We start from the raw sequence: 71,752 nt of genomic DNA on the forward strand, positions 1-71,752 counted from the left end.
CTGTCAGCCCCAGTGCTCAGTGTAGGAAGCATTCCACCGCTCTGGGATCAGAAATTGGAGGCACTGTATAACACAGGCCCATCCACTATTGTCTGTTCCCAGCCCAGTAATGTAAGTAAAATGTACCCCCTTGATTCAATAAAAGGGTCTGTGGAAAGAAATGGATTAAATGGAGGGATCTTTCAGAGAGAAGGTACAGGGGCAATGGGGAAATGGGACTGAGGGGGGGGCTGTATCAGGGAGAGGGTACAGGGGGAATGGGACTGAGGGGGAACTGTATCAGGGAGAGGGCACGGGGGGGAATGGGACTGAGAGGGCGCTGTATCAGGGAGAGGGTACAGGGGGAATGGGACTGAGGGGGAACTGTATCAGGGAGAGGGCACGGGGGGAATGGGACTGAGGGGGAACTGTATCAGGGAGAGGGCACGGGGGGAATGGGACTGAGGGGGAGCGGTATCAGGGAGAGGGCACGGGGGGAATGGGATTGAGGGGGAGCGGTATCAGGGAGAGGGCACGGGGGGAATGGGATTGAGGGGGAGCTGTATCAGGGAGAGGGCACGGGGGGAATGGGATTGAGGGGGAGCTGTATCAGGGAGAGGGCACGGGGGGAATGGGATTGAGGGGGAGCGGTATCAGGGAGAGGGCATGGGCGGAATGGGATTGAGGGGGAGCGGTATCAAGGAGAGGGCACGGGGAGAATGGGATTGAGGGGGAGCTGTATCAGCGAGAGGGCACGGGGGCGATGGGGGAATGGGGAATTGGACTGAGGGGGAGCTGTATCAGCGAGAGGGCACGGGGGCGATGGGGGAATGGGGAATTGGACTGAGGGGGAGCTGTATCAGCGAGAGGGCACGGGGGCGATGGGGGAATGGGGAATGGGACTGAAGTGGCGCTGTATCAGGGAGAGGACACCGGGGGGAATGGGATTGAGGGGGAGCGGTATCAGGGAGAGGGCACAGGGGGAATGGGACTGAGGGGACGCTGTATCGGGGGGAGGGCACGGGGGTGATGGGGGAATGGGGAATGGGACTGAGGGGACGCTGTATCAGGGGGAGGGCACTGGGGCGATTGGGGAATGGGACTGAGGGGAGAGCTGTATCAGGGGGAGGGCACGGGGGCGATGGGGGAATGGGACGGTGGGAAGCTGTATGATGGAGAGGCCATATGGCATAATCCTAAACCTAACTGTAACTTTAACCCTGACGTTAGCCATAACCCTGACCCTCAAGCTAGCCATAACCCTGACCCTCAAGCTAACCATAACTCTAACCCCAAACCTAAACCAATCCTAACGCCAACTCTAACCCTAACTCCAACCCAACCAAAACCCATCCATCACCCCAAATCTAACCCTGTCCCGACCACCTTTTGCATCCCGGTATTTCACCATCCCACCATTGGCGGCCGAGCCTTCAGCCCGATTGTCCTAAGCTTTGGAATTCCCTCCGCCCCTCTACCTCTCCTCCTATAATCTGCTGCTTAAAACCTACCTCATTTGGTCACCTGTCCTAATATCTCCTGTAAATACTATGTCTAACCAAGTCCCACAATCCCTTGGGAGCACTTGTATATAAGGAGGCTAGAGAGGCACTCTGAGATCTGTAATAAAGGACTACGGTCATACCTTACTTTGAGCTTGTAGTATCTAGTATTACTCTTTATGAAAGACATAACAACTGGCGACGAGATACAGATGACAAACTCCACCGCAACGATGCAGAGAACTGTGGGCATCCTGGAGAAATTTTCAGAGGGAGATTATTGGGAAACCTATGTGGAGCGACTTGACCAATACTTTGTGGCCAACGAGCTGGAAGGAGAAGTGAACGATGCCAAACGAAGGGCGATCCTCCTCACCGTTTGCGGGGTACCAACGTATAGCCTCATGAAAAACCTGCTAGCTCCAGCAAAACCCACAGACAAGACATACGATGAGTTGTGCACACTGGCCTGGGAGCATCTAAACCCGAAGAAAAGTGTTCTGATGGCGAGGTATCAGTTCTACATGTGCAAGAGGTCTGAAGGACAGGAAGTGGCGAGCTACGTCGCTGAGGTAATGCGCCTTGCAGGACATTGCGAATTTGAAGGACACTTGGAGCACATGCTCAGGGACTTCTTTGTACTTGGCATTGGCCATGAAGTAATACTTCGCAAACTTTTGACTGTAGACCCCAACCTTGAGTAAAGCTATAGCAATAGCCCAAGCGTTTATCGCCACCAGTGACAATACCAAACAAATTTCTCAGCACACTAGTGCTGCTGCAAATGAACAAAGTGATGTTGCTTTCGAATTGAAATGTACAGGGCAGGACCCACACACCTGCAGCTGTACATCCGCAGATGACTCAGAGTCCACCATCAAGGGTGATGAATGCAAGGCCATTAACACCTTGTTGGTGCTGCGGGGGTGATCATCGATTCCATTCATGCCGCTTCAAAGAGTACGTTTGCAAGGGCTGTGGAACAATGGGACACCTCCAACGTATGTGCAGGTGAGCTGCAAACCCTGCTAATCCTGCAAACCACCATGTTGCAGAGTAGGACAGATCCACAGTGGATCACGACAAACCAGAGCCTCAGACCGAGGAGGCAGAGGTATATGGGGTGCACACATTTACCACAAAGTGTCCCCCGATAATGCTGAATGTTGAATTAAATGGACTCCCGGTGTCCATGGAGCTGGACACGGGCGCAAGCCAGTCCATAATGAGCAAAAAGACTTTCGATAAATTGTGGTGCAGCAAGGCTTCAAGGCCAGTACTGACTCCCATTCGTACTAAACTGAGAACTTACACAAAGGAACTGATTCCCGTAATCAGCAGTGCTACCGTAAAGGTCACCTACGATGGAGCAGTGTACGAGTTACCACTCTAGGTGGTACCGGGCGATGGCCCCACGTTGTTCGACAGGATCTGGCTGGGGAAGATACACTGGAACTGGGATGACGTCCGAGCGCTTTTGTCCGTTGACGACACCTCATGTGCCCAGGTCCTAAGCAAGTGCCCCTCGCTGTTCAAACTAGGCATCGGGAAGTTCCAAGGAGCAAAAGTGCAGATCCATTTGATTCCGGGGGCGCGACCCATCCATCACAAGGCGAGCGTGGTACCATACATGATGAGAGAGAGGGTGGAGATCGAGCTGGACAGGATGCAATGAGAGGGCATCATTTCGCCGATCGAATTCAATGTGTGGGCCAGTCCGATTGTTCCAGTCCTCAAGGGAGACGGCACCGTAAGAATCTGTTGTGATTACAAAGTAACTATCAATCGTTTCTCACTGCAGGATCAATACCCGCTACCAAAGGCAGACGACCTATTTGCGATGCTGGCGGGAAGGAAAACGTTCACGAAGCTGGACTTGACCTTGGCCTACATGACGCAGAAGCTGGAGGAATCATTGAAAGGCCTCACCTGCATCAACACGCACAAAGGTCTCTTCATTTACAACTGATGCCCGTTTGGGATTCGATCGGCCGCGGCGATATTCCAGAGGAACATGGAAAGTTTGCTGAAGTCGGTCCCGCACACCGTGGTCTTCCAGGACGTCATCTTGGTTACGGGTCGGGACACCGTCGAGCACCTGCAGAACCTGGAGGAGGTTCTTAGTCAGCTCAATCGTGTGAGGCTCAGGCTAAAACGCTCGAAGTGCATTTTCCTGGTGCCTGAAATGGAGTTCCTGGGGAGAAGAATCACGGCAGACGGTATCAGGCCCACCGATTTGAAGATGGAGGCAATCAAGAACGCACTGAGGCCACAGAACATGACGGAGCTGCGGTCGTTTCTAGGACTCCTGATCTATTTTGGTGACTTCTTACCAGGTCTTAGCACATTGTTAGAACCCCTGCACTCTTTACTGCGTAAAGAAGATGAATGGGTTTGGGTAAAAGCCAAGAAAATGCCTTTGAGAATGCTCGGAAGCTTTTATGTTCAAACAAATTGCTTGTGTTGTACGATCCATGTAAGCGTTTGGTACTAACATGTGATGCGTCGTCATATGGTGTCGGGTGTGTATTGCAACAAGCTAATGAATTTGGGAAATTGCAACCGGTTGCTTATGCATCCAGAAGTCTGTCTAAGGCCGAGAGGGCCTACAGTATGATCGAAAAAGAAGTGTTAGCATGTGTTTACTGGGTAAAGAAAATGCATCAATATCTGTTCGGGCTCAAATTTGAATTGGAAACCGACCATAAGCCGCTTATATCCCTCTTTTCTGAAAGCAAGAGGATAAATACGAATGCATCGGCCCGCATCCAGAGATGGGCGCTCACGTTGTCCGCATACAACTACTGTGCCGATGCTCTCAGTAGGCTGCCATTGCCCATCACCGGGGTGGAGATGGCACAGCCCTCAGATCTAGTTATGGTAATAGAAGCATTCGAGAGTGAGCAATCACCTGTTACCGCCCGACAGATTAGAACCTGGACGAGCCAGGACCCCTTACTGTCCTTAGTAAAAAACTGCATGCTCCATGGGAGTTGGTCTAGTGTCCCGTTAGAGATGCAGGAAGAAATAAAGCCGTACCAGCGGTGCAGAGATGAAATGTCTATAGAGGCTGACTGCCTCCGATGGGGCAACCGGGTAGTTGTGCCAAAAAAGAGCAAGGACACCTTCATTAATGACCTCCACAGTACCCACCCAGGCATCGTAATGATGACAGCGATAGCCAGATCCCACATGTGGTGGCCCGGTATCGATGCAGACTTAGAGTCCTGTGTGCACAAATGTAACACATGTTCACAGTTAAGCAATGCAGCCAGGGAGGCACCACTAAGTTTATGGTCTTGGCCCTCCAAACCGTAGTCTAGGGTTCATGTCGACTATGCAGGCCTGTTCTTGGGAAAAATGTTCTTAGTGGTTGTAGATGCGTACTCCAAATGAATTGAATGTGTGATAATGTCGGCAAGCACGTCCGCTGCCACCACTGAAAGCCTGCGGGCCATGTTTGCCACGCACGACCTGCCTGATGTCCTTGTGAGTGACAAAGGGCCATGCTTTACCAGTGCCAAGTTCAAGGAGTTTATGACCCGCAATGGGATCAAACATGTCACATCTGCCCTGTTTAAGCCAGTGTTCAACGGTCAGGCAGAACGAGCAGTTCAAACAATCAAGCAGAGCTTGAAAAGGGCAACTGAAGGCTCACTGCAGACTTGCTTATCCCGAGTCCTGCTCAGTTACTGCATAAGACCCCACTCGCTCACTGGGGTCCCTCCTGCTGAACTGCTCATGAAAAGGGCACTTAAGACAAGGCTCTCGTTAGTCTACCCTGATCTACACGAACAGATAGAGAGCAGGCGGCTTCAACAGAATACATACCATGATAGCGCAAGTGTGTCTCTCGAAATTGAGATCAATGATCCTGTATTTGTGTTGAACTATGGACAAGATCCCAAGTGGCTTCCTGGCACTGTTTTGGCCAAAGAGGGGAGATGGGTGTTTGTGGTCAAACTCTCAAATGGACTCACCTGCAGGAAACACTTGGATCAAACCAAACTCAGATTTACAGACTATCCAGAACAACCCATAATAGACTTTACTTTTTTCAACCCCCCAACACACACACAAGTGGCAACCGACACAGCGATTGACCACGAAGCAGAACCCATCACCTGCAGCAGCCCAGCAGGACTCACCACACCCAGCAGCCCAGCAAGGCCAGCTGCACAGCAGCCCAGCGAGGGCCCAACAAACGACTCACCAAAACCAGCATTTGCATCGAGACGATCAACCAGGGAAAGGAAGGCCCCAGATCGACTCACATTGTAAATAGTTACACTGTTGACTTTTGGAGGGAGTGTTGTTATGTATGTAAACATGTAAATACCATATCTAACCACCAGAGGGCTTATCCCGTGGAGTCCCAAGGGATCCCACAATCCCTTGGGAGCACTGTATATAAGGAGGCCTCACAGGCTGGAGAGGCACTCTGAGACCTGTAATAAAGGACTACAGTCACACTTACTTTGAGCTTGCAGTATCAAGTCTGACTCTTTTCCCATGTAGCTTCTTGTCAAATGTTGTTTGATAGCGCTCCTGTGAAGCACCTTGGGATATCTGACGACATTAAAGGTGCTATATAAATGCAAGTTGTTATATGCTGGAGGTAATCTCACCACGGCCCCTCTCAGATTGGGGGCTGGGGGCTGTGGGGTGGGGACTTGCTGAGACAGGTGTCAGAGAACCAGGAAGATCGGGGCAGGAGAGAAGGGAAAAGAAAGCTTGCATCGGGTGGAGGGAGGGTCTCGACAGATTTACTCGAATGGTACCAGGAATGAGGGACTAGTTATTTTGAGAGAGTACAGATGCTGGGATTGTTCTCCCTAGGGCAGAGAAGGTTAAGAGAAGGTTTAATAGAGGTGTTTAAAATTATGAAGAGTTTTAATACAGTAATTAAGGAGGAACTGTTTCCTCTGGCACAAGGGTCAGCCAATCACAGGACACAGATTTAAGATAATTGGCAAAGAATCCAGGTGAGAAATGAAGAGCATTTTTTAATGCAGCGTTGGTATGATGGGGAATGCTCTGCCTGAACGGGTGGTGGAAACAGATTTAATAATAACTTTCAAAAGGAATTGGATAAATAATTGAAAAGGAGCAATTTACCCGGCAAGACCAGAGGAGTGGAACTAATTGTACCACAGGCACAATGGGCTGATTGGCCTCCTTCTGTGCTGTCAGAGTCTAAGTGCGGACACCAGCGAGTGACTGAGGGCTCCTCGCCCACAGACCATGTTAACGACAATGGCGCTGTAGTGGGGCCAATACCCATCGTTACCAACCAATGCTGCCTCTTTGAAACAACGCCAAATCAGAAACTCAAGACAATCGGCTTTGGAAATGTTTATGAATAGCTGGTTGTAAACTTAGTTTGCACCATGCGGAGACTTCCCGTTGAGGATCCCCAGGCTGTGACAGGCGGGCTCTGGCTCCCCAAGGGCTGGGTTTGAGCCCCGAGACCCCTGCAGGGAGTCGCCATTTTTCTGGGGTTAGTCTCGGCCAGACTGTGGGCTTGTGGTGAGCTGACGGCCCAGGCAGGAAGCTGCCTACGCTGAGATAACTGGTGACAGCATGGCTGTGAGCGACTGTTAAGAACACAACTGTGTGTGTTCTTTTCTCGACCCAAGATGTGGTTTTATTTGATACTACTTGGGTCAACGTGAAAGGATGTTTATCAGCGTTTAACACCCTCGCGGCCAGCTCCAAGGTAATCAGCATGGAAGTGCGCAGACCTCAGTAAGGTTAAGCTTTCTTGCAATGCTGGGACCTTTGCTGAGGCATAGCGAGGCAGAGTGAAAGGTGGGAAAATCCCTCTGGCTCAGGTTTGCAACCTGACCCTTGAAAGCTTGAATCTATGGAGATGACAGGTTCAGGAAGCGGCATGGGATTTATTGCATAAGATTAGATAGTCATTGAGATTGAGTAACTCAGCACAGGCCAGGAACTGAACCGAGGCTTTCGCGCTCTGGGCCATCAGAGTGCTAACAAGTTCATTCATCTTGATAAACTTAATGCCTTATATATTAATAATTAAAAATGAACCACTTGAAATCTAATCAGGTCATATGAATTTATTAATTTCCGAGAAGGAATAAATGTCAGTTTATTTGTGATTATCTGTTGGCTCCATGTATAAGCAACCATTGTCATGGATGTAGACCATGTACACTAACTGTATAGTCACATAAGGTGTGCCACCAGAGGGCGAGACCTGACGGTCACCTGTATAGGTGTGCAGGGCCCAGTATAAAAGGCTGCCCACCATGCTTGTGCCTCACTCTGGAGTTACAATAAATGGGACTAAGGTCACAACAGCTCAAGTACAATACTAGACCTCGTGGAGTCATTCATTGTAAATCAAAAGTAGAGGCAGCCCTGGTTCGATTACTGACTGACGGACGGTTAGCTGACCTCAGCTGGTACAGTATCTACAGTCACTGCAGGAGACATCCTCTACTTTTCATTGCAACAGAGCCATGTGATCTTTGACATCCACCTGACAGGACAGATGGCGCCGAGGATTAACCTTTAATCCGAAAGACTGCCCCTCCAACAGTGCAGCACTTCCTCAGTACTGACTCTCGACAGTGCAGCACTCCCTCAGTACTGACCCTTCGACAGTGCAGCACTCCCTCAGTACTGACCCTTCGACAGTGCAGCACTCCCTCAGTACTGACTCTCGACAGTGCAGCACTCCCTCAGTACTGACCCTTCGACAGTGCAGCACTCCCTCAGTACTGACCCTCCGACAGTGCGGCACTACCCCAGTACTGCCCCTCCAACAGTGCAGCACTCCCTCAGTACTGCCCCTCCAACAGTGCGGCACTCCCTCAGTACTGCCCCTCCGACAGTGCAGAGCTCTCTCAGTACTCTCTCTCCAACAGTGCAGCACTCCCTCACTACTGCCCCTCTGACAGTGCAGTGCTCCCTCAGTACTGCCCCTCCAACAGTGCTGCACTCCCTCAGTACTGCCCCTCCGACAGTGCAGCTCTTCCTCAGTACTGCCCCTCCAACAGTGCAGCACTCCCCCAGTACTGCCCCTCCAACAGTGCGGCACTCCCTCAGTACTGCCCCTCCGACAGTGCGGCATTACCCCAGTACTGCTCCTCCAATAGTGCGGCACTACCCCAGTACTGCCCCTCCAACAGTGCGGCACTCCCTCAGTACTGCCCCTCCGACAGTGCGGCACTACCCCAGTACTGCCCCTCCAACAGTGCGGCACTACCACAATACTGCCCCTCCAACAGTGCAGCACTCCCTCAGTACTGCCCCTCCAACAGTGCAGCACTCCCCCAGTACTGCCCCTCCAACAGTGCGCCACCCCTCAGTACTGCCCCTCCGAAAGAGTGGCACTACCCCAGTACTGCCCCTCCAACAATGCAGCACTCCCTCAGTACTGCCCCTCCGACAGTGCGGCGCTCCCTCAGTACTGCCCTTCCGACTGTGCAGCACTCCCTCAGTACTGCATCTCCGACAGTGCAGCGCTCCCTCAGTACTGTCCCTCCAACAGTGCAGCACTCCCTCAGTATTGCCCCTCCGACAGTGCGGCGCTCCCTAAGTACTACCCTTCCGACTGTGCAGCACTCCCTCAGTACTGCATCTCCGACAGTGCAGCGCTCCCTCAGTACTGTCCCTCCAACAGTGCAGCACTCCCTCAGTATTGCCCCTCCGACAGTGCGGCGCTCCCTCAGTACTGCCCCTCCGACAGTGCAGCACTCCCTCAGTACTGCCCCTCTGACCATGCAGCACTTCCTCACTACTGCCCCTCCGACAATGCAGCACTCCCTCAGTACTGCCCCTCTGACCGTGCAACGCTCCCTCAGTACTGCCCCTCTGACCATACAGCACTCCATCAGTACTGCCCCTCCGACAGTGCAGCGCTCCCTCAATACTCCCCCTCCAACAGTGCAGCGCTCCCTCAATACTGCCCCTCCGACAGTGCGACGCTCCCTCAGTACTGCCCCTCCGACAGTGCAGCACTCCCTCAGTACTGCCCCTCTGACTGTGCAACGCTCCCTCAGTACTGCCCCTCTGACTGTGCAACGCTCCCTCAGTACTGCCCCTCCGACAGTGCAGTGCTCCCTCAGAACTGCCCCTCTGACCGTGCAACGCTCCCAAAGTACTGCCCCTCTGACCATGCAGCACTCCCTCACTACTGCCCCTCTGACTGTGCAACGCTCCCTCAGTACTGCCCCTCCGACAGTGCAGCGCTCCCTCAATAATGCCCCTCCGACAGTGCAGTGCTCCCTCAGTACTGCCCCTCCGACAGTGCAGCACTCCCTCAGTACTGCCCCTCCGACAGTGCAGCGCTCCCTCAGTACTGCCCCTCGGATCATGCAGCACTCCCTCAGTACTGCCCCTCCGACAGTGCAGCGCTCCCTCAATACTTCCCCTCCAACAGTGCAGCACTCCCTCAATACTGCCCCTCCGACAGTGCAGTGCTCCCTCAGTACTGCGTCTCCGACAGTGCAGCACTCCCTCAGTACTGCCCCTCCGACAGTGCAGTGCTCCCTCAGTGCTGCCCCTCTGACAGTGCAGCACTCCCTCAGTAATGCCCCTCCGACAGTGCAGCACTCCCTCAGTAATGCCCCTCCGACAGTGCAGCACTCCCTCATTACTGCATCTCCGACAGTGCAGCGCTCCCTCAGTAATGCCCCTCCGACAGTGCGGCACTACCCCAGTACTGCCACTCCAACAGTGCAGTACTCCCTCAGTACTGCCCCTCCAACAGTGCGGCACTCCCTCAGTACTGCCCCTCCGACAGTGCAGAGCTCTCTCAGTACTCTCTCTCCAACAGTACAGCACTCCCTCACTACTGCCCCTCTGACAGTGTAGTGCTCCCTCAGTACTGCCCCTCCGACATTGCGGCACTCCCTCAGTACTGTCCCTCCAACAGTGCAGCACTCCCTCAGTACTGCCCCTCCAACAGTGCAGCACTCCCCCAGTACTGCCCCTCCAACAGTGCGGCACTCCCTCAGTACTGCCCCTCCAACAGTGCGGCAATACCCCAGTACTGCACCTCCGACAGTGCGGCACTACCCCAGTACTGCACCTCCAACAGTGCGCCACTCCCTCAGTACTGCCCCTCTAACAGTGCAGCACTCCCTCAGTACTGCCCCTCCGACAGTGCAGCACTACCCCAGTACTGCCCCTCCAACAGTGCGCCAATCCCTCAGTACTGCCCCTCCGACAGTGCGGCACTACCCCAGCAATGCCCCTCCAACAGTGCAGCACTCCCTCAGTACTGCCCCTCCGACAGTGCGGCGCTCCCTCAGTACTGCCCCTCCGACAGTGCGGCGCTCCCTCAGTACTGCCCCTCCAACAGTGCAGCACTCCCTCAGTACTGCCCCTCCGACAGTGCAGAGCTCTCTCAGTACTCTCTCTCCAACAGTGCAGCACTCCCTCACTACTGCCCCTCTGACAGTGCAGTGCTCCCTCAGTACTGCCCCTCCAACAGTGCTGCACTCCCTCAGTACTGCCCCTCCGACAGTGCAGCTCTTCCTCAGTACTGCCCCTCCAACAGTGCAGCACTCCCCCAGTACTGCCCCTCCAACAGTGCGGCACTCCCTCAGTACTGCCCCTCCGACAGTGCGGCACTCCCTCAGTACTGCCCCTCCGACAGTGCGGCACTACCCCAGTACTGCCCCTCCAACAGTGCGGCACTACCACAATACTGCCCCTCCAACAGTGCGGCACTACCCCAGTACTGCCCCTCCAACAGTGCGCCACTCCCTCAGCACTGCCCCTCCGACAGTGCGGCGCTCCCTCAGTACTGTCCCTCCAACAGTGCAGCACTCCCTCAGTACTGCCCCTCCAACAGTGCAGCACTCCCCCAGTACTGCCCCTCCAACAGTGCGCCGCCCCTCAGTACTGCCCCTCCGAAAGAGTGGCACTACCCCAGTACTGCCCCTCCAACAATGCAGCACTCCCTCAGTACTGCCCCTCCGACAGTGCGGCGCTCCCTCAGTACTGCCCTTCCAACTGTGCAGCACTCCCTCAGTACTGCATCTCCGACAGTGCAGCGCTCCCTCAGTACTGTCCCTCCAACAGTGCAGCACTCCCTCAGTATTGCCCCTCCGACAGTGCGGCGCTCCCTCAGTACTACCCTTCCGACTGTGCAGCACTCCCTCAGTACTGCATCTCCGACAGTGCAGCGCTCCCTCAGTACTGTCCCTCCAACAGTGCAGCACTCCCTCAGTATTGCCCCTCCGACAGTGCGGCGCTCCCTCAGTACTGCCCCTCCGACAGTGCAGCACTCCCTCAGTACTGCCCCTCCGACCATACAGCACTCCATCAGTACTGCCCCTCCGACAGTGCAGCGCTCCCTCAATACTCCCCCTCCAACAGTGCAGCGCTCCCTCAATACTGCCCCTCCGACAGTGCGACGCTCCCTCAGTACTGCCCCTCCGACAGTGCAGCACTCCCTCAGTACTGCCCCTCTGACCGTGCAACGCTCCCAAAGTACTGCCCCTCTGACCATGCAGCACTCCCTCACTACTGCCCCTCTGACTGTGCAACGCTCCCTCAGTACTGCCCCTCCGACAGTGCAGCGCTCCCTCAATAATGCCCCTCCGACAGTGCAGTGCTCCCTCAGTACTGCCCCTCCGACAGTGCAGCACTCCCTCAGTACTGCCCCTCCGACAGTGCAGCGCTCCCTCAGTACTGCCCCTCGGATCATGCAGCACTCCCTCAGTACTGCCCCTCCGACAGTGCAGCGCTCCCTCAATACTTCCCCTCCAACAGTGCAGCACTCCCTCAATACTGCCCCTCCGACAGTGCAGTGCTCCCTCAGTACTGCGTCTCCGACAGTGCAGCACTCCCTCAGTACTGCCCCTCCGACAGTGCAGTGCTCCCTCAGTGCTGCCCCTCTGACAGTGCAGCACTCCCTCAGTAATGCCCCTCCGACAGTGCAGCACTCCCTCAGTAATGCCCCTCCGACAGTGCAGCACTCCCTCATTACTGCATCTCCGACACTGCAGCGCTCCCTCAGTAATGCCCCTCCGACAGTGCGGCACTACCCCAGTACTGCCACTCCAACAGTGCAGTACTCCCTCAGTACTGCCCCTCCAACAGTGCGGCACTCCCTCAGTACTGCCCCTCCGACAGTGCAGAGCTCTCTCAGTACTCTCTCTCCAACAGTACAGCACTCCCTCACTACTGCCCCTCTGACAGTGTAGTGCTCCCTCAGTACTGCCCCTCCGACATTGCGGCACTCCCTCAGTACTGTCCCTCCAACAGTGCAGCACTCCCTCAGTACTGCCCCTCCAACAGTGCAGCACTCCCCCAGTACTGCCCCTCCAACAGTGCGGCACTCCCTCAGTACTGCACCTCCGACAGTGCGGCACTACCCCAGTACTGCACCTCCAACAGTGCGCCACTCCCTCAGTACTGCCCCTCCAACAGTGCAGCACTCCCTCAGTACTGCCCCTCCGACAGTGCAGCACTACCCCAGTACTGCCCCTCCAACAGTGCGCCAATCCCTCAGTACTGCCCCTCCGACAGTGCGGCATTACCCCAGCAATGCCCCTCCAACAGTGCAGCACTCCCTCAGTACTGCCCCTCCGACAGTGCGGCGCTCCCTCAGTACTGCCCCTCCGACAGTGCGGCGCTCCCTCAGTACTGCCCCTCCAACAGTGCAGCACTCCCTCAGTATTGCCCCTCCAACAGTGAAGCACTCCCCAGTACTGCCCCTCCAACAGTGCGCCACCCCTCAGTACAGCCCCTCCGAAAGTGCGGCACTACCCCAGTACTGCCCCTCCAACAGTGCAGCACACCCTCAGTACTGCCCCTCCAACAGTGCGGCGCTCCCTCAGTACTGCCCCTCCGAATGTGTAGCACTCCCTCAGTACTGCCTCTCCGACAGTGCAGCGCTCCCTCAGTACTGTCCCTCCGACAGTGCGGTGCTATCTCAGTACTGTCCCTCCAACAGTGCAGCACTCCCTCAGTACTGCCCCTCCGACAGTGCGGCGCTCCCTCAGTACTGCCCCCCTGACCATGCAGCACTCCCTCAGTACTGGCCCTCCGACAGTGCAGCGCTCCCTCAAAACTCCCCCTCCAACAGTGCAGCACTCCCTCAATACTGCCCCTCCGACAGTGCAGTGCTCCCTCACTGCTGCCCCTCTGACAGTGCAGCACTCCCTCAGTACTGCGACTCCGACAGTGCAGCACTCCCTCAGTACTCCCCCTCCGACAGTGCAGTGCTCCCTCACTGCTGCCCCTCTGACAGTGCAGCACTCCCTCAGTACTGCCCCTCCGACAGTGCAGCACTCCCTCAGTAATGCCCCTCCGACAGTGCAGCACTCCCTCATTACTGCATCTCCGACAGTGCAACGCTCCCTCAGTACTGTCCCTCCGACAGTGCAGCACTTCCTCAGTACTGACCCTCGACAGGGCAGCACTCCCTCAGTACTGCCACTCCGACAGTGCGGCACTACCCCAGTACTGCCACTCCAACAGTGCAGCACTCCATCAGTACTGACCCTCCAACAGTGCGGCACTCACTCAGTACTGTCCCTCCAACAGTGCAGCAATCCCTCAGTACTGCCCCTCCAACAGTGCAGCACTTCCTCAGTACTCCCCCTCCAACAGTGCAGCACTCCCCCAGTACTGCCCCTCCAACAGTGCGGCACTCCCTCAGTACTGCCCCTCCGACAGTGCGGCACTACCCCAGTACTGCCCCTCCAATAGTGCGGCACTACCCCAGTAGTGCCCCTCCAACAGTGCGGCATTACCACAGTACTGCACCTCCAACAGTGCGGCACTACCCCAGTACTGCCCCTCCGACAGTGCGCCACTCCCTCAGTACTGCCCATCCAACAGTGCGGCACTGCCCCAGTACTGCACCTCCAACAGTGCAGCACTCCACCAGTACTGACCCTCCAACAGTGCGGCACTCACTCAGTACTGTCCCTCCAACAGTGCAGCAATCCCTCAGTACTGCCCCTCCAACAGTGCAGCACTTCCGCAGTACTGCCCCTCCAACAGTGCAGCACTCCCCCAGTACTGCCCCTCCAACAGTGCGGCACTCCCTCAGTACTGCCCCTCCGACAGTGCGGCACTACCCCAGTACTGCCCCTCCAATAGTGCGGCACTACCCCAGTACTGCCCCTCCGACAGTGCGCCACTCCCTCAGTACTGCCCATCCAACAGTGCGGCACTGCCCCAGTACTGCACCTCCAACAGTGCGGTACTCCCTCATTACTGCCCCTCCGACAGTGCGGCACTACTCATAGTACTGCCCCTCAAACAGTGCGGCACTACCCCAGTACTGTCCCTCCAACAGTGCAGCACTCCCTCAGTACTGTCCCTCCAACAGTGCAGCACTCCCTCAGTACTGCCCCTCCAATAGTGCGGCACTACCCATTGTACTGCCGCTCAAACAGTGCGGCGCTCCCTCAGTACTGTCCCTCCAACAGTGCAGCACTCCCTCAGTACTGCCCCTCCAACAGTGCAGCACTTCCTCAGTACTGCCCTTCCGACAGTGCAGCACTCTCCCAGTACTGCCCCTCCAACAGTGCAGCACTCCCTCAGTACTGCCCCTCCGACAGTGCGGCGCTCCCTCAGTACTGCCCCTCCGACTGTGTAGCACTCCCTCAGTACTGCATCTCCGACAGTGCAGCGCTCCTTCAGTACTGTCCCTCCAACAGTGCAGCACTCCCTCAGTACTGCCCCTCTGACAGTGTGGTGCTCCCTCAGTACTGCCCCTCAACAGTGCGGTGCTCTCTCAGTACTGTCCCTCCAACAGTGCAGCACTCCCTCAGTACTGCCCCTCCGACAGTGCGGCTCTCCCTCTGTACTGCCCCTCCGACAGTGCAGCTCTCCCTCAGTACTGTCCTTCCGACAGTGCAGCACTTCCACAGTACTGTCCCTCCGACCGTGCAATGCTCCCTCATTACTGCCCCTCTGACCATGCGGCACTCCCACAGTACTGCCCCTCCGACAGTGCAGCGCTCCCTCAATACTACCCCTCCAACAGTGCAGCGCTCCCTCAATACTGCCCCTCCGACAGTGCAGTGCTCCCTCAGTACTGCCCCTCCGACAGTGCAGTCCTCCCTCAGTACTGCCCCTCCGACAGTGCAGCGCTCCCTCAGTACTGCCCCTCGGACCATGCAGCACTCTCTCTGTACTGCCCCTCCGACAGTGCAGCACTCCCTCAATACTGCACCTCCGACATTGCACTGCTCCCTCACTACTGTGCCTCCGACAATGCAGCACTCCCTCAGTACTGCCCCTCCAACAGTGCAGTGCTCCCTCAGTGCTGCCCCTCTGACAGTGCAGCACTCCCTCAGTACTGCCCCTCCGACAGTGCAGCACTCCCTCAGTAATGCCCCTCCGACAGTGCAGCACTCCCTCATTACTGCATCTCCGACAGTGCAACGCTCCCTCAGTACTGTCCCTCCGACAGTGCAGCACTTCCTCAGGACTGACCCTCGACAGGGCAGCACTCCCTCAGTACTGCCCCTCCGACAGTGCGGCACTATCCCAGTACTGCCACTCCAACAGTGCAGCACTCCCTCAGTACTGCCCCTCCAACAGTGCGGCACTCCCTCAGTACTGCACCTCCGACAGTGCAGCACTCCCTCAGTACTGCCCCTCCGACATTGCGGCGCTCCCTCAGTGCTGTCCCTCCAACAGTGCAGCACTCCCTCAGTACTGCCCCTGCAACAGTGCAGCACTCCACCAGTACTGCCCCACCAACAGTGTAGCACTCCCTCAGTACTGCCCCTCCAACAGTGCAGCGCTCCCTCAGTAATGCCCCTCCGACAGTGCGGCACTACCCCAGTACTGCCCCTCCAACAGTGCAGTACTCCCTCAGTACTGCCCCTCCAACAGTGCGGCACTCCCTCAGTACTGCCCCTCCGACAGTGCAGAGCTCTCTCAGTACTCTCTCTCCAACAGTACAGCACTCCCTCACTACTGCCCCTCTGACAGTGTAGTGCTCCCTCAGTACTGCCCCTCCGACATTGCGGCACTCCCTCAGTACTGTCCCTCCAACAGTGCAGCACTCCCTCAGTACTGCCCCTCCAACAGTGCAGCACTCCCCCAGTACTGCCCCTCCAACAGTGCGGCACTCCCTCAGTACTGCACCTCCGACAGTGCGGCACTACCCCAGTACTGCACCTCCAACAGTGCGCCACTCCCTCAGTACTGCCCCTCCAACAGTGCAGCACTCCCTCAGTACTGCCCCTCCGACAGTGCAGCACTACCCCAGTACTGCCCCTCCAACAGTGCGCCAATCCCTCAGTACTGCCCCTCCGACAGTGCGGCATTACCCCAGCAATGCCCCTCCAACAGTGCAGCACTCCCTCAGTACTGCCCCTCCGACAGTGCGGCGCTCCCTCAGTACTGCCCCTCCGACAGTGCGGCGCTCCCTCAGTACTGCCCCTCCAACAGTGCAGCACTCCCTCAGTACTGCCCCTCCAACAGTGAAGCACTCCCCAGTACTGCCCCTCCAACAGTGCGCCACCCCTCAGTACAGCCCCTCCGAAAGTGCGGCACTACCCCAGTACTGCCCCTCCAACAGTGCAGCACACCCTCAGTACTGCCCCTCCAACAGTGCGGCGCTCCCTCAGTACTGCCCCTCCGAATGTGTAGCACTCCCTCAGTACTGCCTCTCCGACAGTGCAGCGCTCCCTCAGTACTGTCCCTCCGACAGTGCGGTGCTATCTCAGTACTGTCCCTCCAACAGTGCAGCACTCCCTCAGTACTGCCCCTCCGACAGTGCGGCGCTCCCTCAGTACTGCCCCCCTGACCATGCAGCACTCCCTCAGTACTGGCCCTCCGACAGTGCAGCGCTCCCTCAAAACTCCCCCTCCAACAGTGCAGCACTCCCTCAATACTGCCCCTCCGACAGTGCAGTGCTCCCTCACTGCTGCCCCTCTGACAGTGCAGCACTCCCTCAGTACTGCGACTCCGACAGTGCAGCACTCCCTCAGTACTCCCCCTCCGACAGTGCAGTGCCCACTCACTGCTGCCCCTCTGACAGTGCAGCACTCCCTCAGTACTGCCCCTCCGACAGTGCAGCACTCCCTCAGTAATGCCCCTCCGACAGTGCAGCACTCCCTCATTACTGCATCTCCGACAGTGCAACGCTCCCTCAGTACTGTCCCTCCGACAGTGCAGCACTTCCTCAGTACTGACCCTCGACAGGGCAGCACTCCCTCAGTACTGCCACTCCGACAGTGCGGCACTACCCCAGTACTGCCACTCCAACAGTGCAGCACTCCATCAGTACTGACCCTCCAACAGTGCGGCACTCACTCAGTGCTGTCCCTCCAACAGTGCAGCACTCCCCCAGTACTGCCCCTCCAACAGTGCGGCACTCCCTCAGTACTGCCCCTCCGACAGTGCGGCACTACCCCAGTACTGCCCCTCCAATAGTGCGGCACTACCCCAGTAGTGCCCCTCCAACAGTGCGGCACTACCACAGTACTGCACCTCCAACAGTGCGGCACTACCCCAGTACTGCCCCTCCGACAGTGCGCCACTCCCTCAGTACTGCCCATCCAACAGTGCGGCACTGCCCCAGTACTGCACCTCCAACAGTGCAGCACTCCACCAGTACTGACCCTCCAACAGTGCGGCACTCACTCAGTACTGTCCCTCCAACAGTGCAGCAATCCCTCAGTACTGCCCCTCCAACAGTGCAGCACTTCCGCAGTACTGCCCCTCCAACAGTGCAGCACTCCCCCAGTACTGCCCCTCCAACAGTGCGGCACTCCCTCAGTACTGCCCCTCCGACAGTGCGGCACTACCCCAGTACTGCCCCTCCAATAGTGCGGCACTACCCCAGTACTGCCCCTCCGACAGTGCGCCACTCCCTCAGTACTGCCCATCCAACAGTGCGGCACTGCCCCAGTACTGCACCTCCAACAGTGCGGTACTCCCTCATTACTGCCACTCCGACAGTGCGGCACTACTCATAGTACTGCCCCTCAAACAGTGCGGCACTACCCCAGTACTGTCCCTCCAACAGTGCAGCACTCCCTCAGTACTGTCCCTCCAACAGTGCAGCACTCCCTCAGTACTGCCCCTCCAATAGTGCGGCACTACCCATTGTACTGCCCCTCAAACAGTGCGGCGCTCCCTCAGTACTGTCCCTCCAACAGTGCAGCACTCCCTCAGTACTGCCCCTCCAACAGTGCAGCACTTCCTCAGTACTGCCCTTCCGACAGTGCAGCACTCTCCCAGTACTGCCCCTCCAACAGTGCAGCACTCCCTCAGTACTGCCCCTCCGACAGTGCGGCGCTCCCTCAGTACTGCCCCTCCGACTGTGTAGCACTCCCTCAGTACTGCATCTCCGACAGTGCAGCGCTCCTTCAGTACTGTCCCTCCAACAGTGCAGCACTCCCTCAGTACTGCCCCTCTGACAGTGCAGCGCTCCCTCAGTACTGCCCCTCCGACAGTGCAGCTCTCCCTCAGTACTGTCCTTCCGACAGTGCAGCACTTCCACAGTACTGTCCCTCCGACCGTGCAATGCTCCCTCATTACTGCCCCTCTGACCATGCGGCACTCCCACAGTACTGCCCCTCCGACAGTGCAGCGCTCCCTCAATACTACCCCTCCAACAGTGCAGCGCTCCCTCAATACTGCCCCTCCGACAGTGCAGTGCTCCCTCAGTACTGCCCCTCCGACAGTGCAGTCCTCCCTCAGTACTGCCCCTCCGACAGTGCAGCGCTCCCTCAGTACTGCCCCTCGGACCATGCAGCACTCCCTCTGTACTGCCCCTCCGACAGTGCAGCACTCCCTCAATACTGCACCTCCGACATTGCACTGCTCCCTCACTACTGTGCCTCCGACAATGCAGCACTCCCTCAGTACTGCCCCTCCAACAGTGCAGTGCTCCCTCAGTGCTGCCCCTCTGACAGTGCAGCACTCCCTCAGTACTGCCCCTCCGACAGTGCAGCACTCCCTCAGTAATGCCCCTCCGACAGTGCAGCACTCCCTCATTACTGCATCTCCGACAGTGCAACGCTCCCTCAGTACTGTCCCTCCGACAGTGCAGCACTTCCTCAGGACTGACCCTCGACAGGGCAGCACTCCCTCAGTACTGCCCCTCCGACAGTGCGGCACTATCCCAGTACTGCCACTCCAACAGTGCAGCACTCCCTCAGTACTGCCCCTCCAACAGTGCGGCACTCCCTCAGTACTGCACCTCCGACAGTGCAGCACTCCCTCAGTACTGCCCCTCCGACATTGCGGCGCTCCCTCAGTGCTGTCCCTCCAACAGTGCAGCACTCCCTCAGTACTGCCCCTGCAACAGTGCAGCACTCCACCAGTACTGCCCCACCAACAGTGTAGCACTCCCTCAGTACTGCCCCTCCAACAGTGCGGCACTACCCCAGTACTGCACCTCCAACAGTGCGGCACTACCCCAGTACTGCCCCTCCAACAGTGCGCCACTCCCTCAGTACTGCCCCTCCAACAGTGCGGCACTACCCCAGTACTGCCCCTCCAATAGTGCGGCACTACCCCAGTACTGCCCTTCCAACAGTGCGCCACTCCCTCAGTATTGTCCCTCCACAGTGCAGCACTCCCTCACTACTGCCCCTCTGACAGTGCGGCGCTCCCTCAGTACTGCCCCTCCGAGTGTGTAGCACTCCCTCAGTACTGCATCTCCGACAATGCAGCACTCCCTCAGTACTGCCCCTCCGACAGTGCAGTGCTCCCTCAGTGCTGCCCCTCTGACAGTGCAGCACTCCCTCAGTACTTCCCCTCCGAAAGTGCAGCACTCCCTCAGTAATGCCCCTCCACAGTGCAGCACTCCCTCACTACTGCCCCTCTGACAGTGCGGTGCTCCCTCAGTACTGTCCCTCCGACAGTGCAGCACTTCCTCAGTACTGACCCTCGACAGGGTAGCACTCCCTCAGTACTGCCCCTCCAACAGTGCGGCACTACCCCAGTACTGCCACTCCAACAGTGCGGCACTACCCCAGTACTGCCCCTCCAACAGTGCGGCACTCCCTCAGTACTGCCCCTCCGACAGTGCAGAGCTCTCTCAGTACTCTCTCTCCAACAGTACAGCACTCCCTCACTACTGCCCCTCTGACAGTGTAGTGCTCCCTCAGTACTGCCCCTCCGACATTGCGGCACTCCCTCAGTAATGCCCCTCCGACAGTGCAGCACTCCCTCATTACTGCATCTCCGACAGTGCAGCGCTCCCTCAATAATGCCCCTCCGACAGTGCGGCACTACCCCAGTACTGCCACTCCAACAGTGCAGTACTCCCTCAGTACTGCCCCTCCAACAGTGCGGCACTCCCTCAGTACTGCCCCTCCGACATTGCGGCACTCCCTCAGTACTGTCCCTCCAACAGTGCAGCACTCCCTCAGTACTGCCCCTCCAACAGTGCAGCACTCCCCCAGTACTGCCCCTCCAACAGTGCGGCACTCCCTCAGTACTGCCCCTCCAACAGTGCGGCAATACCCCAGTACTGCACCTCCGACAGTGCGGCACTACCCCAGTACTGCACCTCCAACAGTGCGCCACTCCCTCAGTACTGCCCCTCCAACAGTGCAGCACTCCCTCAGTACTGCCCCTCCGACAGTGCAGCACTACCCCAGTACTGCCCCTCCAACAGTGCGCCAATCCCTCAGTACTGCCCCTCCGACAGTGCGGCACTACCCCAGCAATGCACCTCCAACAGTGCAGCACTCCCTCAGTACTGCCCCTCCGACAGTGCGGCGCTCCCTCAGTACTGCCCCTCCGACAGTGCGGCGCTCCCTCAGTACTGCCCCTCCAACAGTGCAGCACTCCCTCAGTACTGCCCCTCCAACAGTGAAGCACTCCCCAGTACTGCCCCTCCAACAGTGTGCCACCCCTCAGTACTGCCCCTCCGAAAGTGCGGCACTACCCCAGTACTGCCCCTCCAACATTGCAGCACACCCTCAGTACTGCCCCTCCGACAGTGCGGCGCTCCCTCAGTACTGCCCCTCCGAATGTGTAGCACTCCCTCAGTACTGCCTCTCCGACAGTGCAGCGCTCCCTCAGTACTGTCCCTCCGACAGTGCGGTGTTCTCTCAGTACTGTCCCTCCAACAGTGCAGCACTCCCTCAGTACTGCCCCTCCGACAGTGCGGCGCTCCCTCAGTACTGCCCCCCTGACCATGCAGCACTCCCTCAGTACTGGACCTCCGACAGTGCAGCGCTCCCTCAACACTCCCCCTCCAACAGTGCAGCACTCCCTCAATACTGCCCCTCCGACAGTGCAGTGCTCCCTCAGTACTGCGACTCCGACAGTGCAGCACTCCCTCAGTACTCCCCCTCCGACAGTGCAGTGCTCCCTCACTGCTGCCCCTCTGACAGTGCAGCACTCCCTCAGTACTGCCCCTCCGACAGTGCAGCACTCCCTCAGTAATGCCCCTCCGACAGTGCAGCACTCCCTCATTACTGCATCTCCGACAGTGCAACGCTCCCTCAGTACTGTCCCTCCGACAGTGCAGCACTTCCTCAGTACTGACCCTCGACAGGGCAGCACTCCCTCAGTACTGCCACTCCGACAGTGCGGCACTACCCCAGTACTGCCACTCCAACAGTGCAGCACTCCATCAGTACTGACCCTCCAACAGTGCGGCACTCACTCAGTACTGTCCCTCCAACAGTGCAGCAATCCCTCAGTACTGCCCCTCCAACAGTGCAGCACTTCCTCAGTACTGCCCCTCCAACAGTGCAGCACTCCCCCAGTACTGCCCCTCCAACAGTGCGGCACTCCCTCAGTACTGCCCCTCCGACAGTGCGGCACTACCCCAGTACTGCCCCTCCAGTAGTGCCCCTCCAACAGTGCGGCACTACCACAGTACTGCACCTCCAACAGTGCGGCACTACCCCAGTACTGCCCCTCCGACAGTGCGCCACTCCCTCAGTACTGCCCATCCAACAGTGCGGCACTGCCCCAGTACTGCACCTCCAACAGTGCGGTACTCCCTCATTACTGCCCCTCCGACAGTGCGGCACTACTCATAGTACTGCCCCTCAAACAGTGCGGCACTACCCCAGTACTGTCCCTCCAACAGTGCAGCACTCCCTCAGTACTGTCCCTCCAACAGTGCAGCACTCCCTCAGTACTGCCCCTCCAATAGTGCGGCACTACCCATTGTACTGCCCCTCAAACAGTGCGGCGCTCCCTCAGTACTGTCCCTCCAACAGTGCAGCACTCCCTCAGTACTGCCCCTCCAACAGTGCAGCACTTCCTCAGTACTGCCCTTCCGACAGTGCAGCACTCTCCCAGTACTGACCCTCCAACAGTGCTGCACTCCCTCAGTACTGCCCCTCCGACAGTGCGGCGCTCCCTCAGTACTGCCCCTCCGACTGTGTAGCACTCCCTCAGTACTGCATCTCCGACAGTGCAGCGCTCCCTCAGTACTGTCCCTCCAACAGTGCAGCACTCCCTCAGTACTGCCCCTCTGACAGTGTGGTGCTCCCTCAGTACTGCCCCTCAACAGTGCGGTGCTCTCTCAGTACTGTCCCTCCAACAGTGCAGCACTCCCTCAGTACTGCCCCTCCGACAGTGCGGCTCTCCCTCAGTACTGCCCCTCCGACAGTGCAGCTCTCCCTCAGTACTGTCCTTCCGACAGTGCAGCACTCCCTCAGTACTGTCCCTCCGACCGTGCAATGCTCCCTCATTACTGCCCCTCTGACCATGCGGCACTCCCTCAGTACTGCCCCTCCGACAGTGCAGCGCTCCCTCAATACTACCCCTCCAACAGTGCAGCGCTCCCTCAATACTGCCCCTCCGACAGTGCAGTGCTCCCTCAGTACTGCCCCTCCGACAGTGCAGTCCTCCCTCAGTACTGCCCCTCCGACAGTGCAGCGCTCCCTCAGTACTGCCCCTCGGACCATGCAGCACTCCCTCTGTACTGCCCCTCCGACAGTGCAGCACTCCCTCAATACTGCCCCTCCGACATTGCACTGCTCCCTCACTACTGTGCCTCCGACAATGCAGCACTCCCTCAGTACTGCCCCTCCGACATTGCGGCGCTCCCTCAGTGCTGTCCCTCCAACAGTGCAGCACTCCCTCAGTACTGCCCCTGCAACAGTGCAGCACTCCACCAGTACTGCCCCACCAACAGTGTAGCACTCCCTCAGTACTGCCCCTCCAACAGTGCGGCACTACCCCAGTACTGCACCTCCAACAGTGCGGCACTACCCCAGTACTGCCCCTCCAACAGTGCGCCACTCCCTCAGTACTGCCCCTCCAACAGTGCGGCACTACCCCAGTACTGCCCCTCCAATAGTGCGGCACTACCCCAGTACTGCCCTTCCAACAGTGCGCCACTCCCTCAGTATTGTCCCTCCACAGTGCAGCACTCCCTCACTACTGCCCCTCTGACAGTGCGGTGCTCCCTCAGTACTGTCCCTCCGACAGTGCAGCACTCCCTCAGTACTGCCCCTCCGACAGTGCGGCGCTCCCTCAGTACTGCCCCTCCGAGTGTGTAGCACTCCCTCAGTACTGCATCTCCGACAATGCAGCACTCCCTCAGTACTGCCCCTCCGACAGTGCAGTGCTCCCTCAGTGCTGCCCCTCTGACAGTGCAGCACTCCCTCAGTACTTCCCCTCCGAAAGTGCAGCACTCCCTCAGTAATGCCCCTCCACAGTGCAGCACTCCCTCACTACTGCCCCTCTGACAGTGCGGTGCTCCCTCAGTACTGTCCCTCCGACAGTGCAGCACTTCCTCAGTACTGACCCTCGACAGGGTAGCACTCCCTCAGTACTGCCCCTCCAACAGTGCGGCACTACCCCAGTACTGCCACTCCAACAGTGCGGCACTACCCCAGTACTGCCCCTCCAACAGTGCGGCACTCCCTCAGTACTGCCCCTCCGACAGTGCAGAGCTCTCTCAGTACTCTCTCTCCAACAGTACAGCACTCCCTCACTACTGCCCCTCTGACAGTGTAGTGCTCCCTCAGTACTGCCCCTCCGACATTGCGGCACTCCCTCAGTAATGCCCCTCCGACAGTGCAGCACTCCCTCATTACTGCATCTCCGACAGTGCAGCGCTCCCTCAGTAATGCCCCTCCGACAGTGCGGCACTACCCCAGTACTGCCACTCCAACAGTGCAGTACTCCCTCAGTACTGCCCCTCCAACAGTGCGGCACTCCCTCAGTACTGCCCCTCCGACATTGCGGCACTCCCTCAGTACTGTCCCTCCAACAGTGCAGCACTCCCTCAGTACTGCCCCTCCAACAGTGCAGCACTCCCCCAGTACTGCCCCTCCAACAGTGCGGCACTCCCTCAGTACTGCCCCTCCAACAGTGCGGCAATACCCCAGTACTGCACCTCCGACAGTGCGGCACTACCCCAGTACTGCACCTCCAACAGTGCGCCACTCCCTCAGTACTGCCCCTCCAACAGTGCAGCACTCCCTCAGTACTGCCCCTCCGACAGTGCAGCACTACCCCAGTACTGCCCCTCCAACAGTGCGCCAATCCCTCAGTACTGCCCCTCCGACAGTGCGGCACTACCCCAGCAATGCACCTCCAACAGTGCAGCACTCCCTCAGTACTGCCCCTCCGACAGTGCGGCGCTCCCTCAGTACTGCCCCTCCGACAGTGCGGCGCTCCCTCAGTACTGCCCCTCCAACAGTGCAGCACTCCCTCAGTACTGCCCCTCCAACAGTGAAGCACTCCCCAGTACTGCCCCTCCAACAGTGTGCCACCCCTCAGTACTGCCCCTCCGAAAGTGCGGCACTACCCCAGTACTGCCCCTCCAACATTGCAGCACACCCTCAGTACTGCCCCTCCGACAGTGCGGCACTCCCTCAGTACTGCCCCTCCGAATGTGTAGCACTCCCTCAGTACTGCCTCTCCGACAGTGCAGCGCTCCCTCAGTACTGTCCCTCCGACAGTGCGGTGTTCTCTCAGTACTGTCCCTCCAACAGTGCAGCACTCCCTCAGTACTGCCCCTCCGACAGTGCGGCGCTCCCTCAGTACTGCCCCACTGACCATGCAGCACTCCCTCAGTACTGGACCTCCGACAGTGCAGCGCTCCCTCAAAACTCCCCCTCCAACAGTGCAGCACTCCCTCAATACTGCCCCTCCGACAGTGCAGTGCTCCCTCAGTACTGCGACTCCGACAGTGCAGCACTCCCTCAGTACTCCCCCTCCGACAGTGCAGTGCTCCCTCACTGCTGCCCCTCTGACAGTGCAGCACTCCCTCAGTACTGCCCCTCCGACAGTGCAGCACTCCCTCAGTAATGCCCCTCCGACAGTGCAGCGCACCCTCAGTACTGTCCCTCCGACAGTGCAGCACTTCCTCAGTACTGACCCTCGACAGGGCAGCACTCCCTCAGTACTGCCACTCCGACAGTGCGGCACTACCCCAGTACTGCCACTCCAACAGTGCAGCACTCCATCAGTACTGACCCTCCAACAGTGCAGCACTCCCTCAGTACTGTCCCTCCAACAGTGCAGCAATCCCTCAGTACTGCCCCTCCAACAGTGCAGCACTTCCTCAGTACTGCCCCTCCAACAGTGCAGCACTCCCCCAGTACTGCCCCTCCAACAGTGCGGCACTCCCTCAGTACTGCCCCTCCGACAGTGCGGCACTACCCCAGTACTGCCCCTCCAATAGTGCGGCACCACCCCAGTAGTGCCCCTCCAACAGTGCGGCACTACCACAGTACTGCACCTCCAACAGTGCGGCACTACCCCAGTACTGCCCCTCCGACAGTGCGCCACTCCCTCAGTACTGCCCATCCAACAGTGCGGCACTGCCCCAGTACTGCACCTCCAACAGTGCGGTACTCCCTCATTACTGCCCCTCCGACAGTGCGGCACTACTCATAGTACTGCCCCTCAAACAGTTCGGCACTACCCCAGTACTGTCCCTCCAACAGTGCAGCACTCCCTCAGTACTGTCCCTCCAACAGTGCAGCACTCCCTCAGTACTGCCCCTCCAATAGTGCGGCACTACCCATTGTACTGCCCCTCAAACAGTGCGGCGCTCCCTCAGTACTGTCCCTCCAACAGTGCAGCACTCCCTCAGTACTGCCCCTCCAACAGTGCAGCACTTCCTCAGTACTGCCCTTCCGACAGTGCAGCACTCTCCCAGTACTGACCCTCCAACAGTGCTGCACTCCCTCAGTACTGCCCCTCCGACAGTGCGGCGCTCCCTCAGTACTGCCCCTCCGACTGTGTAGCACTCCCTCAGTACTGCATCTCCAACAGTGCAGCGCTCCCTCAGTACTGTCCCTCCAACAGTGCAGCACTCCCTCAGTACTGCCCCTCTGACAGTGTGGTGCTCCCTCAGTACTGCCCCTCAACAGTGCGGTGCTCTCTCAGTACTGTCCCTCCAACAGTGCAGCACTCCCTCAGTACTGCCCCTCCGACAGTGCGGCTCTCCCTCAGTACTGCCCCTCCGACAGTGCAGCTCTCCCTCAGTACTGTCCTTCCGACAGTGCAGCACTCCCTCAGTACTGTCCCTCCGACCGTGCAATGCTCCCTCATTACTGCCCCTCTGACCATGCGGCACTCCCTCAGTACTGCCCCTCCGACAGTGCAGCGCTCCCTCAATACTACCCCTCCAACAGTGCAGCGCTCCCTCAATACTGCCCCTCCGACAGTGCAGTGCTCCCTCAGTACTGCCCCTCCGACAGTGCAGTCCTCCCTCAGTACTGCCCCTCCGACAGTGCAGCGCTCCCTCAGTACTGCCCCTCGGACCATGCAGCACTCCCTCTGTACTGCCCCTCCGACAGTGCAGCACTCCCTCAATACTGCCCCTCCGACATTGCACTGCTCCCTCACTACTGTGCCTCCGACAATGCAGCACTCCCTCAGTACTGCCCCTCCAACAGTGCAGTGCTCCCTCAGTGCTGCCCCTCTGACAGTGCAGCACTCCCTCAGTACTGCCCCTCCGACAGTGCAGCACTCCCTCAGTAATGCCCCTCCGACAGTGCAGCACTCCCTCATTACTGCATTTCCGACAGTGCAACGCTCCCTCAGTACTGTCCCTCCGACAGTGCAACACTTCCTCAGTACTGACCCTCGACAGGGCAGCACTCCCTCAGTACTGCCCCTCCGACAGTGCGGCACTACCCCAGTACTGCCACTCCAACAGTGCAGCACTCCCTCAGTACTGCCCCTCCAACAGTGCGGCACTCCCTCAGTACTGCACCACCGACAGTGCAGCACTCCCTCAGTACTGCCCCTCCGACATTGCGGCGCTCCCTCAGTGCTGTCCCTCCAACAGTGCAGCACTCCCTCAGTACTGTCCCTCCAACAGTGCAGCACTCCACCAGTACTGCCCCTCCAACAGTGTAGCACTCCCTCAGTACTGCCCCTCCAACAGTGCGGCACTACCCCAGTACTGCACCTCCAACAGTGCGGCACTACCCCAGTACTGCCCCTCCAACAGTGCGCCACTCCCTCAGTACTGCCCCTCCAACAGTGCGGCACTACCCCAGTACTGCCCCTCCAATAGTGCGGCACTACCCATAGTACTGCCCCTCAAACAGTGCGGCACTACCCATAGTACTGCCCCTCAAACAGTGCGGCACTACCCCAGTACTGTCCCTCCGACAGTGCAGCACTCCCTCAGTACTGCCCCTCCGACAGTGCGGCGCTCCCTCAGTACTGCCCCTCCGAGTGTGTAGCACTCCCTCAGTACTGCATCTCCGACAATGCAGCACTCCCTCAGTACTGCCCCTCCGACAGTGCAGTGCTCCCTCAGTGCTGCCCCTCTGACAGTGCAGCACTCCCTCAGTACTTCCCCTCCGACAGTGCAGCACTCCCTCAGTAATGCCCCTCCGACAGTGCAGCACTCCCTCATTACTGCATCTCCGACAGTGCAACGCTCCCTCAGTACTGTCCCTCCGACAGTGCAGCACTTCCTCAGTACTGACCCTCGACAGGGTAGCACTCCCTCAGTACTGCCCCTCCGACAGTGCGGCACTACCCCAGTACTGCCACTCCAACAGTGCGGCACTACCCCAGTACTGCCCCTCCAATAGTGCGGCACTACCCATAGTACTGCCCCTCAAACAGTGCGGCACTACCCAAAGTACTGCCCCTCAAACAGTGCGGCACTACCCCAGTACTGCCCTTCCAACAGTGCGCCACTCCCTCAGTACTGCCCCTCCGACAGTGCAGCGCTCCTTCAGTATTGCCCCTCCGAGAGTGCGGCCCTCCATCAGTACTGCCCCTCCAAAAGTGTGGCACTCTCTCAGTATTGCACCTCCGACAGTGCGACGTTCTCTCAGTACTGTCCCTCCACAGTGCAGCACTCCCTCACTATTGCCCCTCTGACAGTGCGGTGCTCCCTCAGTACTGCCCTCCGACAGTGCAGCACTCCCTCAGTACTGCCCCTCCGACAGTGCGGCGCTCCCTCAGTACTGCCCTTCCGACTGTGCAGCACTCCCTCAGTACTGCATCTCCGACAGTGCAGCGCTCCCTCAGTACTGTCCCTCCAACAGTGCAGCACTCCCTCAGTATTGCCCCTCCGACAGTGCAGCACTCCCTCAATACTGCCCCTCCGACATTGCACTGCTCCCTCACTACTGTGCCTCCGACAATGCAGCACTCCCTCAGTACTGCCCCTCCAACAGTGCAGTGCTCCCTCAGTGCTGCCCCTCTGACAGTGCAGCACTCCCTCAGTACTGCCCCTCCGACAGTGCAGCACTCCCTCAGTAATGCCCCTCCGACAGTGCAGCACTCCCTCATTACTGCATTTCCGACAGTGCAACGCTCCCTCAGTACTGTCCCTCCGACAGTGCAACACTTCCTCAGTACTGACCCTCGACAGGGCAGCACTCCCTCAGTACTGCCCCTCCGACAGTGCGGCACTACCCCAGTACTGCCACTCCAACAGTGCAGCACTCCCTCAGTACTGCCCCTCCAACAGTGCGGCACTCCCACAGTACTGCACCACCGACAGTGCAGCACTCCCTCAGTACTGCCCCTCCGACATTGCGGCGCTCCCTCAGTGCTGTCCCTCCAACAGTGCAGCACTCCCTCAGTACTGTCCCTCCAACAGTGCAGCACTCCACCAGTACTGCCCCTCCAACAGTGTAGCACTCCCTCAGTACTGCCCCTCCAACAGTGCGGCACTACCCCAGTACTGCACCTCCAACAGTGCGGCACTGCCCCAGTACTGCCCCTCCAACAGTGCGCCACTCCCTCAGTACTGCCCCTCCAACAGTGCGGCACTACCCCAGTACTGCCCCTCCAATAGTGCGGCACTACCCATAGTACTGCCCCTCAAACAGTGCGGCACTACCCATAGTACTGCCCCTCAAACAGTGCGGCACTACCCCAGTACTGTCCCTCCGACAGTGCAGCACTCCCTCAGTACTGCCCCTCCGACAGTGCGGCGCTCCCTCAGTACTGCCCCTCCGAGTGTGTAGCACTCCCTCAGTACTGCATCTCCGACAATGCAGCACTCCCTCAGTACTGCCCCTCCGACAGTGCAGTGCTCCCTCAGTGCTGCCCCTCTGACAGTGCAGCACTCCCTCAGTACTTCCCCTCCGACAGTGCAGCACTCCCTCAGTAATGCCCCTCCGACAGTGCAGCACTCCCTCATTACTGCATCTCCGACAGTGCAACGCTCCCTCAGTACTGTCCCTCCGACAGTGCAGCACTTCCTCAGTACTGACCCTCGACAGGGTAGCACTCCCTCAGTACTGCCCCTCCGACAGTGCGGCACTACCCCAGTACTGCCACTCCAACAGTGCGGCACTACCCCAGTACTGCCCCTCAAACAGTGCGGCACTACCCAAAGTACTGCCCCTCAAACAGTGCGGCACTACCCCAGTACTGCCCTTCCAACAGTGCGCCACTCCCTCAGTACTGCCCCTCCGACAGTGCAGCGCTCCTTCAGTATTGCCCCTCCGAGAGTGCGGCCCTCCATCAGTACTGCCCCTCCAAAAGTGTGGCACTCTCTCAGTATTGCACCTCCGACAGTGCGACGTTCTCTCAGTACTGTCCCTCCACAGTGCAGCACTCCCTCACTATTGCCCCTCTGACAGTGCGGTGCTCCCTCAGTACTGCCCTCCGACAGTGCAGCACTCCCTCAGTACTGCCCCTCCGACAGTGCGGCGCTCCCTCAGTACTGCCCTTCCGACTGTGCAGCACTCCCTCAGTACTGCATCTCCGACAGTGCAGCGCTCCCTCAGTACTGTCCCTCCAACAGTGCAGCACTTCCTCACTACTGCCCCTCCGACAGTGCAGCACTCCCTCAGTACTGCCCCTCTGACCGTGCAACGTTCCCTCAGTACTGCCCCTCTGACCATACAGCACTCCATCAGTACTGCCCCTCCGACAGTGCGGCGCTCCCTCAATACTGCCCCTCCGACAGTGCGACGCTCCCTCAGTATTGCCCCTCCGACAGTGCAGCACTCCCTCAGTACTGCCCCTCTGACCGTGCAACGCTCCCTCAGTACTGCCCCTCCGACAGTGCAGCGCTCCCTCAATAATGCCCCTCCGACAGTGCAGTGCTCCCTCAGTACTGCCCCTCCGATAGTGCAGCACTCCCTCAGTACTGCCCCTCCGACAGTGCAGCGCTCCCTCAGTACTGCCCCTCGGATCATGCAGCACTCCCTCAGTACTGCCCTTCCGACAGTGCAGCGCTCCCTCAATACATCCCCTCCAACAGTGCAGCACTCCCTCAATACTGCCCCTCCGACAGTGCAGCGCTCCCTCAGTACTGCCCCTCCGACAGTGCAGTGCTCCCTCAGTGCTGCCCCTCTGACAGTGCAGCACTCCCTCAGTAATGCCCCTCCGACAGTGCAGCACTCCCTCAGTAATGCCCCTCCGACAGTGCAGCACTCCCTCATTACTGCATCTCCGACAGTGCAACGCTCCCTCAGTACTGCCCCTCCGACAGTGCAGAGCTCTCTCAGTACTCTCTCTCCAACAGTACAGCACTACCCAGTACTGCCCCTCCAACAGTGCGCCAATCCCTCAGTACTGCCCCTCCGACAGTGCGGCACTACCCCAGCAATGCCCCTCCAACAGTGCAGCACGCCCTCAGTACTGCCCCTCCGACAGTGCGGCTCTCCCTCAGTACTGCCCCTCCGACAGTGCAGCGCTCCCTCAGTACGTCCCTCCAACAGTGCAGCACTCCCTCAGTACTGCCCCTCCAACAGTGCAGCACTCCCCAGTACTGCCCCTCCAACAGTGCGCCACCCCTCAGTACTGCCCCTCCGAAAGTGCGGCACTACCCCAGTACTGTCCCTTCAACAGTGCAGCACACCCTCAGTACTGCCCCTCCGACAGTGCGGCGCTCCCTCAGTACTGCCCCTCCGAATGTGTAGCACTCCCTCAGTACTGCCTCTCCGACAGTGCAGCGCTCCCTCAGTACTGTCCATCCGACAGTGCGGTGCTCGCTCAGTACTGTCCCTCCAACAGTGCAGCACTCCCTCAGTACTGCCCCTCCGACAGTGCGGCGCTCCCTCAGTACTGCCCCCCTGACCATGCAGCACTCCCTCAGTACTGCCCCTCCGACAGTGCAGCGCTCCCTCAAAACTCCCCCTCCAACAGTGCAGCACTCCCTCAATACTGCCCCTCCGACAGTGCAGTGCTCCCTCAGTACTGCGACTCCGACAGTGCAGCACTCCCTCAGTACTCCCCCTCCGACAGTGCAGTGCTGCCTCACTGCTGCCCCTCTGACAGTGCAGCACTCCCTCAGTACTGCCCCTCTGACAGTGCAGCACTCCCTCAGTAATGCCACTCCGACAGTGCAGCACTCCATCATTACTGCATCTCCGATAGTGCAACGCTCCCTCAGTACTGTCCCTCCGACAGTGCAGCACTTCCTCAGTACTGTCCCTCCAACAGTGCAGCACTCCCTCAGTACTGTCCCTCCAACAGTGCAGCACTCCCTCAGTACTGCCCCTCCAATAGTGCGGCACTACACATTGTACTGCCCCTCAAACAGTGCGGCGCTCCCTCAGTACTGTCCCTCCAACAGTGCAGCACTCCCTCAGTACTGCCCCTCCAACAGTGCAGCACTTCCTCAGTACTGCCCTTCCGACAGTGCAGCACTCTCCCAGTACTGCCCCTCAAACAGTGCGGCACTACCCCAGTACTGCCCTTCCAACAGTGCGCCACTCCCTCAGTATTGTCCCTCCACAGTGCAGCACTCCCTCACTACTGCCCCTCTGACAGTGCGGTGCTCCCTCAGTACTGTCCCTCCGACAGTGCAGCACTCCCTCAGTACTGCCCCTCCGACAGTGCGGCGCTCCCTCAGTACTGCCCCTCCGAGTGTGTAGCACTCCCTCAGTACTGCATCTCCGACAATGCAGCACTCCCTCAGTACTGCCCCTCCGACAGTGCAGTGCTCCCTCAGTGCTGCCCCTCTGACAGTGCAGCACTCCCTCAGTACTGCCCCTCCGACAGTGCAGCACTCCCTCAGTAATGCCCCTCCGACAGTGCAGCACTCCCTCATTACTGCATCTCCGACAGTGCAACGCTCCCTCAGTACTGTCCCTCCGACAGTGCAGCACTTCCTCAGCACTGACCCTCGACAGGGCAGCACTCCCTCAGTACTGCCCCTCCGACAGTGCGGCACTACCCCAGTACTGCCACTCCAACAGTGCGGCACTACCCCAGGACTGCCCCTCCAACAGTGCGCCACTCCCTCAGTACTGCCCCTCCAACAGTGCGGCACTACCCCAGTACTGCCCCTCCAATAGTGCGGCACTACCCATAGTACTGCCCCTCAAACAGTGCGGCACTACCCCAGTACTGCCCTTCCAACAGTGCGGCACTACCCATAGTACTGCCCCTCAAACAGTGCGGCACTACCCCAGTACTGCCCCTCCAATAGTGCGGCACTACCCATAGTACTGCCCCTCAAACAGTGCGGCACTCCCTCCGTACTGTCCCTCCAAAAGTGTGGCACTCTCTCAGTATTGCCCCTCCGACAGTGCGACGTTCTCTCAGTACTGTCCCTCCACAGTGCAGCACTCCCTCACTATTGCCCCTCTGACAGTGCGGTGCTCCCTCAGTACTGCCCTCCGATAGTGCAGCACTCCCTCAGTACTGCCCCTCCGACAGTGCGGCGCTCCCTCAGTACTGCCCCTCCAACTGTGTAGCACTCCCTCAGTACTGCATCTCCGACAGTGCAGCGCTCCCTCAGTACTGTCCCTCCAACAGTGCAGCACTCCCTCAGTGCTGCCCCTCTGACAGTGTAGTGCTCCCTCAGTACTGCCCCTCCGACATTACGGCACTCCCTCAGTACTGTCCCTCCAACAGTGCAGCACTCCCTCAGTACTGCCCCTCCAACAGTGCAGCACTCCCCCAGTACTGCCCCTCCAACAGTGCGCCAATCCCTCAGTACTGCCCCTCCGACAGTGCGGCACTACCCCAGCAATGCCCCTCCAACAGTGCAGCACACCCTCAGTACTGCCCCTCCGACAGTGCGGCGCTCCCTCAGTACTGCCCCTCCGACAGTGCGGCGCTCCCTCAGTACTGCCCCTCCGACAGTGCAGCGCTCCCTCAGTACTGTCCCTCCAACAGTGCAGCACTCCCTCAGTACTGCCCCTCCAACAGTGCAGCACTCCCCAGTACTGCCCCTCCAACAGTGCGCCACCCCTCAGTACTGCCCCTCCGAAAGTGCGGCACTACCCCAGTACTGCCCCTCCAAAAGTGCAGCACACCCTCAGTACTGCCCCTCCGACAGTGCGGCGCTCCCTCAGTACTGCCCCTCCGAATGTGTAGCACTCCCTCAGTACTGCCTCTCCGACAGTGCAGCGCTCCCTCAGTACTGTCCCTCCGACAGTGCGGTGCTCTCTCAGTACTGTCCCTCCAACAGTGCAGCACTCCCTCAGTACTGCCCCTCCGACAGTGCGGCGCTCCCTCAGTACTGCCCCCCTGACCATGCAGCACTCCCTCAGTACTGCCCCTCCGACAGTGCAGCGCTCCCTCAAAACTCCCCCTCCAACAGTGCAGCACTCCCTCAATACTGCCCCTCCGACAGTGCAGTGCTCCCTCAGTACTGCGACTCCGACAGTGCAGCACTCCCTCAGTACTCCCCCTCCGACAGTGCAGTGCTCCCTCACTGCTGCCCCTCTGACAGTGCAGCACTCCCTCAGTACTGTCCCTCCGACAGTGCAGCACTTCCTCAGTACTGACCCTCGACAGGGCAGCACTCCCTCAGTACTGCCACTCCGACAGTGCGGCACTACCCCAGTACTGCCACTCCAACAGTGCAGCACTCCACCAGTAATGACCCTCCAACAGTGCGGCACTCACTCAGTACTGTCCCTCCAACAGTGCAGAAATCCCTCAGTACTGCCCCTCCAACAGTGCAGCACTTCCTCAGTACTGCCCCTCCAACAGTGCAGCACTCCCCCAGTACTGCCCCTCCAACAGTGCGGCACTCCCTCAGTACTGCCCCTCCGACAGTGCGGCACTACCCCAGTACTGCCCCTCCAATAGTGCGGCACCACCCCAGTAGTGCCCCTCCGACAGTGCGGCACTACCACAGTACTGCACCTCCAACAGTGCGGCACCACCCCAGTACTGCCCCTCCGACAGTGCGCCACTCCCTCAGTACTGCCCATCCAACAGTGCGGCACTGCCCCAGTACTGCACCTCCAACAGTGCGGCACTCCCTCATTACTGCCCCTCAAACAGTGCGGCACTACCCCAGTACTGTCCCTCCAACAGTGCAGCACTCCCTCAGTACTGTCCCTCCAACAGTGCAGCACTCCCTCAGTACTGCCCCTCCAATAGTGCGGCACTACCCATTGTACTGCCCCTCAAACAGTGCCGTGCTCCCTCAGTACTGTCCCTCCAACAGTGCAGCACTCCCTCAGTACTGCCCCTCCAACAGTGCAGCACTTCCTCAGTACTGCCCTTCCGACAGTGCAGCACTCTCCCAGTACTGCCCCTCAAACAGTGCGGCACTACCCCAGTACTGCCCTTCCAACAGTGCGTCACTCCCTCAGTATTGTCCCTCCACAGTGCAGCACTCCCTCACTACTGCCCCTCTGACAGTGCGGTGCTCCCTCAGTACTGTCCCTCCGACAGTGCAGCACTCCCTCAGTACTGCCCCTCCGACAGTGCGGCGCTCCCTCAGTACTGCCCCTCCGAGTGTGTAGCACTCCCTCAGTCCTGCATCTCCGACAATGCAGCACTCCCTCAGTACTGCCCCTCCGACAGTGCAGTGCTCCCTCAGTGCTGCCCCTCCGACAGTGCAGCACTCCCTCATTACTGCATCTCCGACAGTGCAACGCTCCCTCAGTACTGTCCCTCCGACAGTGCAGCACTTCCTCAGCACTGACCCTCGACAGTGCAGCACTCCCTCATTACTGCATCTCCGACAGTGCAACGCTCCCTCAGTACTGTCCCTCCGACAGTGCAGCACTTCCTCAGCACTGACCCTCGACAGTGCAGCACTCCCTCAGTACTGCCCCTCCGACAGTGCGGCACTACCCCAGTACTGCCACTCCAACAGTGCGGCACTACCCCAGTACTGCCCCTCCAACAGTGCGCCACTCCCTCAGTACTGCCCCTCCAACAGTGCGGCACTACCCCAGTACTGCCCCTCCAATAGTGCGGCACTACCCATAGTACTGCCCCTCAAACAGTGCGGCACTACCCATAGTACTGCCCCTCAAACAGTGCGGCACTACCCCAGTACTGCCCTTCCAACAGTGCGCCACTCCCTCAGTACTGCCCCTCCGACAGTGCAGCACTCCCCCAGTACTGCCCCTCCAATAGTGCGGCACTACCCATAGTACTGCCCTTCAAACAGTGCGGCACTACCCATAGTACTACCCCTCAAACAGTGCGGCACTACCCCAGTACTGCCCTTCCAACAGTGCGCCACTCCCTCAGTACTGCCCCTCCGACAGTGCAGCACTCCCTCAGTGCTGCCCCTCTGACAGTGCGGTGCTCCCTCAGTACTGCCCTCCGACAGTGCAGCACTCCCTCAGTACTGCCCCTCCGACAGTGCGGCGCTCCCTCAGTACTGTCCCTCCAACAGTGCAGCACTCCCTCAGTGCTGCCCCTCTGACAGTGCGGTGCTCCCTCAGTACTGCCCCTCCGACAGTGCAGCTCTCCCTCAGTACTGTCCCTCCGACAGTGCAGCACTCCCTCAGTACTGACCCTCCGAACGTGCAATGCTCCCTCAGTACTGCCCCTCTGACCAATGGCACTCCCTCAGTACTGCCCCTCCGACAGTGCAGCGCTCCCTCAATACTACCCCTCCAACAGTGCAGCGCTCCCTCAATACTGCCCCTCCGACAGTGCAGTGCTCCCTCAGTACTGCTCCTCCGACAGTGCAGTACTCCCTCAGTACTGCCCCTCCGACAGTGCAGCGCTCCCTCGGTACTGCCCCTCCAACAGTGCAGCACTCCCTCAATACTGCCCCTCCGACAGTGCTGTGCTCCCTCAGTACTGTGCCTCCGACAGTGCAGCACTCCCTCAGTACTGCCCCTCCGACAGTGCAGCACTCCCTCAGTAATGCCCCTCCGACAGTGCAGCACTCCCTCATTACTGCATCGCCGACAGTGCAACGCTCCCTCAGTACTGTCCCTCCGACAGTGCAGTACTTCCTCAGTACTGACCCTCGACAGGGCAGCACTCCCTCAGTACTGCCCCTCCGACAGTGCGGCACTACCCCAGTACTGCCACTCCAGCAGTGCAGCACTCCCTCAGTTCTGCCCCTCCAACAGTGCGGCACTCCCTCAGTACTGCCCCTCCGACAGTGCAGCACTCCCTCAGTACGGCCCCTCCGACATTGCGGCGCTCCCTCAGTGCTGTCCCTCCAACAGTGCAGCACTCCCTCAGTACTGCCCCTCCAACAGTGCAGCATTCCCCCAGTACTGCCCCTCCAACAGTGCGGCAATACCCATAGTACTGCCCCTCAAACAGTGCGGCACTACCCCAGTACTGCCCCTCCAATAGTGCGGCACTACCCATAGTACTGCCCCTCAAACAGTGCGGCACTACCCCAGTACTGCCCCTCCAACAGTGCGCCACTCCCTCAGTACTGCCCCTCCGACAGTGCGGCGCACCCTCAGTACTGCTTCTCCGACTGTGTAGCACTCCCTCAGTACTGCATCTCCGACAGTGCAGCGCTCCCTCAGTACTGTCCCTCCAGCAGTGCAGCACTCCCTCAGTACTGCCCCTCTGACAGAGCGGTGCTCCCTCAGTACTGCCCCTCCGAAAGTGCGGTGCTCTCTCAGTACTGTCCCTCCTACAGTGCAGCACTCCCTCAGTACTGCCCCTCCGACAGTGCGGCGCTCCCTCAAAACTCCCCCTCCAACAGTGCAGCACTCCCTCAATACTGCCCCTCCGACAGTGCAGTGCTCCCTCAGTACTGCGACTCCGACAGTGCAGCACTCCCTCAGTACTCCCCCTCCGACAGTGCAGTGCTCCCTCACTGCTGCCCCTCTGACAGTGCAGCACTCCCTCAGTACTGCCCCTCCGACAGTGCAGCACTCCCTCAGTAATGCCCCTCCGACAGTGCAGCACTCCCTCATTACTGCATCTCCGACAGTGCAACGCTCCCTCAGTACTGTCCCTCCGACAGTGCAGCACTTCCTCAGTACTGACCCTCGACAGGGCAGCACTCCCTCAGTACTGCCACTCCCAAGTGCGGCACTACCCCAGTACTGCCACTCCAACAGTGCAGCACTCCCTCAGTACTGCCCCTCCGACAGTGCGGCGCTCCCTCAGTACTGCCCCCCTGACCATGCAGCACTCCCTCAGTACTGCCCCTCCGACAGTGCAGCGCTCCCTCAAAACTCCCCCTCCAACAGTGCAGCACTCCCTCAATACTGCCCCTCCGACAGTGCAGTGCTCCCTCAGTACTGCGACTCCGACAGTGCAGCACTCCCTCAGTACTCCCCCTCCGACAGTGCAGTGCTCCCTCACTGCTGCCCCTCTGACAGTGCAGCACTCCCTCAGTACTGTCCCTCCGACAGTGCAGCACTTCCTCAGTACTGACCCTCGACAGGGCAGCACTCCCTCAGTACTGCCACTCCGACAGTGCGGCACTACCCCAGTACTGCCACTCCAACAGTGTAGCACTCCACCAGTAATGACCCTCCAACAGTGCGGCACTCACTCAGTACTGTCCCTCCAACAGTGCAGCAATCCCTCAGTACTGCCCCTCCAACAGTGCAGCACTTCCTCAGTACTGCCCCTCCAACAGTGCAGCACTCCCCCAGTACTGCCCCTCCAACAGTGCGGCACTCCCTCAGTACTGCCCCTCCGACAGTGCGGCACTACCCCAGTACTGCCCCTCCAATAGTGCGGCACCACCCCAGTAGTGCCCCTCCGACAGTGCGGCACTACCACAGTACTGCACCTCCAACAGTGCGGCACCACCCCAGTACTGCCCCTCCGACAGTGCGCCACTCCCTCAGTACTGCCCATCCAACAGTGCGGCACTGCCCCAGTACTGCACCTCCAACAGTGCGGCACTCCCTCATTACTGCCCCTCAAACAGTGCGGCACTACCCCAGTACTGTCCCTCCAACAGTGCAGCACTCCCTCAGTACTGTCCCTCCAACAGTGCAGCACTCCCTCAGTACTGCCCCTCCAATAGTGCGGCACTACCCATTGTACTGCCCCTCAAACAGTGCCGTGCTCCCTCAGTACTGTCCCTCCAACAGTGCAGCACTCCCTCAGTACTGCCCCTCCAACAGTGCAGCACTTCCTCAGTACTGCCCTTCCGACAGTGCGGCACTACCCCAGTACTGCCCCTCAAACAGTGCGGCACTACCCCAGTACTGCCCTTCCAACAGTGCGCCACTCCCTCAGTATTGTCCCTCCACAGTGCAGCACTCCCTCACTACTGCCCCTCTGACAGTGCGGTGCTCCCTCAGTACTGTCCCTCCGACAGTGCAGCACTCCCTCAGTACTGCCCCTCCGACAGTGCGGCGCTCCCTCAGTACTGCCCCTCCGAGTGTGTAGCACTCCCTCAGTCCTGCATCTCCGACAATGCAGCACTCCCTCAGTACTGCCCCTCCGACAGTGCAGTGCTCCCTCAGTGCTGCCCCTCTGACAGTGCAGCACTCCCTCAGTACTGCCCCTCCGACAGTGCAGCACTCCCTCAGTAATGCCCCTCCGACAGTGCAGCACTCCCTCATTACTGCATCTCCGACAGTGCAACGCTCCCTCAGTACTGTCCCTCCGACAGTGCAGCACTTCCTCAGCACTGACCCTCGACAGGGCAGCACTCCCTCAGTACTGCCCCTCCGACAGTGCGGCACTACCCCAGTACTGCCACTCCAACAGTGCGGCACTACCCCAGTACTGCCCCTCCAACAGTGCGCCACTCCCTCAGTACTGCCCCTCCAACAGTGCGGCGCACCCTCAGTACTGCTTCTCCGACTGTGTAGCACTCCCTCAGTACTGCATCTCCGACAGTGCAGCGCTCCCTCAGTACTGTCCCTCCAGCAGTGCAGCACTCCCTCAGTACTGCCCCTCTGACAGAGCGGTGCTCCCTCAGTACTGCCCCTCCGAAAGTGCGGTGCTCTCTCAGTACTGTCCCTCCTACAGTGCAGCACTCCCTCAGTACTGCCCCTCCGACAGTGCGGCGCTCCCTCAAAACTCCCCCTCCAACAGTGCAGCACTCCCTCAATACTGCCCCTCCGACAGTGCAGTGCTCCCTCAGTACTGCGACTCCGACAGTGCAGCACTCCCTCAGTACTCCCCCTCCGACAGTGCAGTGCTCCCTCACTGCTGCCCCTCTGACAGTGCAGCACTCCCTCAGTACTGCCCCTCCGACAGTGCAACACTCCCTCAGTAATGCCCCTCCGACAGTGCAGCACTCCCTCATTACTGCATCTCCGACAGTGCAACGCTCCCTCAGTACTGTCCCTCCGACAGTGCAGCACTTCCTCAGTACTGACCCTCGACAGGGCAGCACTCCCTCAGTACTGCCACTCCCAAGTGCGGCACTACCCCAGTACTGCCACTCCAACAGTGCAGCACTCCACCAGTACTGACCCTCCAACAGTGCGGCACTCACTCAGTACTGTCCCTCCAACAGTGCAGCAATCCCTCAGTACTGCCCCTCCAACAGTGCAGCACTTCCTCAGTACTGCCCCTCCAACAGTGCAGCACTCCCCCAGTACTGCCCCTCCAACAGTGCGGCACTCCCTCAGTACTGCCCCTCCGACAGTGCGGCACTACCCCAGTACTGCCCCTCCAATAGTGCGGCACCACCCCAGTAGTGCCCCTCAAACAGTGCGGCACTACCCCAGTACTGTCCCTCCAACAGTGCAGCACTCCCTCAGTACTGTCCCTCCAACAGTGCAGCACTCCCTCAGTACTGCCCCTCCAATAGTGCGGCACTACCCATTGTACTGCCCCTCAAACAGTGCGGCGCTCCCTCAGTACTGTCCCTCCAACAGTGCAGCACTCCCTCAGTACTGCCCCTCCAACAGTGCAGCACTTCCTCAGTACTGCCCTTCCGACAGTGCAGCACTCTCCCAGTACTGCCCCTCAAACAGTGCGGCACTACCCCAGTACTGCCCTTCCAACAGTGCGCCACTCCCTCAGTATTGTCCCTCCACAGTGCAGCACTCCCTCACTACTGCCCCTCTGACAGTGCGGTGCTCCCTCAGTACTGTCCCTCCGACAGTGCAGCACTCCCTCAGTACTGCCCCTCCGACAGTGCGGCGCTCCCTCAGTACTGCCCCTCCGAGTGTGTAGCACTCCCTCAGTACTGCATCTCCGACAATGCAGCACTCCCTCAGTACTGTCCCTCCGACAGTGCAGCACTTCCTCAGCACTGACCCTCGACAGGGCAGCACTCCCTCAGTACTGCCCCTCCGACAGTGCGGCACTACCCCAGTACTGCCACTCCAACAGTGCGGCACTACCCCAGTACTGCCCCTCCAACAGTGCGCCACTCCCTCAGTACTGCCCCTCCAACAGTGCGGCACTACCCCAGTACTGCCCCTCCAATAGTGCGGCACTACCCATAGTACTGCCCCTCAAACAGTGCGGCACTACCCATAGTACTGCCCCTCAAACAGTGCGGCACTACCCCAGTACTGCCCTTCCAACAGTGCGCCACTCCCTCAGTACTGCCCCTCCGACAGTGCAGCGCTCCTTCAGTATTGCCCCTCCGAGAGTGCGGCCCTCCCTCAGTACTGCCCCTCCGACAGTGCAGCACTCCCTCCGTACTGTCCCTCCAAAAGTGTGGCACTCTCTCAGTATTGCCCCTCCGACAGTGCGACGTTCTCTCAGTACTGTCCCTCCACAGTGCAGCACTCCCTCACTATTGCCCCTCTGACAGTGCGGTGCTCCCTCAGTACTGCCCTCCGACAGTGCAGCACTCCCTCAGTACTGCCCCTCCGACAGTGCGGCGCTCCCTCAGTACTGCCCCTCCAACTGTGTAGCACTCCCTCAGTACTGCATCTCCGACAGTGCAGCGCTCCCTCAGTACTGTCCCTCCAACAGTGCAGCACTCCCTCAGTGCTGCCCCTCTGACAGTGCGGTGCTCCCTCAGTACTGCCCCTCCGACAGTGCAGCTCTCCCTCAGTACTGTCCCTCCGACAGTGCAGCACTCCCTCAGTACTGACCCTCCGAACGTGCAATGCTCCCTCAGTACTGCCCCTCTGACCAATGGCACTCCCTCAGTACTGCCCCTCCGACAGTGCAGCGCTCCCTCAATACTACCCCTCCAACAGTGCAGCGCTCCCTCAAAACTGCCCCTCCGACAGTGCAGTGCTCCCTCAGTACTGCTCCTCCGACAGTGCAGTACTCCCTCAGTACTGCCCCTCCGACAGTGCAGCGCTCCCTCGGTACTGCCCCTCGGACCATGCAGCACTCCCTCTGTACTGCCCCTCCAACAGTGCAGCGCTCCCTCAATACTCCCCCTCCAACAGTGCAGCACTCCCTCAATACTGCCCCTCCGACAGTGCTGTGCTCCCTCAGTACTGTGCCTCCGACATTGCAGCACTCCCTCAGTACTGCCCCTCCGACAGTGCAGCACTCCCTCAGTAATGCCCCTCCGACAGTGCAGCACTCCCTCATTACTGCATCGCCGACAGTGCAACGCTCCCTCAGTACTGTCCCTCCGACAGTGCAGTACTTCCTCAGTACTGACCCTCGACAGGGCAGCACTCCCTCAGTACTGCCCCTCCGACAGTGCCGCACTACCCCAGTACTGCCACTCCAGCAGTGCAGCACTCCCTCAGTTCTGCCCCTCCAACAGTGCGGCACTCCCTCAGTACTGCCCCTCCGACAGTGCAGCACTCCCTCAGTACTGCCCCTCCGACATTGCGGCGCTCCCTCAGTGCTGCCCCTCCAACAGTGCAGCATTCCCCCAGTACTGCCCCTCCAACAGTGCGGCAATACCCATAGTACTGCCCATCCAACAGTGCGGCACTGCCCCAGTACTGCACCTCCAACAGTGCGGCACTCCCTCATTACTGCCCCTCAAACAGTGCGGCACTACCCCAGTACTGTCCCTCCAACAGTGCAGCACTCCCTCAGTACTGTCCCTCCAACAGTGCAGCACTCCCTCAGTACTGCCCCTCCAATAGTGCGGCACTACCCATTGTACTGCCCCTCAAACAGTGCGGCGCTCCCTCAGTACTGTCCCTCCAACAGTGCAGCACTCTCCCAGTACTGCCCCTCAAACAGTGCGGCACTACCCCAGTACTGCCCTTCCAACAGTGCGCCACTCCCTCAGTATTGTCCCTCCACAGTGCAGCACTCCCTCACTACTGCCCCTCTGACAGTGCGGTGCTCCCTCAGTACTGTCCCTCCGACAGTGCAGCACTCCCTCAGTACTGCCCCTCCGACAGTGCGGCGCTCCCTCAGTACTGCCCCTCCGAGTGTGTAGCACTCCCTCAGTACTGCATCTCCGACAATGCAGCACTCCCTCAGTACTGCCCCTCCGACAGTGCAGTGCTCCCTCAGTGCTGCCCCTCTGACAGTGCAGCACTCCCTCAGTACTGCCCCTCCGACAGTGCAGCACTCCCTCAGTAATGCCCCTCCGACAGTGCAGCACTCCCTCATTACTGCATCTCCGACAGTGCAACGCTCCCTCAGTACTGTCCCTCCGACAGTGCAGCACTTCCTCAGCACTGACCCTCGACAGGGCAGCACTCCCTCAGTACTGCCCCTCCGACAGTGCGGCACTACCCCAGTACTGCCACTCCAACAGTGCGGCACTACCCCAGTACTGCCCCTCCAATAGTGCGGCACTACCCATAGTACTGCCCCTCAAACAGTGCGGCACTACCCATAGTACTGCCCCTCAAACAGTGCGGCACTACCCCAGTACTGCCCTTCCAACAGTGCGCCACTCCCTCAGTACTGCCCCTCCGACAGTGCAGCGCTCCTTCAGTATTGCCCCTCCGAGAGTGCGGCCCTCCCTCAGTACTGCCCCTCCGACAGTGCAGCACTCCCTCTGTACTGTCCCTCCAAAAGTGTGGCACTCTCTCAGTATTGTCCCTCCGACAGTGCGACGTTCTCTCAGTACTGTCCCTCCACAGTGCAGCACTCCCTCACTATTGCCCCTCTGATAGTGCGGTGCTCCTTCAGTACTGTCCTCCGACAGTGCAGCACTCCCTCAGTACTGCCCCTCCGACAGTGCAGCTCTCCCTCAGTACTGTCCCTCCGACAGTGCAGCACTCCCTCAGTACTGACCCTCCGAACGTGCAATGCTCCCTCAGTACTGCCCCTCTGACCAATGGCACTCCCTCAGTACTGCCCCTCCGACAGTGCAGCGCTCCCTCAATACTACCCCTCCAACAGTGCAGCGCTCCCTCAATACTGCCCCTCCGACAGTGCAGTGCTCCCTCAGTACTGCTCCTCCGACAGTGCAGTACTCCCTCAGTACTGCCCCTCCGACAGTGCAGCGCTCCCTCGGTACTGCCCCTCGGACCATGCAGCACTCCCTCTGTACTGCCCCTCCAACAGTGCAGCGCTCCCTCAATACTCCCCCTCCAACAGTGCAGCACTCCCTCAATACTGCCCCTCCGACAGTGCTGTGCTCCCTCAGTACTGTGCCTCCGACAGTGCAGCACTCCCTCAGTACTGCCCCTCCGACAGTGCAGCACTCCCTCAGTAATGCCCCTCCGACAGTGCAGCACTCCCTCATTACTGCATCGCCGACAGTGCAGCACTCCCTCAGTTCTGCCCCTCCAACAGTGCGGCACTCCCTCAGTACTGCCCCTCCGACAGTGCAGCACTCCCTCAGTACTGCCCCTCCGACATTGCGGCGCTCCCTCAGTGCTGTCCCTCCAACAGTGCAGCACTCCCTCAGTACTGCCCCTCCAACAGTGCAGCATTCCCCCAGTACTGCCCCTCCAACAGTGCGGCAATACCCATAGTACTGCCCCTCAAACAGTGCGGCACTACCCCAGTAATGCCCCTCCAATAGTGCGGCACTACCCATAGTACTGCCCCTCAAACAGTGCGGCACTACCCCAGTACTGCCCCTCCGACAATGCGGCGCTCCCTCAGTACTGCTTCTCCGACTGTGTAGCACTCCCTCAGTACTGCATCTCCGACAGTGCAGCGCTCCCTCAGTACTGTCCCTCCAGCAGTGCAGCACTCCCTCAGTACTGCCCCTCTGACAGAGCGGTGCTCCCTCAGTACTGCCCCTCCGAAAGTGCGGTGCTCTCTCAGTACTGTCCCTCCTACAGTGCAGCACTCCCTCAGTACTGCCCCTCCGACAGTGCGGCGCTCCCTCAGTACTGCCCCTCCGAAAGTGCGGTGCTCTCTCAGTACTGTCCCTCCTACAGTGCAGCACTCCCTCAGTACTGCCCCTCCGACAGTGCGGCGCTCCCTCAGTACTGCCCCTCCGACAGTGCGGCGCTCCCTCAGTACTGCCCCTCCGACAGTGCAGCTCTCCCTCAGTACGGTCCCTCCGACAGTGCAGCACTCCCTCAGTACTGCCCCTCCAACAGTGCAGCACTCCCTCAGTACTGCCCCTCCAACAGTGCGCCACTCCCTCAGTACTGCCCCTCAAACAGTGCGGCACTACCCCAGTACTATCCCTCCAATAGTGCGGCACTACCCATAGTACTGCCCCTCAAACAGTGCGGCACTACCCCAGTACTGCCCCTCCAACAGTGCGCCACTCTCTCAGTACTGCCCCTCCGACAGTGCGCCGCTCCCTCAGTACTGCCCCTCCGACTGTGCAGCACTCCCTCAGTACTGCCCCTCCGACAGTGCGCCACTCCCTCAGTACTGCCCCTCCGACAGTGCGCCGCTCCCTCAGTACTGCCCCTCCGACTGTGCAGCACTCCCTCAGTACTGCCCCTCCGACAGTGCGCCACTCCCTCAGTACTGCCCCTCCGACTGTGCAGCGCTCCCTCAGTACTGTCCCACCAACAGTGCAGCACTCCCTCAGTATTGCCCCTCCGACAGTGCGGCGCTCCCTCAGTACTGCCCCTCCGACAGTGCAGCACTCCCTCAGTACTGCCCCTCTGACCATGCAGCACTTCCTCACTACTGCCCCTCTGACCATACAGCACTCCATCAGTACTGCCCCTCCGACAATGCAGTGCTCCCTCAATACTCCCCCTCCAACACTGCAGCGCTCCCTCAATACTGCCCCTCCGACAGTGCGACGCTCCCTCACTACTGCCCCTCCGACAGTGCAGTGCTCCCTCAGTACTGCCCCTCTGACTGTGCAGCACTCCCTCAGTACTGCCCCTCCGACAGTGCAGCACTCCCTCAGTACTGCCCCTTCGACAGTGCAGCGCTCCCGCAGTACTGCCCCTCGGATCATGCAGCACTCCCTCAGTACTGCCCCTCCGACAGTGCAGCGCTCCCTCAATACTTCCCCTCCAACAGTGCAGCACTCCCTCAATACTGCCCCTCCGACAGTGCAGTGCTCCCTCAGTACTGCGTATCCGACAGTGCAGCACTCCCTCAGTACTGCCCCTCCGACTGTGCAGCACTCCCTCAGTACTGCCCCTCCGACAGTGCGCCACTCCCTCAGTACTGCCCCTCCGACAGTGCGCCGCTCCCTCAGTACTGCCCCTCCGACTGTGCAGCGCTCCCTCAGTACTGTCCCACCAACAGTGCAGCACTCCCTCAGTATTGCCCCTCCGACAGTGCGGCGCTCCCTCAGTACTGCCCCTCCGACAGTGCAGCACTCCCTCAGTACTGCCCCTCTGACCATGCAGCACTTCCTCACTACTGCCCCTCTGACCATACAGCACTCCATCAGTACTGCCCCTCCGACAATGCAGTGCTCCCTCAATACTCCCCCTCCAACACTGCAGCGCTCCCTCAATACTGCCCCTCCGACAGTGCGACGCTCCCTCACTACTGCCCCTCCGACAGTGCAGTGCTCCCTCAGTACTGCCCCTCTGACTGTGCAGCACTCCCTCAGTACTGCCCCTCCGACAGTGCAGCACTCCCTCAGTACTGCCCCTCCGACAGTGCAGTGCTCCCGCAGTACTGCCCCTCGGATCATGCAGCACTCCCTCAGTACTGCCCCTCCGACAGTGCAGCGCTCCCTCAATACTTCCCCTCCAACAGTGCAGCACTCCCTCAATACTGCCCCTCCGACAGTGCAGTGCTCCCTCAGTGCTGCCCCTCTGACAGTGCAGCACTCCCTCAGTACTGCCCCTCCGACAGTGCAGCACTCCCTCAGTGATGCCCCTCCGACAGTGCAGCACTCCCTCATTACTGCATCTCCGACAGTGCAGCGCTCCCTCAGTAATGCCCCTCCGACAGTGCGGCACTACCCCAGTACTGCCACTCCAACAGTGCAGTACTCCCCCAGTACTGCCCCTCCAACAATGCGGCACTCCCTCAGTACTGCCCCTCCGACAGTGCAGAGCTCTCTCAGTACTCTCTCTCCAACAGTACAGCACTCCCTCACTACTGCCCCTCTGACAGTGTAGTGCTCCCTCAGTACTGCCCCTCCGACATTGCGGCACTCCCTCAGTACTGTCCCTCCAACAGTGCAGCACTCCCTCAGTACTGCCCCTCCAACAGTGCAGCACTCCCCCAGTACTGCCCCTCCAACAGTGCGGCACTCCCTCAGTACTGCCCCTCCAACAGTGCGGCACTACCCCAGTACTGCACCTCCGACAGTGCGGCACTACCCCAGTACTGTCCCTCCAAAAGTGCAGCACTCCCTCAGTACTGTCCCTCCAACAGTGCAGCACTCCCTCAGTACTGCCCCTCCGACAGTGCAGCACTACCCCAGTACTGCCCCTCCAACAGTGCGCCAATCCCTCAGTACTGCCCCTCCGACAATGCGGCACTACCCCAGCAATGCCCCTCCGACAGTGCGGCGCTCCCTCAGTACTGCCCCTCCGACAGTGCGGCGCTCCCTCAGTACTGCCCCTCCGACAGTGCAGCGCTTCCTCAGTACTGTTCCTCCAACAGTGCAGCACTCCCTCAGTACTGCCCCTCCAACAGTGCGTCACCCCTCAGTACTGCCCCTCCGAAAGTGCGGCACTACCCCAGTACTGCCCCTCCAACAGTGCAGCACACCCTCAGTACTGTCCCTCCGACAGTGCGGTGCTCTCTCAGTACTGTCCCTCCGAATGTGCAGCACTCCCTCAGTACTGCCCCACCGACAGTGCAGCGCTCCCTCAAAACTCCCCCTCCAACAGTGCAGCACTCCCTCAATACTGCCCCTCCGACAGTGCAGTGCTCCCTCAGTACTGCGACTCCGACAGTGCAGCACTCCCTCAGTACTCCCCCTCCGACAGTGCAGTGCTCCCTCACTGCTGCCCCTCTTCAGTGCAGCACTCCCTCAGTACTGACCCTCGACAGGGCAGCACTCCCTCAGTACTGCCACTCCGACAGTGCGGCACTACCCGAGTACTGCCACTCCAACAGTGCAGCACTCCATCAGTACTGACCCTCCAACAGTGCGGCACTCACTCAGTACTGTCCCTCCAACAGTGCAGCAATCCCTCAGTACTGCCCCTCCAACAGTGCAGCACTTCCTCAGTACTGCCCCTCCAACAGTGCAGCACTCCCTCAGTACTGCCCCTCCAACAGTGCGGCACTCCCTCAGTACTGCCCCTCCGACAGTGCGGCACTACCCCAGTACTGCCCCTCCAATAGTGCGGCACTACCCCAGTAGTGCCCCTCCAACAGTGCGGCACTACCACAGTACTGCACCTCCAACAGTGCGGCACTACCCCAGTACTGCCCCTCCGACAGTGCGCCACTCCCTCAGTACTGCCCATCCAACAGTGCGGCACTGCCCCAGTACTGCACCTCCAACAGTGCGGCACTCCCTCAGTACTGCCCCTCCGACAGTGCGGCACTACCCATAGTACTGCCCCTCAAACAGTGCGGCACTACCCCAGTACTGTCCCTCCAACAGTGCAGCACTCCCTCAGTACTGTCCCTCCAACAGTGCAGCATTCCCTCAGTACTGTCCCTCCAATAGTGCGGCACTACCCATTGTACTGCCCCTCAAACAGTGCGGCGCTCCCTCAGTACTGTCCCTCCAACAGTGCAGCACTCCCTCAGTACTGTCCTTCCGACAGTGCAGCACTCCCTCAGTACTGTCCCTCCGACCGTGCAATGCTCCCTCATTACTGCCCCTCTGACCATGCGGCACTCCCTCAGTACTGCCCCTCCGACAGTGCAGCGCTCCCTCAATACTACCCCTCCAACAGTGCAGCGCTCCCTCAATACTGCCCCTCCGACACTGCAGTGCTCCCTCAGTACTGCCCCTCCGACAGTGCAGTCCTCCCTCAGTACTGCCCCTCCGACAGTGCAGCGCTCCCTCAGTACTGCCCCTCGGACCATGCAGCACTCCCTCTGTACTGCCCCTCCGACAGTGCAGCACTCCCTCAATACTGCCCCTCCGACATTGCACTGCTCCCTCAGTACTGTGCCTCCGACAATGCAGCACTCCCTCAGTACTGCCCCTCCAACAGTGCAGTGCTCCCTCAGTGCTGCCCCTCTGACAGTGCAGCACTCCCTCAGTACTGCCCCTCCGACAGTGCAGCACTCCCTCAGTAATGCCCCTCTGACAGTGCAGCACTCCCTCATTACTGCATCTCCGACAGTGCAACGCTCCCTCAGTACTGTCCCTCCGACAGTGCAGCACTTCCTCAGTACTGACCCTCGACAGGGCAGCACTCCCTCAGTACTGCCCCACCGACAGTGCGGCACTACCCCAGTACTGCCACTCCAACAGTGCAGCACTCCCTCAGTACTGCCTCTCCAACAGTGCGGCACTCCCTCAGTACTGCACCTCCGACAGTGCAGCACTCCCTCAGTACTGCCCCTCCGACATTGCGGCGCTCCCTCAGTGCTGTCCCTCCAACAGTGCAGCACTCCCTCAGTACTGCCCCTCCAACAATGCAGCACTCCCCCAGTACTGCCCCTCCAACAGTGTAGCACTCCCTCAGTACTGCCCCTCCAACAGTGCGGCACTACCCCAGTACTGCCCCTCAAACAGTGCGGCACTACCCCAGTACTGCCCTTCCAACAGTGCGCCACTCCCTCAGTATTGTCCCTCCACAGTGCAGCACTCCCTCACTACTGCCCCTCTGACAGTGCGGTGCTCCCTCAGTACTGTCCCTCCGACAGTGCAGCTCTCCCTCAGTACTGCCCCTCCGACAGTGCGGCGCTCCCTCAGTACTGCCCCTCCGAGTGTGTGGCACTCCCTCAGTACTGCATCTCCGACAATGCAGCACTCCCTCAGTACTGCCCCTAGGACAGTGCAGCGCTCCCTCAGTGCTGCCCCTCTGACAGTGCAGCACTCCCTCAGTACTGCCCCTCCGACAGTGCAGCACTCCCTCAGTAATGCCCCTCCGACAGTGCAGCACTCCCTCATTACTGTCCCTCCTACAGTGCAGCACTCCCTCAGTACTGCTCCTCCGACAGTGCGGTGCTCCCTCAGTACTGCCCCTCCGACAGTGCAGCTCTCCCTCAGTACGGTCCCTCCGACAGTGCGGCACTACCCCAGTACTGCCACTCCAACAGTGCGGCACTACCCCAGTACTGCCCCTCCAACAGTGCGCCACTCCCTCAGTACTGCCCCTCCAACAGTGCGGCACTACCCCAGTACTGCCCCTCCAATAGTGCGGCACTACCCATAGTACTGCCCCTCAAACAGTGCGGCACTACCCATAGTACTGCCCCTCAAACAGTGCGGCACTACCCCAGTACTGCCCTTACAACAGTGCGCCACTCCCTCTGTACTGCCCCTCCGACAGTGCAGCGCTCCTTCAGTATTGCCCCTCCGAGAGTGTGGCCCTCCCTCAGTACTGCCCCTCCGACAGTGGAGCACTCCCTCCGTACTGTCCCTCCAAAAGTGTGGCACTCTCTCAGTATTGCCCCTCCGACAGTGCGACGTTCTCTCAGTACTGTCCCTCCACAGTGCAGCACTCCCTCACTATTGCCCCTCTGACAGTGCGGTGCTCCCTCAGTACTGCCCTCCGACAGTGCAGCACTCCCTCAGTACTGCCCCTCCGACAGTGCGGCGCTCCCTCAGTACTGCCCCTCCGACTGTGTAGCACTCCCTCAGTACTGCATCTCCGACAGTGCAGCGCTCCCTCAGTACTGTCCCTCCAACAGTGCAGCACTCCCTCAGTGTTGCCCCTCTTGACAGTGCGGTGCTCCCTCAGTACTGCCCCTCCGACAGTGCAGCTCTCCCTCAGTACTGTCCCTCCGACAGTGCAGCACTCCCTCAGTACTGTCCCTCCGACCGTGCAATGCTCCCTCAGTACTGCCCCTCTGACCAATGGCACTCCCTCAGTACTGCCCCTCCGACAGTGCAGCGCTCCCACAATACTACCCCTCCAACAGTGCAGTACTCCCTCAGTACTGCCCCTCCGACAGTGCAGCGCTCCCTCAGTACTGCCCCTCGGACTATGCAGCACTCCCTCTGTACTGCCCCTCCGACAGTGCGCCGCTCCCTCAGTACTGCCCCTCCGACTGTGCGGCGCTCCCTCAGTACTGCCCCTCCGACTGTGCAGCACTCCCTCAGTACTGCCCCTCCGACAGTGCGCCACTCCCTCAGTACTGCCCCTCCGACAGTGCGCCGCTCCCTCAGTACTGCCCCTCCGACTGTGCAGCGCTCCCTCAGTACTGTCCCACCAACAGTGCAGCACTCCCTCAGTATTGCCCCTCCGACAGTGCGGCGCTCCCTCAGTACTGCCCCTCCGACAGTGCAGCACTCCCTCAGTACTGCCCCTCTGACCATGCAGCACTTCCTCACTACTGCCCCTCTGACCATACAGCACTCCATCAGTACTGCCCCTCCGACAATGCAGTGCTCCCTCAATACTCCCCCTCCAACACTGCAGCGCTCCCTCAATACTGCCCCTCCGACAGTGCGACGCTCCCTCACTACTGCCCCTCCGACAGTGCAGTGCTCCCTCAGTACTGCCCCTCTGACTGTGCAGCACTCCCTCAGTACTGCCCCTCCGACAGTGCAGCACTCCCTCAGTACTGCCCCTCCGACAGTGCAGCGCTCCCGCAGTACTGCCCCTCGGATCATGCAGCACTCCCTCAGTACTGCCCCTCCGACAGTGCAGCGCTCCCTCAATACTTCCCCTCCAACAGTGCAGCACTCCCTCAATACTGCCCCTCCGACAGTGCAGTGCTCCCTCAGTACTGCGTATCCGACAGTGCAGCACTCCCTCAGTACTGCCCCTCCGACAGTGCAGTGCTCCCTCAGTGCTGCCCCTCTGACAGTGCAGCACTCCCTCAGTACTGCCCCTCCGACAGTGCAGCACTACCCCAGTACTGCCCCTCCAACAGTGCGCCAATCCCTCAGTACTGCCCCTCCGACAATGCGGCACTACCCCAGCAATGCCCCTCCGACAGTGCGGCGCTCCCTCAGTACTGCCCCTCCGACAGTGCGGCGCTCCCTCAGTACTGCCCCTCCAACAGTGCAGCACTCCCCAGTACTGCCCCTCCAACAGTGCGTCACCCCTCAGTACTGCCCCTCCGAAAGTGCGGCACTACCCCAGTACTGCCCCTCCAACAGTGCAGCACACCCTCAGTACTGTCCCTCCGACAGTGCGGTGCTCTCTCAGTACTGTCCCTCCGAATGTGCAGCACTCCCTCAGTACTGCCCCTCCGACAGTGCGGCGCTCCCTCAGTACTGCCCCCCTGACCATGCAGCACTCCCTCAGTACTGCCCCTCCAACAGTGCAGCGCTCCCTCAAAACTCCCCCTCCAACAGTGCAGCACTCCCTCAATACTGCCCCTCCGACAGTGCAGTGCTCCCTCAGTACTGCGACTCCGACAGTGCAGCACTCCCTCAGTACTCCCCCTCCGACAGTGCAGTGCTCCCTCACTGCTGCCCCTCTTCAGTGCAGCACTCCCTCAGTACTGACCCTCGACAGGGCAGCACTCCCTCAGTACTGCCACTCCGACAGTGCGGCACTACCCGAGTACTGCCACTCCAACAGTGCAGCACTCCATCAGTACTGACCCTCCAACAGTGCGGCACTCACTCAGTACTGTCCCTCCAACAGTGCAGCAATCCCTCAGTACTGCCCCTCCAACAGTGCAGCACTTCCTCAGTACTGCCCCTCCAACAGTGCAGCACTCCCTCAGTACTGCCCCTCCAACAGTGCGGCACTCCCTCAGTACTGCCCCTCCGACAGTGCGGCACTACCCCAGTACTGCCCCTCCAATAGTGCGGCACTACCCCAGTAGTGCCCCTCCAACAGTGCGGCACTACCACAGTACTGCACCTCCAACAGTGCGGCACTACCCCAGTACTGCCCCTCCGACAGTGCGCCACTCCCTCAGTACTGCCCATCCAACAGTGCGGCACTGCCCCAGTACTGCACCTCCAACAGTGCGGCACTCCCTCAGTACTGCCCCTCCGACAGTGCGGCACTACCCATAGTACTGCCCCTCAAACAGTGCGGCACTACCCCAGTACTGTCCCTCCAACAGTGCAGCACTCCCTCAGTACTGTCCCTCCAACAGTGCAGCATTCCCTCAGTACTGTCCCTCCAATAGTGCGGCACTACCCATTGTACTGCCCCTCAAACAGTGCGGCGCTCCCTCAGTACTGTCCCTCCAACAGTGCAGCACTCCCTCAGTACTGTCCTTCCGACAGTGCAGCACTCCCTCAGTACTGTCCCTCCGACCGTGCAATGCTCCCTCATTACTGCCCCTCTGACCATGCGGCACTCCCTCAGTACCGCCCCTCCGACAGTGCAGCGCTCCCTCAATACTACCCCTCCAACAGTGCAGCGCTCCCTCAATACTGCCCCTCCGACACTGCAGTGCTCCCTCAGTACTGCCCCTCCGACAGTGCAGTCCTCCCTCAGTACTGCCCCTCCGACAGTGCAGCGCTCCCTCAGTACTGCCCCTCGGACCATGCAGCACTCCCTCTGTACTGCCCCTCCGACAGTGCAGCACTCCCTCAATACTGCCCCTCCGACATTGCACTGCTCCCTCAGTACTGTGCCTCCGACAATGCAGCACTCCCTCAGTACTGCCCCTCCAACAGTGCAGTGCTCCCTCAGTGCTGCCCCTCTGACAGTGCAGCACTCCCTCAGTACTGCCCCTCCGACAGTGCAGCACTCCCTCAGTAATGCCCCTCTGACAGTGCAGCACTCCCTCATTACTGCATCTCCGACAGTGCAACGCTCCCTCAGTACTGTCCCTCCGACAGTGCAGCACTTCCTCAGTACTGACCCTCGACAGGGCAGCACTCCCTCAGTACTGCCCCACCGACAGTGCGGCACTACCCCAGTACTGCCACTCCAACAGTGCAGCACTCCCTCAGTACTGCCTCTCCAACAGTGCGGCACTCCCTCAGTACTGCACCTCCGACAGTGCAGCACTCCCTCAGTACTGCCCCTCCGACATTGCGGCGCTCCCTCAGTGCTGTCCCTCCAACAGTGCAGCACTCCCTCAGTACTGCCCCTCCAACAATGCAGCACTCCCCCAGTACTGCCCCTCCAACAGTGTAGCACTCCCTCAGTACTGCCCCTCCAACAGTGCGGCACTACCCCAGTACTGCCCCTCAAACAGTGCGGCACTACCCCAGTACTGCCCTTCCAACAGTGCGCCACTCCCTCAGTATTGTCCCTCCACAGTGCAGCACTCCCTCACTACTGCCCCTCTGACAGTGCGGTGCTCCCTCAGTACTGTCCCTCCGACAGTGCAGCTCTCCCTCAGTACTGCCCCTCCGACAGTGCGGCGCTCCCTCAGTACTGCCCCTCCGAGTGTGTGGCACTCCCTCAGTACTGCATCTCCGACAATGCAGCACTCCCTCAGTACTGCCCCTAGGACAGTGCAGCGCTCCCTCAGTGCTGCCCCTCTGACAGTGCAGCACTCCCTCAGTACTGCCCCTCCGACAGTGCAGCACTCCCTCAGTAATGCCCCTCCGACAGTGCAGCACTCCCTCATTACTGCATCTCCGACAGTGCAACGCTCCCTCAGTACGGTCCCTCCGACAGTGCGGCACTACCCCAGTACTGCCACTCCAACAGTGCGGCACTACCCCAGTACTGCCCCTCCAACAGTGCGCCACTCCCTCAGTACTGCCCCTCCAACAGTGCGGCACTACCCCAGTACTGCCCCTCCAATAGTGCGGCACTACCCATAGTACTGCCCCTCAAACAGTGCGGCACTACCCATAGTACTGCCCCTCAAACAGTGCGGCACTACCCCAGTACTGCCCTTCCAACAGTGCGCCACTCCCTCAGTACTGCCCCTCCGACAGTGCAGCGCTCCTTCAGTATTGCCCCTCCGAGAGTGTGGCCCTCCCTCAGTACTGCCCCTCCGACAGTGGAGCACTCCCTCCGTACTGTCCCTCCAGAAGTGTGGCACTCTCTCAGTATTGCCCCTCCGACAGTGCGACGTTCTCTCAGTACTGTCCCTCCACAGTGCAGCACTCCCTCACTATTGCCCCTCTGACAGTGCGGTGCTCCCTCAGTACTGCCCTCCGACAGTGCAGCACTCCCTCAGTACTGCCCCTCCGACAGTGCGGCGCTCCCTCAGTACTGCCCCTCCGACTGTGTAGCACTCCCTCAGTACTGCATCTCCGACAGTGCAGCGCTCCCTCAGTACTGTCCCTCCAACAGTGCAGCACTCCCTCAGTGTTGCCCCTCTGACAGTGCGGTGCTCCCTCAGTACTGCCCCTCCGACAGTGCAGCTCTCCCTCAGTACTGTCCCTCCGACAGTGCAGCACTCCCTCAGTACTGTCCCTCCGACCGTGCAATGCTCCCTCAGTACTGCCCCTCTGACCAATGGCACTCCCTCAGTACTGCCCCTCCGACAGTGCAGCGCTCCCACAATACTACCCCTCCAACAGTGCAGCGCTCCCTCAATACTGCCCCTCCGACAGTGCAGTGCTCCCTCAGTACTGCCCCTCTGACAGTGCAGTACTCCCTCAGTACTGCCCCTCCGACAGTGCAGCGCTCCCTCAGTACTGCCCCTCGGACTATGCAGCACTCCCTCTGTACTGCCCCTCCGACAGTGCGCCGCTCCCTCAGTACTGCCCCTCCGACTGTGCGGCGCTCCCTCAGTACTGCCCCTCCGACTGTGCAGCACTCCCTCAGTACTGCCCCTCCGACAGTGCGCCACTCCCTCAGTACTGCCCCTCCGACAGTGCGCCGCTCCCTCAGTACTGCCCCTCCGACTGTGCAGCGCTCCCTCAGTACTGTCCCACCAACAGTGCAGCACTCCCTCAGTATTGCCCCTCCGACAGTGCGGCGCTCCCTCAGTACTGCCCCTCCGACAGTGCAGCACTCCCTCAGTACTGCCCCTCTGACCATGCAGCACTTCCTCACTACTGCCCCTCTGACCATACAGCACTCCATCAGTACTGCCCCTCCGACAATGCAGTGCTCCCTCAATACTCCCCCTCCAACACTGCAGCGCTCCCTCAATACTGCCCCTCCGACAGTGCGACGCTCCCTCACTACTGCCCCTCCGACAGTGCAGTGCTCCCTCAGTACTGCCCCTCTGACTGTGCAGCACTCCCTCAGTACTGCCCCTCCGACAGTGCAGCACTCCCTCAGTACTGCCCCTCCGACAGTGCAGCGCTCCCGCAGTACTGCCCCTCGGATCATGCAGCACTCCCTCAGTACTGCCCCTCCGACAGTGCAGCGCTCCCTCAATACTTCCCCTCCAACAGTGCAGCACTCCCTCAATACTGCCCCTCCGACAGTGCAGTGCTCCCTCAGTACTGCGTATCCGACAGTGCAGCACTCCCTCAGTACTGCCCCTCCGACAGTGCAGTGCTCCCTCAGTGCTGCCCCTCTGACAGTGCAGCACTCCCTCAGTACTGCCCCTCCGACAGTGCAGCACTACCCCAGTACTGCCCCTCCAACAGTGCGCCAATCCCTCAGTACTGCCCCTCCGACAATGCGGCACTACCCCAGCAATGCCCCTCCGACAGTGCGGCGCTCCCTCAGTACTGCCCCTCCGACAGTGCGGCGCTCCCTCAGTACTGCCCCTCCGACAGTGCAGCGCTCCCTCAGTACTGTTCCTCCAACAGTGCAGCACTCCCTCAGTACTGCCCCTCCAACAGTGCAGCACTCCCCAGTACTGCCCCTCCAACAGTGCGCCACCCCTCAGTACTGCCCCTCCGAAAGTGCGGCACTACCCCAGTACTGCCCCTCCAACAGTGCAGCACACCCTCAGTACTGTCCCTCCGACAGTGCGGTGCTCTCTCAGTACTGTCCCTCCGAATGTGCAGCACTCCCTCAGTACTGCCCCTCCGACAGTGCGGCGCTCCCTCAGTACTGCCCCCCTGACCATGCAGCACTCCCTCAGTACTGCCCCTCCGACAGTGCAGCGCTCCCTCAAAACTCCCCCTCCAACAGTGCAGCACTCCCTCAATACTGCCCCTCCGACAGTGCAGTGCTCCCTCAGTACTGCGACTCCGACAGTGCAGCACTCCCTCAGTACTCCCCCTCCGACAGTGCAGTGCTCCCTCACTGCTGCCCCTCTTCAGTGCAGCACTCCCTCAGTACTGACCCTCGACAGGGCAGCACTCCCTCAGTACTGCCACTCCGACAGTGCGGCACTACCCGAGTACTGCCACTCCAACAGTGCAGCACTCCATCAGTACTGACCCTCCAACAGTGCGGCACTCACTGAGTACTGTCCCTCCAACAGTGCAGCAATCCCTCAGTACTGCCCCTCCAACAGTGCAGCACTTCCTCAGTACTGCCCCTCCAACAGTGCAGCACTCCCTCAGTACTGCCCCTCCAACAGTGCGGCACTCCCTCAGTACTGCCCCTCCGACAGTGCGGCACTACCCCAGTACTGCCCCTCCAATAGTGCGGCACTACCCCAGTAGTGCCCCTCCAACAGTGCGGCACTACCACAGTACTGCACATCCAACAGTGCGGCACTACCCCAGTACTGCCCCTCCGACAGTGCGCCACTCCCTCAGTACTGCCCATCCAACAGTGCGGCACTGCCCCAGTACTGCACCTCCAACAGTGCGGCACTCCCTCAGTACTGCCCCTCCGACAGTGCGGCACTACCCATAGTACTGCCCCTCAAACAGTGCGGCACTACCCCAGTACTGTCCCTCCAACAGTGCAGCACTCCCTCAGTACTGTCCCTCCAACAGTGCAGCATTCCCTCAGTACTGTCCCTCCAATAGTGCGGCACTACCCATTGTACTGCCCCTCAAACAGTGCGGCGCTCCCTCAGTACTGTCCCTCCAACAGTGCAGCACTCCCTCAGTACTGTCCTTCCGACAGTGCAGCACTCCCTCAGTACTGTCCCTCCGACCGTGCAATGCTCCCTCATTACTGCCCCTCTGACCATGCGGCACTCCCTCAGTACTGCCCCTCCGACAGTGCAGCGCTCCCTCAAAACTACCCCTCCAACAGTGCAGCGCTCCCTCAATACTGCCCCTCCGACACTGCAGTGCTCCCTCAGTACTGCCCCTCCGACAGTGCAGTCCTCCCTCAGTACTGCCCCTCCGACAGTGCAGCGCTCCCTCAGTACTGCCCCTCGGACCATGCAGCACTCCCTCTGTACTGCCCCTCCGACAGTGCAGCACTCCCTCAATACTGCCCCTCCGACATTGCACTGCTCCCTCAGTACTGTGCCTCCGACAATGCAGCACTCCCTCAGTACTGCCCCTCCAACAGTGCAGTGCTCCCTCAGTGCTGCCCCTCTGACAGTGCAGCACTCCCTCAGTACTGCCCCTCCGACAGTGCAGCACTCCCTCAGTAATGCCCCTCCGACAGTGCAGCACTCCCTCATTACTCCATCTCCGACAGTGCAACGCTCCCTCAGTACTGTCCCTCCGACAGTGCAGCACTTCCTCAGTACTGACCCTCGACAGGGCAGCACTCCCTCAGTACTGCCCCACCGACAGTGCGGCACTACCCCAGTACTGCCACTCCAACAGTGCAGCACTCCCTCAGTACTGCCCCTCCAACAGTGCGGCACTCCCTCAGTACTGCACCTCCGACAGTGCAGCACTCCCTCAGTACTGCCCCTCCGACATTGCGGCGCTCCCTCAGTGCTGTCCCTCCAACAGTGCAGCACTCCCTCAGTACTGCCCCTCCAACAATGCAGCACTCCCCCAGTACTGCCCCTCCAACAGTGTAGCACTCCCTCAGTACTGCCCCTCCAACAGTGCGGCACTACCCCAGTACTGCCCTTCCAACAGTGCGCCACTCCCTCAGTATTGTCCCTCCACAGTGCAGCACTCCCTCACTACTGCCCCTCTGACAGTGCGGTGCTCCCTCAGTACTGTCCCTCCGACAGTGCAGCTCTCCCTCAGTACTGCCCCTCCGACAGTGCGGCGCTCCCTCAGTACTGCCCCTCCGAGTGTGTGGCACTCCCTCAGTAATGCATCTCCGACAATGCAGCACTCCCTCAGTACTGCCCCTAGGACAGTGCAGCGCTCCCTCAGTGCTGCCCCTCTGACAGTGCAGCACTCCCTCAGTACTGCCCCTCCGACAGTGCAGCACTCCCTCAGTAATGCCCCTCCGACAGTGCAGCACTCCCTCATTACTGCATCTCCGACAGTGCAACGCTCCCTCAGTACTGTCCCTCCGACAGTGCAGCACTTCCTCAGTACTGCCCCTCCGACAGTGCAGCTCTCCCTCAGTACGGTCCCTCCGACAGTGCGGCACTACCCCAGTACTGCCACTCCATCAGTGCGGCACTACCCCAGTACTGCCCCTCCAACAGTGCGCCACTCCCTCAGTACTGCCCCTCCAACAGTGCGGCACTACCCCAGTACTGCCCCTCCAATAGTGCGGCACTACCCATAGTACTGCCCCTCAAACAGTGCGGCACTACCCATAGTACTGCCCCTCAAACAGTGCGGCACTACCCCAGTACTGCCCTTACAACAGTGCGCCACTCCCTCAGTACTGCCCCTCCGACAGTGCAGCGCTCCTTCAGTATTGCCCCTCCGAGAGTGTGGCCCTCCCTCAGTACTGCCCCTCCGACAGTGGAGCACTCCCTCCGTACTGTCCCTCCAAAAGTGTGGCACTCTCTCAGTATTGCCCCTCCGACAGTGCGACGTTCTCTCAGTACTGTCCCTCCACAGTGCAGCACTCCCTCACTATTGCCCCTCTGACAGTGCGGTGCTCCCTCAGTACTGCCCTCCGACAGTGCAGCACTCCCTCAGTACTGCCCCTCCGACAGTGCGGCGCTCCCTCAGTACTGCCCCTCCGACTGTGTAGCACTCCCTCAGTACTGCATCTCCGACAGTGCAGCGCTCCCTCAGTACTGTCCCTCCAACAGTGCAGCACTCCCTCAGTGTTGCCCCTCTGACAGTGCGGTGCTCCCTCAGTACTGCCCCTCCGACAGTGCAGCTCTCCCTCAGTACTGTCCCTCCGACAGTGCAGCACTCCCTCAGTACTGTCCCTCCGACCGTGCAATGCTCCCTCAGTACTGCCCCTCTGACCAATGGCACTCCCTCAGTACTGCCCCTCCGACAGTGCAGCGCTCCCACAATACTACCCCTCCAACAGTGCAGCGCTCCCTCAATACTGCCCCTCCGACAGTGCAGTGCTCCCTCAGTACTGCCCCTCTGACAGTGCAGTACTCCCTCAGTACTGCCCCTCCGACAGTGCAGCGCTCCCTCAGTACTGCCCCTCGGACTATGCAGCACTCCCTCTGTACTGCCCCTCCGACAGTGCAGCGCTCCCTCAATACTCCCCCTCCAACAGTGCAGCACTCCCTCAATACCGCCCCTCCGACAGTGCAGTGCTCCCTCAGTACTGTGCCTCCGACAGTGCAGCACTCCCTCAGCACTGCCACCCCGACAGTGCAGTGCTCCCTCAGTGCTGCCCCTCTGACAGTGCAGCACTCCCTCAGTACTGCCCCTCCGACAGTGCAGCACTCCCTCAGTAATGCCCCGCCGACAGTGCAGCACTCCCTCATTACTGCAACTCCGACAGTGCAACGCTCCCTCAGTACTGTCCCTCCGACAGTGCAGTACTTCCTCAGTACTGACCCTCGACAGGGCAGCACTCCCTCAGTACTGCCCCTCCGACAGTGCGGCACTACCCCAGTACTGCCCCTCCAACAGTGCGGCAATACCCATAGTACTGCCCCTCAAACAGTGCGGCACTACCCCAGTACTGCCCCTCCAACAGTGCGGCGCACCCTCAGTACTGCTTCTCCGACTGTGTAGCACTCCCTCAGTACTGCATCTCCGACAGTGCAGCGCTCCCTCAGTACTGTCCCTCCAGCAGTGCAGCAGTCCCTCTGTACTGCCCCTCTGACAGAGCGGTGCTCCCTCAGTACTGCCCCTCCGAAAGTGCGGTGCTCTCTCAGTACTGTCCCTCCTGCAGTGCAGCACTCCCTCAGTACTGCCCGTCCGACAGTGCGGTGCTCCCTCAGTACTGCCCCTCCGACAGTGCAGCTCTCCCTCAGTACGGTCCCTCCGACAGTGCAGCACTCCCTCAGTACAGTCCCTCCGACAGTGCAACGCTCCCTCAGTACTGCCCCTCCAACAGTGCAGCACTCCCTCAGTACTGCCCCTCCAACAGTGCAGCACTCCCCCAGTACTGCCCCTCGAACCGTGCAGCACTCCCCCAGTACTGCCCCTCAAACAGTGCAGCACTCCCCCAGTACTGCCCCTCCAACAGTGCAGCACTCCCCCAGTACTGCCCCTCCAACAGTGCGCCACTCCCTCAGTACTGCCCCTCAAACAGTGCGGCACTACCCCAGTACTACCCCTCCAATAGTGCGGCACTACCCATAGTACTGCCCCTCAAACAGTGCGGCACTACCCCAGTACTGCCCCACCAACAGTGCGCCACTCCCTCAGTACTGCCCCTCCGACAGTACGCCGCTCCCTCAGTACTGCCCCTCCGACTGTGCGGCGCTCCCTCAGTACTGCCCCTCCGACAGTGCAGCGCTTCCTCATTACTGTCCCTCCAATAGTGTGGCACTCCCTCTGTACTGCCCCTCCGACAGTGCGGCACTACCCCAGTACTGCCACTCCAACAGTGCAGCACTCCCTCAGTACTGCCCCTCCAACAGTGCGGCACTCCCTCAGTACTGCCCCTCCGACAGTGCAGCACTCCCTCAGTACTGCCCCTCCAACAGTGCAGCACTCCCTCAGTACTGCCCCTCCAACAATGCGGCACAACCCCAGTACTGCACCTCCAACAGTGCGGCACTACCCCAGTACTGCCCCTCCGACAGTGCGGCACTACCCCAGTACTGCCCTTACAACAGTGCGCCACTCCCTCAGTACTGCCCCTCCGACAGTGCAGCGCTCCTTCAGTATTGCCCCTCCGAGAGTGCGGCCCTCCCTCAGTACTGCCCCTCCGACAGTGCAGCACTCCCTCCGTACTGTCCCTCCAAAAGTGTGGCACTCTCTCAGTATTGCCCCTCCGACAGTGCGACGTTCTCTCAGTACTGTCCCTCCACAGTGCAGCACTCCCTCACTATTGCCCCTCTGACAGTGCGGTGCTCCCTCAGTACTGCCCTCCGACAGTGCAGCACTCCCTCAGTACTGCCCCTCCGACAGTGCGGCGCTCCCTCAGTACTGCCCCTCCGACTGTGTAGCACTCCCTCAGTACTGCATCTCCGACAGTGCAGCGCTCCCTCAGTACTGTCCCTCCAACAGTGCAGCACTCCCTCAGTGCTGCCCCTCTGACAGTGCGGTGCTCCCTCAGTACTGCCCCTCCGACAGTGCAGCTCTCCCTCAGTACTGTCCCTCCGACAGTGCAGCACTCCCTCAGTACTGTCCCTCCGACCGTGCAATGCTCCCTCAGTACTGCCCCTCTGACCAATGGCACTCCCTCAGTACTGCCCCTCCGACAGTGCAGCGCTCCCACAATACTACCCCTCCAACAGTGCAGCGCTCCCTCAATACTGCCCCTCCGACAGTGCAGTGCTCCCTCAGTACTGCCCCTCTGACAGTGCAGTACTCCCTCAGTACTGCCCCTCCGACAGTGCAGCGCTCCCTCGGTACTGCCCCTCGGACTATGCAGCACTCCCTCAATACTCCCCCTCCAACAGTGCAGCACTCCCTCAATACTGCCCCTCCGACAGTGCAGTGCTCCCTCAGTACTGTGCCTCCGACAGTGCAGCACTCCCTCAGTACTGCCACTCTGACAGTGCAGTGCTCCCTCAGTGCTGCCCCTCTGACAGTGCAGCACTCCCTCAGTACTGCCCCTCCGACAGTGCAGCACACCCTCAGTAATGCCCCGCCGACAGTGCAGCACTCCCTCATTACTGCAACTCCGACAGTGCAACGCTCCCTCAGTACTGTCCCTCCGACAGTGCAGTACTTCCTCAGTACTGACCCTCGACAGGGCAGCACTCCCTCAGTACTGCCCCTCCGACAGTGCGGCACTACCCCAGTACTGCCACTCCAACAGTGCAGCACTCCCTCAGTTCTGCCGCTCCAACAGTGCGGCACTCCCTCAGTACTGCCCCTCCGACAGTGCAGCACTCCCTCAGTACTGCCCCTCCGACATTGCGGCGCTCCCTCAGTGCTGTCCCTCCAACAGTGCAGCACTCCCTCAGTACTGCCCCTCCAACAGTGCAGCATTCCCCCAGTACTGCCCCTCCAACAGTGCGGCAATACCCATAGTACTGCCCCTCAAACAGTGCGGCACTACCCCAGTACTGCCCCTCCAATAGTGCGGCACTACCCATAGTACTGCCCCTCAAACAGTGCGGCACTACCCCAGTACTGCCCCTCCGACAGTGCGGCGCACCCTCAGTACTGCTTCTCCGACTGTGTAGCACTCCCTCAGTACTGCATCTCCGACAGTGCAGTGCTCCCTCAGTACTGTCCCTCCAGCAGTGCAGCAGTCCCTCAGTACTGTCCCTCTGACAGAGCGGTGCTCCCTCAGTACTGCCCCTCCGAAAGTGCGGTGCTCTCTCATTACTGTCCCTCCTACAGTGCAGCACTCCCTCAGTACTGCCCCTCCGACAGTGCGGTGCTCCCTCAGTACTGCCCCTCCGACAGTGCAGCTCTCCCTCAGTACGGTCCCTCCGACAGTGCGGCACTACCCCAGTACTGCCACTCCAACAGTGCGGCACTACCCCAGTACTGCCCCTCCAACAGTGCGCCACTCCCTCAGTACTGCCCCTCCAACAGTGCGGCACTACCCCAGTACTGCCCCTCCAATAGTGCGGCACTACCCATAGTACTGCCCCTCAAACAGTGCGGCACTACCCCAGTACTGCCCTTACAACAGTGCGCCACTCCCTCTGTACTGCCCCTCCGACAGTGCAGCGCTCCTTCAGTATTGCCCCTCCGAGAGTGCGGCCCTCCCTCAGTACTGCCCCTCCGACAGTGGAGCACTCCCTCCGTACTGTCCCTCCAAAAGTGTGGCACTCTCTCAGTATTGCCCCTCCGACAGTGCGACGTTCTCTCAGTACTGTCCCTCCACAGTGCAGCACTCCCTCACTATTGCCCCTCTGACAGTGCGGTGCTCCCTCAGTACTGCCCTCCGACAGTGCAGCACTCCCTCAGTGTTGCCCCTCTGACAGTGCGGTGCTCCCTCAGTACTGCCCCTCCGACAGTGCAGCTCTCCCTCAGTACTGTCCCTCCGACAGTGCAGCACTCCCTCAGTACTGTCCCTCTGACCGTGCAATGCTCCCTCAGTACTGCCCCTCTGACCAATGGCACTCCCTCAGTACTGCCCCTCCGACAGTGCAGCGCTCCCACAATACTACCCCTCCAACAGTGCAGCGCTCCCTCAATACTGCCCCTCCGACAGTGCAGTGCTCCCTCAGTACTGCCCCTCTGACAGTGCAGTACTCCCTCAGTACTGCCCCTCCAACAGTGCGGCACTCCCTCAGTACTGCCCCTCCGACAGTGCAGCGCTCCCACAATACTACCCCTCCAACAGTGCAGCACTCCCTCAGCACTGCCACCCCGACAGTGCAGTGCTCCCTCAGTGCTGCCCTTCTGACAGTGCAGCACTCCCTCAGTACTGCCCCTCCGACAGTGCAGCACTCCCTCAGTAATGCCCCGCCGACAGTGCAGCACTCCCTCATTACTGCAACTCCGACAGTGCAACGCTCCCTCAGTACTGTCCCTCCGACAGTGCAGTACTTCCTCAGTACTGACCCTCGACAGGGCAGCACTCCCTCAGTACTGCCCCTCCGACAGTGCGGCACTACCCCAGTACTGCCCCTCCAACAGTGCGGCAATACCCATAGTACTGCCCCTCAAACAGTGCGGCACTACCCCAGTACTGCCCCTCCAATAGTGCGGCACTACCCATAGTACTGCCCCTCAAACAGTGCGGCACTACCCCAGTACTGCCCCTCCAACAGTGCGCCACTCCCTCAGTACTGCCCCTCCGACAGTGCGGCGCACCCTCAGTACTGCTTCTCCGACTGTGTAGCACTCCCTCAGTACTGCATCTCCGACAGTGCAGTGCTCCCTCAGTACTGTCCCTCCAGCAGTGCAGCAGTCCCTCAGTACTGCCCCTCTGACAGAGCGGTGCTCCCTCAGTACTGCCCCTCCGAAAGTGCGGTGCTCTCTCAGTACTGTCCCTCCTGCAGTGCAGCACTCCCTCAGTACTGCCCCTCCGACAGTGCGGTGCTCCCTCAGTACTGCCCCTCCGACAGTGCAGCTCTCCCTCAGTACGGTCCCTCCGACAGTGCAGCACTCCCTCAGTACAGTCCCTCCGACAGTGCAACGCTCCCTCAGTACTGCCCCTCCAACAGTGCAGCACTCCCTCAGTACTGCCCCTCCAACAGTGCAGCACTCCCCCAGTACTGCCCCTCGAACCGTGCAGCACTCCCCCAGTACTGCCCCTCAAACAGTGCAGCACTCCCCCAGTACTGCCCCTCCAACAGTGCAGCACTCCCCCAGTACTGCCCCTCCAACAGTGCGCCACTCCCTCAGTACTGCCCCTCAAACAGTGCGGCACTACCCCAGTACTACCCCTCCAATAGTGCGGCACTACCCATAGTACTGCCCCTCAAACAGTGCGGCACTACCCCAGTACTGCCCCTCCAACAGTGCGCCACTCCCTCAGTACTGCCCCTCCGACAGTACGCCGCTCCCTCAGTACTGCCCCTCCGACTGTGCGGCGCTCCCTCAGTACTGCCCCTCCGACAGTGCAGCGCTTCCTCATTACTGTCCCTCCAATAGTGTGGCACTCCCTCTGTACTGCCCCTCCGACAGTGCGGCACTACCCCAGTACTGCCACTCCAACAGTGCAGCACTCCCTCAGTACTGCCCCTCCAACAGTGCGGCACTCCCTCAGTACTGCCCCTCCGACAGTGCAGCACTCCCTCAGTACTGCCCCTCCAACAGTGCAGCACTCCCTCAGTACTGCCCCTCCAACAATGCGGCACAACCCCAGTACTGCACCTCCAACAGTGCGGCACTACCCCAGTACTGCCCCTCCGACAGTGCGGCACTACCCCAGTACTGCCCTTACAACAGTGCGCCACTCCCTCAGTACTGCCCCTCCGACAGTGCAGCGCTCCTTCAGTATTGCCCCTCCGAGAGTGCGGCCCTCCCTCAGTACTGCCCCTCCGACAGTGCAGCACTCCCTCCGTACTGTCCCTCCAAAAGTGTGGCACTCTCTCAGTATTGCCCCTCCGACAGTGCGACGTTCTCTCAGTACTGTCCCTCCACAGTGCAGCACTCCCTCACTATTGCCCCTCTGACAGTGCGGTGCTCCCTCAGTACTGCCCTCCGACAGTGCAGCACTCCCTCAGTACTGCCCCTCCGACAGTGCGGCGCTCCCTCAGTACTGCCCCTCCGACTGTGTAGCACTCCCTCAGTACTGCATCTCCGACAGTGCAGCGCTCCCTCAGTACTGTCCCTCCAACAGTGCAGCACTCCCTCAGTGCTGCCCCTCTGACAGTGCGGTGCTCCCTCAGTACTGCCCCTCCGACAGTGCAGCTCTCCCTCAGTACTGTCCCTCCGACAGTGCAGCACTCCCTCAGTACTGTCCCTCCGACCGTGCAATGCTCCCTCAGTACTGCCCCTCTGACCAATGGCACTCCCTCAGTACTGCCCCTCCGACAGTGCAGCGCTCCCACAATACTACCCCTCCAACAGTGCAGCGCTCCCTCAATACTGCCCCTCCGACAGTGCAGTGCTCCCTCAGTACTGTGCATCCGACAGTGCAGCACTCCCTCAGTACTGCCACTCTGACAGTGCAGTGCTCCCTCAGTGCTGCCCCTCTGACAGTGCAGCACTCCCTCAGTACTGCCCCTCCGACAGTGCAGCACACCCTCAGTAATGCCCCGCCGACAGTGCAGCACTCCCTCATTACTGCAACTCCGACAGTGCAACGCTCCCTCAGTACTGTCCCTCCGACAGTGCAGTACTTCCTCAGTACTGACCCTCGACAGGGCAGCACTCCCTCAGTACTGCCCCTCCGACAGTGCGGCACTACCCCAGTACTGCCACTCCAACAGTGCAGCACTCCCTCAGTTCTGCCGCTCCAACAGTGCGGCACTCCCTCAGTACTGCCCCTCCGACAGTGCAGCACTCCCTCAGTACTGCCCCTCCGACATTGCGGCGCTCCCTCAGTGCTGTCCCTCCAACAGTGCAGCACTCCCTCAGTACTGCCCCTCCAACAGTGCAGCATTCCCCCAGTACTGCCCCTCCAACAGTGCGGCAATACCCATAGTACTGCCCCTCAAACAGTGCGGCACTACCCCAGTACTGCCCCTCCAATAGTGCGGCACTACCCATAGTACTGCCCCTCAAACAGTGCGGCACTACCCCAGTACTGCCCCTCCAACAGTGCGCCACTCCCTCAGTACTGCCCCTCCGACAGTGCGGCGCACCCTCAGTACTGCTTCTCCGACTGTGTAGCACTCCCTCAGTACTGCATCTCCGACAGTGCAGTGCTCCCTCAGTACTGTCCCTCCAGCAGTGCAGCAGTCCCTCAGTACTGCCCCTCTGACAGAGCGGTGCTCCCTCAGTACTGCCCCTCCGAAAGTGCGGTGCTCTCTCATTACTGTCCCTTCTACAGTGCAGCACTCCCTCAGTACTGCCCCTCCGACAGTGCGGTGCTCCCTCAGTACTGCCCCTCCGACAGTGCAGCTCTCCCTCAGTACGGTCCCTCCGACAGTGCAGCACTCCCTCAGTACAGTCCCTCCGACAGTGCAACGCTCCCTCAGTACTGCCCTTCCAACAGTGCAGCACTCCCTCAGTACTGCCCCTCCAACAGTACAGCACTCCCCCAGTACTGCCCCTCAAACAGTGCGGCACTACCCCAGTACTACCCCTCCAATAGTGCGGCACTACCCATAGTACTGCCCCTCAAACAGTGCGGCACTACCCCAGTACTGCCCCTCCAACAGTGCGCCACTCCCTCAGTACTGCCCCTCCGACAGTACGCCGCTCCCTCAGTACTGCCCCTCCGACTGTGCGGCGCTCCCTCAGTACTGCCCCTCCGACAGTGCAGCGCTTCCTCATTACTGTCCCTCCAATAGTGTGGCACTCCCTCTGTACTGCCCCTCCGACAGTGCAGCGCTCCCTCAATACTCCCCCTCCAACAGTGCAGCACTTCCTCAATACTGCCCCTCCGACAGTGCAGTGCTCCCTCAGTACTGTGCCTCCGACAGTGCAGCACTCCCTCAGTACTGCCCCTCCGACAGTGCAGCACTCCCTCATTACTGCATCTCCGACAGTGCAACGCTCCCTCAGTACTGTCCCTCCGACAGTGCAGTACTTCCTCAGTACTGACCCTCGACAGGGCAGCACTCCCTCAGTACTGCCCCTCCAACAGTGCGGCACTACCCCAGTACTGCCCCTCCGACAGTGCGGCACTACCCCAGTACTGCCCCTCCAATAGTGTGGCAATACCCATAGTACTGCCCCTCAAACAGTGCGGCACTACCCCAGTACTGCCCCTCCAATAGTGCGGCACTACCCATAGTACTGCCCCTCAAACAGTGCGGCACTACCCCAGTACTGCCCCTCCAACAGTGCGCCACTCCCTCAGTACTGCCCCTCCGACAGTGCGGCGCTCTCTCAGTACTGCTTCTCCGACAGTGCAGCGCTCCCTCAGTACTGTCCCTCCAGCAGTGCAGCACTCCCTCAGTACTGCCCCTCTGACAGAGCGGTACTCCCTCAGTACTGCCCCTCCGAAAGTGCGGTGCTCTCTCAGTACTGCCCCTCCGACAGTGCGGCGCTCCCTCAGTACTGCCCCTCCGACAGTGCAGCTCTCCCTCAGTACGGTCCCTCCGACAGTGCAGCACTCCCTCAGTACTGTCCCTCCGACAGTGCAACGCTCCCTCAGTACTGCCCCTCCAACAGTGCAGCACTCCCTCAGTACTGCCCCTCCAACAGTGCAGCACTCCCCCAGTACTGCCCCTCCAACCGTGCAGCACTCCCCCAGTACTGCCCCTCAAACAGTGTAGCACTCCCCCAGTACTGCCCCTCCAACAGTGCAGCACTCCCCCAGTACTGCCCCTCCAACAGTGCAGCACTCCCCCAGTACTGCCCCTCAAACAGTGCTGCACTCCCCCAGTACTGCCCCCCAACAGTGCAGCACTCCCCCAGTACTGCCCCTTCAACAGTGCGCCACTCCCTCAGTACTGCCCCTCAAACAGTGCGGCACTACCCCAGTACTACCCCTCCAATAGTGCGGCACTACCCATAGTACTGCCCCTCAAACAGTGCGGCACTACCCCAGTACTGCCCTTCCAACAGTGCGCCGCTCCCTCAGTACTGCCCCTCCGACTGTGCGGCGCTCCCTCAGTACTGCCCCTCCTACTGTGCGGCGCTCCCTCAGTACTGCCCCTCCGACAGTGCAGCGCTCCCTCATTACTGTCCCTCCAATAGTGTGGCACTCCCTCAGTACTGCCCCTCCGACAGTGCAGCGCTCCCTCAGTACTGCCCCTCCGACAGTGCAGCTCTCCCTCAGTACTGTCCCTCCGACAGTGCAGCACTCCCTCAGTACTGTCCCTCCGACCGTGCAATGCTCCCTCATTACTGGCCCTCTGACCATGCGGCACTCCCTCAGTACTGCCCCTCCAACAGTGCAGCATTCCCCCAGTACTGCCCCTCCAACAGTGCGCCACCCCTCAGTACTGCCCCTCCGACTGTGTAGCACTCCCTCAGTACTGCATCTCCGACAGTGCAGCTCTCCCTCAGTACTGTCCCTCCGACAGTGCAGCGCTCCCTCAGTACTGCCCCTCCAACAGTGCGGTGCTCTCTCAGTACTGTCCCTCCAACAGTGCAGCACTCCCTCAGTACTGCCCCTCCGACAGTGCAGCACTCCCTCAGTACTGCCCCTCCGACAGTGCGGCGCTCCCTCAGTACTGCCCCTCCGACTGTGTAGCACTCCCTCAGTACTGCATCTCCGACAGTGCAGCGCTCCCTCAGTACTGCCCCTCCAACAGTGCGGTGCTCTCTCAGTACTGTCCCTCCAACAGTGCAGCACTCCCTCAGTACTGCCCCTCCGACAGTGCGGCTCTCCCTCAGTACTGCCCCTCCGACAGTGCAGCTCTCCCTCAGTACGGTCCCTCCGACAGTGCAGCACTCCCTCAGTACTGTCCCTCCGACCGTGCAATGCTCCCTCATTACTGCCCCTCTGACCATGCGGCACTCCCTCAGTACTGCCCCTCCGACAGTGCAGCGCTCCCTCAATACTACCCCTCCAACAGTGCAGCGCTCCCTCAATACTGCCCCTCCGACAGTGCAGTGCTCCCTCAGTACTGCCCCTCCGACAGTGCAGTCCTCCCTCAGTACTGCCCCTCCGACAGTGCAGCGCTCCCTCAGTACTGCCCCTCGGACCATGCAGCACTCCCTCTGTACTGCCCCTCCGACAGTGCAGCGCTCCCTCAATACTCCCCCTCCAACAGTGCAGCACTCACTCAATACTGCACCTCCGACATTGCAGTGCTCCCTCAGTACTGTGCCTCCGACAGTGCAGCACTCCCTCAGTACTGCCCCTCCGACAGTGCAGTGCTCCCTCAGTGCTGCCCCTCAAACAGTGCGGCACTACCCCAGTACTACCCCTCCAATAGTGCGGCACTACCCATAGTACTGCCCCTCCAACAGTGCAGCACTCCCCCAGTACTGCCCCTCCAACAGTGCGCCACTCCCTCAGTACTGCCCCTCCGACAGTACGCCGCTCCCTCAGTACTGCCCCTCCGACTGTGCGGCGCTCCCTCAGTACTGCCCCTCCGACAGTGCAGCGCTTCCTCATTACTGTCCCTCCAATAGTGTGGCACTCCCTCTGTACTGCCCCTCCGACAGTGCAGCGCTCCCTCAATACTCCCCCTCCAACAGTGCAGCACTTCCTCAATACTGCCCCTCCGACAGTGCAGTGCTCCCTCAGTGCTGCCCCTCTGACAGCGCAGCACTCCCTCAGTACTGCCCCTCCGACAGTGCAGCACTCCCTCAGTAATGCCCCTCCGACAGTGCAGCACTCCCTCATTACTGCATCTCCGACAGTGCAACGCTCCCTCAGTACTGTCCCTCCGACAGTGCAGTACTTCCTCAGTACTGACCCTCGACAGGGCAGCACTCCCTCAGTACTGCCCCTCCGACAGTGCGGCACTACCCCAGTACTGCCACTCCAACAGTGCAGCACTCCCTCAGTACTGCCCCTCCAACAGTGCAGCACTCCCTCAGTACTGCCCCTCCAACAGTGCAGCATTCACCCAGTACTGCCCCTCCAACAGTGCAGCACTCCCTCAGTACTGCCCCTCCAACAGTGCGGCACTACCTCAGTACTGCACCTCCAACAGTGCGGCACTACCCCAGTACTGCCCCTCCAACAGTGCAGCACTCCCTCAGTACTGCCCCTCCAACAGTGCGGCACTACCCCATTACTGCCCCTCCAATAGTGCGGCAATACCCATAGTACTGCCCCTCAAACAGTGCGGCACTACCCCAGTACTGCCCCTCCAATAGTGCGGCACTACCCATAGTACTGCCCCTCAAACAGTGCGGCACTACCCCAGTACTGCCCCTCCAACAGTGCGCCACTCCCTCAGTACTGCCCCTCCGACAGTGCAGCACTCCC

Source organism: Pristiophorus japonicus, chromosome 14, assembly GCF_044704955.1.
Source record: "Pristiophorus japonicus isolate sPriJap1 chromosome 14, sPriJap1.hap1, whole genome shotgun sequence".
Taxonomy (NCBI): domain Eukaryota; kingdom Metazoa; phylum Chordata; class Chondrichthyes; family Pristiophoridae; genus Pristiophorus; species Pristiophorus japonicus.